The 57,832-nt window shown below is 36.6% G+C and overlaps 1 protein-coding gene and 1 pseudogene across 1 annotated transcript; both read left to right on the top strand.

Moving 5' to 3' along the window:
* The first annotated feature begins 16,645 nt into the window (after positions 1–16,645).
* On the top strand, positions 16,646–17,659 carry LOC101707984 (olfactory receptor 7G2-like). Its single transcript, XM_087209685.1, has one exon. The coding sequence runs from the start codon at positions 16,676–16,678 to the stop codon at positions 17,657–17,659; it is 984 nt and encodes a 327-aa protein (XP_087065811.1). The 5' UTR covers positions 16,646–16,675.
* Positions 17,660–27,393: 9,734 nt separating this feature from the next.
* On the top strand, positions 27,394–41,851 carry LOC101696668 (26S proteasome regulatory subunit 4 pseudogene; annotated as a pseudogene).
* The last annotated feature ends 15,981 nt before the right edge of the window (positions 41,852–57,832 follow it).

Below are 57,832 nucleotides of genomic sequence, written 5' to 3'. Positions count from 1 at the left end.
TACTAAGTCCATTTATTCACAGATTTGGTTCAGTTCTGATATTTCTTTGTAGAGTTTTTGTCTAGTTCATCTGTCTATTTGTGACAGTGGTGCATTGAGGTTCCATATTACAGTTATGTTAGTGCTTATTTGCATTTTTATGTTTGTCACTGTTTGATATGTATAGATAGTTGTGCTGGTATTTGGTACATATATATTTACAATTCAAGAGATATCTCTTGGAAGAGATAACAAATATGTAGTTACTTTCTTTGTCTCTCTTGGTCATTCTTGGCTTGAAGTTCACTTTGTCTGCAAATAGAATAGCTACCCCTGGTTTTTGAGTTGGTTTCTGTCACATGAAGTATTGTTTTACATTTTTTGGCTTTCAATATATGAATTTCATTTTCAGTTAAATGTGTTTCTTGTATGCAATATATTGTTGGATTTTCTTTCTTGATCCATTCTGCCAGTCTATTTATTTTTATTGGTGAATTTCACTTACATTGATGGTTATGACTGAAATGTATTGCCTTGTCCTTGTCATATTATTTTACTGTTCTTGGTTCCTTGTTTTTCCCCTCTGTTCAATTGCTTGACTTGCATGATGGATTCTTTCTATTGATGTTCATGAAATTGTAGTCTTCCTTACCTCTTGCTAGAATATCACTTCAGAACATTTTGGAGGACTGGTTGGGTCAACCAGATATATTATATCTTAATATATTATATATTGTTCACTGATATCTTCTACTTAATGACATGGAAAAAAGTAAGTATCCACCCTCTTTGACAGGGTGAGCTTGGTTAAATTCTCTCTTCCTGTATTTTCTGAAACGTTCTGGTTTTGAAATAAATGTTCATGGGCCATGCCACGCCCAACTTCTGATTTCATCAATACTTGTGAAATAAAAAAAAAAGTTCTGTCTTTGCCTTGGCAACCCATTTCCTTCCAGGACCCTGAGTCCTCTTTACCTCGAAGGAGGAACTATTTTCTTGCTTATGGAGATGAATCATAGGGCCTCCTGTATTCTGTTCACTCAGCATGTTATGTTTGAATCCATTCTTTGCTACCTGTGAAAATTTATCTTTTTATAATATTATTGTTTCTTTTCTTTTCTTTTTTTTTTTTTGGTACTGGGGATCAAACTTGGGTCCTTGTGCTTGCGCAGTGGGTGGTGAAACTACTAAGCTAAATCCCCGGTCCAAATATTATTGTTTCTTTATGTTACATGAAAAAAATAACCTTGTTTTATATGCCTGCTGATTGTTTTATTGTGACTCTATTACTTTTTTTTAAAATCACTGTTTTTTGATACATTTTAGATACACAATATGATGACATTCATCATTGGGAATTTGTACCTTTACATTATATATCTTGGTTCTTATTTTTTCCACATTCCCGTGCTCTCCCTTTCACCCCTCCACTCTCCTTATTTACAAAGATTTTGTTTCCATTTTTTCTTTTTAATGTTAAACTGAATTGGATTAATTTGGTGAAGAAAGATAGGCATCAAGAAAGATTAATGAGTCATTTTTAGGATTATTGATGCACTTTGATATTGGAGACCCCCATGGTGGATGCTGATCTCCTGCTTGGTGCTATGGTGGAAGTTGAGAAGAAAAACTCAGAAACAGAATTAAAGAGAGAAATGGGGAGCCGGGATGGCCAGTGTTGAGCAAGAAGCAAAAGACTCTGGACAGCCAAAGCCCTTGATGTTTTTTTGTGATAAAATTATACTTACATTGGGGGAAAGGGCCTATGCTAAGAGGCAAGGTATAGTTGCTATGGATACATTGCTTATGCAGCAAAGGCTTGTAAAGGAAGAGAAAAAGCATTCTTGAATTAGGAACAGAACACACAAAAAATAGGTTGTGGTTAATAATTAACCTTGTCTTTTTAATATTGGGTTTATTTGGGGGAATGGAATTTGGGTGCAAATCGCACTGCTTCAGCTGTTACATTATTTCACATTAAGCCCCAAAGCTTCAAGGCCGTTTCTTTTGTCTCTGTTGTGGCCTTTTGTGGAGAGGTTGGGCTAACCTATATACCACCCATAATGCTCCTATGAGTCATGTAGGCTTCCATCAGACTCATTTCTTAAATTAAGCCAATTATGGAGTAACTCTTTACAACCTGCACTGCTAATAGCCTGCTTTGGGCATCATAAAGAGCCCACACCTTGAGACCATAATATTAAGTGAAACAAATCAGATACACAAGCTTAAATATTGCATGCTTTCTCCTATACAAGAGAATGAAATTATAAATAAAGACCAAAATAAAATAGAATGTAGGGAGACAGGTCCTTCTCAAATAGGAAGGGTAGAGACAGGGAAGGAATGGGGAATAAAAAGGAATTAGAATGAGTTATGTACATATACCAACTTCATACAAAGAATGTAAACATTATGTATTGCAAATAGGTACTAATAAATTTAAAAAGATGGTATGAGGTTATGTTGTCATAAACTTCAAGTAATACATCTTGTCATAAGCTTTAAATAATACATTACAAATTCATGTAGAAACAAAATGTTGTTAATTAAGATGATCAATGTAGGCAAACTTTGAAGTTCTTAAATATAAAAGATGGTAAAAGAAACACTAACATTGGGCAACATCTCCGCCTATGAAGTCATGGTTGAAATCTGACCACATATGCTGAGTGATAAGCACATCTTCACTCTGCTGTTGCCTTCTAGAGATGTAGTAATGGAATTAATACCTCAATTAAAAGTGAAGAAACAGAAATTGAGTTCAAAGTCTTCATGTGAAGAACACTACTGTGACAAAATATTAAGTCTTTATCAAATTTGGTAATATGCTGCCAAAGCAAGCACAAGTCTTTATCAAATTTGTAGCAGATTTTTTTACTACAGAGATTGTAAAAAGATTAGAATTTTCTGTGCTAATTATAAAGAACAAAAATTAAGTTTCAATGAACATTAGTGTTGTATAAGGAAAGACACCCATGAATGTTGCCTTTTTCTAATATTTAGCTGACATGTACCATTACATTGTTGATACCCACATGTTTAGACCATATTTTCACATTTCATATAGGGACAGGCTTCCAGATACCATGAAGTAGATAGAGAATTACTGATTTTAATCTGTAAATAAAAAGTAATAGTGCACTCTATTAGGGAAATGTTATGGGATTTGTTCAGGCAAAGTCCCTAAATGGAGATAAGCAGGAACAATGGAGACAGATAACGGGGCTTACTGGGGCTCAAGGTTCAGAAAATCACCCACCCTGAATTCATCACCTCCATAGCCATGGCTTTTTAAGTGTATGTCCTTCTGGGATTAGAATGATAGTTTAATAAGGACCTTCGGATTTTTGAGCACCCAAGGGGTATAATGACTGGAGGGGGTCAGCCAATGAAAACATCACAATACATTCCTGATCTGGTGAGGAAGCCACCCGAGCCTCCTTCCATGGATGACACTTCCTGTGCAGTATCCCACTCACACATTTAGTCTGTCAGCTTTTCCTGGGGACACATCCTCCATCTTCAATATTCAGGTGTGGTGTTGAGTATCATTCATCTTGAAGTCAAACAGGGAACATGAAACTTATTGCTTTAGAAATGAGGGTTGATATTTTAAGTAGTTTCACTTTGGGGAGGAAAGATAAGAGGACAGACCTAGGTTAGTGAGAAAAATATCACCCTGACTCTGCTGTCCACTCTTTCCAACTTGATAGAGTGTAATACATAAGATGTTATCAAAATGTATGGTGAATGTTTATATTTTAAAAACTCATTAAAGTAAAAGACATATTACCATCAATCCCCTTCAAATAACTCCCCCTTGTTTCAAATATACTTATCCCATTTTTAATTTTTTGAAAGTGTTATGGAATGTCTGTGGTACATAATGATTACATTTCTTATGTAAAGTGGGTAAATGTACATAACACATCTTAATTCTTTTGTCATTCCCTCCAATCCTTTCCCCTTTTCCACCCCATTGTCACCTTTTATTTGGAAAAGATCTACTCCCTGACTGCTATTATCTAAATTTTATTTTGCTCTTTAATTGATTGATACTTTGAGTTTCTCATACAAGAGAAAGCATACAGCATTTAAGTTTGTGTGTCTGATTTATTTCTCTTTTATGTCCTTAAGGTGCATCACAAGAAATCAAGTAATAACAAATTTTGATGAGGTCGTAGGGGAAAAACTGAACCCTTTTACTTTGCTGGTGGGAATCTAAACTAGTACAACCAGTACTAGTATGGAGTACTAGTACTAGTATGGAAATCAGTATGGAGGTTCCTCAAAAAGCTAAAACTAAATATTCTATGCAACTCAACCTTTTCCCTTCTAGCTATCTTCCCAAAGTTTTAAAGACATCATATTATAGTGATCAATGCATAGCCATATTGATAGCAGCACAATTCATAATAACTAAGTCTTGAAAATGGCCTATATGTTCATCAACAGAAGAATAGTTAGAGAAAATGTGATATTTAACTCCTTGCCCTTGGCAATTTCTGAAGCATTCATGGAAGTCCTCTTTTCTGAGTGTCTTTATGAAGTGTGATAAAAAATACAGTTAATATTGGTACCAAGTGCCATCCAATGGAATAACACACCTGAAAAAAACACTGTGCTGTATTCTCAACTCCTTGTTCACAACATCAGGCACTGAGCAGCTTCTGGTTTTGCAAAAACTCAAAATGAACATGAAAGATGAATGTTTTGAATCAATCCAGGATATGGAGGCAGCAATGGTGCTGGAATTAAACACACTTGAGGACCATGAAGTTCGCCACTCAGTGGCACCATGCCTACCTCGCAAGTGCAAGGTCCTGAGTTCGATCCCTGGTACAAAAAAAAAAAAACCCAAACAAAACAAAAAATACCACTTCAGAAGCAGGACACCCAGAACAAAATGTGTATTCAAAGTGAGGGGTAGTATTTTGAGGGTGATTACTGGAAATATACTTTCATTGTGATATATTTTAAAAACTTAAAGCATTCATTATATTTTTATCATACTTTATATGTTTGTACTGATGCTCATTAACTTCTCATTCTGCTGGACTTTCATTTTTCCAAGGATATGTCCTATCTCCCTCAGAGGAAAATCAGCCTTTTTCCAATCACAATGACTTTTATAAAATAATTTTCCATTAACTTTTTTTATTGTGTGTGTGTTAGGTAGAGAGATTTGTGAGTGAAATAATTATTAGTGCTGCCAGAAACAAATTTCTCACAATGGGAGAGTCAGTAACAAAAAAATTATTCATTCACAATTGTGAAAGGAAAATCCAAAAGATCAAGAAAGATGTACACAGGATGATATTCTAACACATTACCCTGTTACTTGTAGCTTCTGCTGGTCTATATGTTTTATTATCTTTTCATTACTTCTTTCAGATTATACCATGAGCTCATGGAATCTAGAAAAGCAGCTGTCTCAGAATTCCTTCTCCTGGGACTGACAGATGATCCAGAACTTCAGCCTCTCATCTTCAGCCTGTTTCTTTCCATGTACCTGGTCACCATCTCTGGAAATCTCATGATCATCCTGGCTGTTAGCTGTGACTCCCATCTCCATACTCCCATGTATCTTTTTCTTGTCACTCTGTCCTTTAAAGACATCTGTTTAAGCACAACATCAGTCCCACACATGTTGGTGAACATCCAAACTCAGGACCAGGCTGCCTCACTCAGGTCTGTTTAGTCTTTGCTTTAGGTCATTTCAAAAGTTAACCTCTTGTAGTAATGGCCTATGACCGCTATGTGGTTATCTGCCATCCACTTAGGTATACAGTCATTGTGAACCTATGCTTATGTGTTTTACTGAGCCTAGTCTCTTTGTCTATTAGTATTATGTATGGACTATTCCATGGTCTATTGTTACTGCGACTGTCCTTCTGCATAGATCACCAAGTGCCCCACTTGCTCTATAAACATGCTCAGGTTATCAGGTTCACTTGTCCTGATATGCTCATTGATAACATAATAATATATGTTGCAGCTTGCATCTTTGGTGGTGTTGTTGCGTTTGAAATCATGCTTTCTTATATTCACATTGTGTCATCTATCTTGAGAATGCCATCATCAGAAGGAAAGTATAGAGCCTTTTCTACCTGTGGCTCTCATCTCTCAGTTGTCACCTTGTTCTATGGGACAGGTTTGGGGGTATACATTAGTTCTTTAATAACTGGCTCATCCAAAAAGGCTGCAGTAGCTTCAGTGATGTATTCTGTGGTCCCTCAAATGATAAACCGTTTTATCTATAGTCTAAGGAACTGGGACATGAAGGTAGCTTTGTGGAAGCATATTGCTAGGATAGATGCTCTTCTGTTGTATCATTTGCTTGGATGTGTGCATACTTTATTCAAAATAAAATATCCCTGGTTAATAAAATGTCACTAACTAGAATGATCAGAAATTTAATGTTCAAGTATATTACATTACAGATTCAAACACAACATTGCTTTTTATCCTATCTGTGATATTTACAACATAATTTCATTGTAAATAAAATATTTGTTCATGTTCTCTGAAGGGCAGACTGGAGAGAGAGAGAGGGAAAGAGAGAGAGAGAGAGAAAGAGAAAGAGAGACTGACTCTAGCCTTCACAATTTTTTGGATGTGCATGCTCTTAGTAAAGCAAGTTAGAGCAGGAGATGTGAAGAGGGACAAAATTTTGAAAAAAAATCTATCATCATATTTTAAAAATAGCTTCTTCCCGATCAGATGGTTGGGTCTTTAGAATTATATCCTAGCATTACTCCTCTTGGAAAGCAAAGCAGTGGACTTTCATGACTTGTGAAGTTAATAATGGGACCTGATACTGGAAAACTTTTTTCTTCTGAGGTAAAAAGAGTGTTTAGCATCATCAGTTTGATTTTTTCAATAAATGGCCCAATTAAATAACAGTGATTTGAGATGATTGTGAAATTCACCAATGAAGATATCTTGAATGCTAACAAGAAAAAGAAAGCTTACCATTAATATGCCCAGGCAATTAAGAGAATTACCTATTATTACAAAAACTTCTGAGGCAGGGAATCTACTGGAAAAAGTAGGGCTTCATTCAGTCCTCTGTGAGAGTTGTCACCCTGGTATTTTTGTCATCCAGGTCACCAAGTGACTACAGGAAATGAATGTTTCAGGTGTCACGCCCACTCTGGATGTCAGAGACAGAAAACTGCATGTCCTTCCCTAGGTTCCTTCAGATACAACTCTTATATGGGTCCACCAGACTCCATCTCTATTGTGCATTAAATGGTGGTCCTAAATATACCTTCAGATCCTGTTGCACTGACTTAGGATGATCATATGTGATAAATGAATGAATGGTTGTGTTTGGGAAAGAAGGATTTACAGATGAAGGGTGTGTCCTGCAGTATCTGATGAGACCCTCAGGTATCTCTAATAAGACAGTAAGAAGAGCAGTAAATAAAGAAAAGAAAAAAGAGTTGTTCTCACACACACAAGAATGAATTGTTGGTATCAGGTTAGCTTGTTCTGATACATGTATTGATAATAGAGGAATATATGTTGCAGTTTGCATCTTTGGTGCTGTTTCTCTGTTTGGAATCATGTTTTCTTACACATATCACCCATCCTCTGGATGCCACCATCAGAAAGAAGGTATAAGGCTTTTTCCACCTGTGGGGCTCACTTGCCAGTTGTAACCTTGTTTTATGGGACAGGTTTGGGGGTGTACACTAGCTTTGCAGTAACTGACTCATCCTGGAAGACTGAAATGACTTCAGTGAGGTATTCTGTGGTTTTTCAAATGATGAGTCCCTTTATCTATAGTCCAAGGAACAAGATATGGAGGAAGCCTTGATGAGACCCCTTTGTAGAACTTCTCTCCTCTGATCCTTGTTTGCTTTCAACATCACTTTTCTGTATAAGTCTTAGTGACAGGATTCCTGGTAAGCCAGAAATCATGACACTTGCTTCACTTTATTATTCTCAAATGATGAGGTGGTATAAAAACCAAGTATGTTTTAGCATAGAGTAAAACTCATCCTTTTTTAATTGAGCTCTATGTTGTTTGACTCATGATTTCAACTGTGAGCACTGTTTTTTATTAGTATGTGTTTATAATACATAATAATTATATTTATCTTGGGAAATTGGGATGTATACATACTGTATTTCCATCCCTCCTATTCTATGTTCCCCTCCACTATTTCCTTTCCCTAAATTGCATCCCATCTCTACAGAGCCTAACTCTCCAATTTCTATCATCTCTCTTTTATTTTGGTCTTTACATTGCTTATATTTTGGGTTTCACAGACTAGGAAAATAATATAATATTCATCCTTCTGTTTCTGATTTATTTCACTTGGCCTAACAGTCTCAAGATAGACCCATTTTTCAATAAATGACTCAAATATATCCTTCCTTATATTGGAGTGGCAGAATTTAGATTTTCACTTTCCACAGATGCAGAGGCTTGTAGTTTCAGCAATTTTCTGACTTGTGTATGGTCATGAAGGGGTGAACTATTGAATCAGAAGAGACCAGGGACGGTATTTAAGAAATTCTGTGGTCAAAAAAATGTATACTAGAGACTGTGAAATGGGAAGAAAATGTTCAAAGGGGAAGGAGAACTACGGAGGTGGGCAGGGGAAAGGAAAGAAGGGAAAGAAAAAAATGAGAAAAGAAGGAAAAATGGAAACAAAGCTTTTGTAAACAGGAAGGGTGGAGGGGTTGGGGGAGGAAAGAGGAATGGGAAAAAAGAAGAAACAAGATATAGCATGCACAAATTCTCAATGGTGAATGTGATCATAATGTATACCTAAAATGTACCAATAAACTTAATGAATAATAACAAAAAATAAATTTTCTGTCTATAACTAGATATTAGCTTCTACATATTGCATATGTTGGGTGCTAAATTACATCATACTGTTAGTTGTACTGAGGACCAAAAGAGTGGATATCCATAGCCCGTGAAGGAATTACTGAAAACTATTAAAGGCAACTCTTATGCTTCTGAGGAAAATACTATCCACCACATTTAATGCCATTGTCTTTAGAATTACCATCTTTAGATACTATCAGTTGTTTCTGATGACTGTGATATTTTTGAAAGTCATTGTTCAAGATGCCCTCTATCCTAAAAGAAAAATTATACCATTAATATTCTCAAACAATAAAGAGAATCCCATTTTCTTCCCAGGACTTCAGATGTTAAAAATTCACCAGAACAGAAGAGAGTTTAATTTACTTCTGAAGTGGCCTCATCCTGGTATTGTTTCTCCTTCACATTCCCAGGTGATGCTGCTAATTCAGTCTACCTCTGGTCCTGATGAAAGTGACAAGAATCTGAGAGCTTGTTTCAGGGTTATTTGATAAGTACATTTTCCAAGGATCAAATGGATTACATTTCTGTGTCAGTCTGAATGGTGGCATTTAAAACATTATCTTCATCTGTGATTAACTTAATAAATATGTGACTATTACATTTTTAAAAAGGAAATTATTTAGCAAGAGGATAATTTAATGGAATATTCAGGTGAGCTTTGAATATACTCACACATTTCTCTTTTTTTTTTTTTTTTTTTGCTTAAATTCTTTTATCGGTACATTTTAGGTATACGATAAGTTTACATTTATCATTGGGTGCTTGTACCTGTACATGATGTATCCTGGTTCTTATTTTTTCCCATTACCTGTGCTCCCTTCACTCCCTCCACCCTTCCCTATTTACATAGATTTTGTTTCCATTTTTTTTCTTTTCCCATAATTTTTCCTTTCCCTTCCTTCCTTTCCCCTTCCCCTCCCACTTCCCCTACCCCTTTGGACCTTTTCTTCCTATTTCAAATTATCAGTTAGTCATTTGAATCATTTTAATCCTTATTTACACTTTCATTTTCTCACACTAGAGAAACTATTCGGTATTTACACATGTGATTCACACATTTCTTTATGAATAGAGAGAACAGAATAGAGAAGACAGTGCAAGAAGGGATTGCTGCAACTATGAGATAGGAACTGTGTTGATGTAGCCAGCTTTTGAATGCCAGAAGTGGATCAGTCTTCCCCCGCAAAATTTATTTTCAGAGAACTCTAGCATTTTCAACACCTCTGTTGCTATTTCTGTATAATACTTTACATAAAAGCTACTTCTATTTAACCTCAATAAAGTTCAGACTGAAAGAATGAACACTACATCTTTCTGTTATTTCATTGTGTTTCACAATCCATCGTGTCATAGGTTTCAGCAGATTTTCTTGCAAAGCTCTATACATTTGTATTATGTATGCTCAAATTAAAAAATAAAGAACATGTTTGGTGGTGATGTAAATTTGGTCCTTGTTTTTCTGCTACTGTAAATAAGGCTGTTTGAGTAGTTGACTCCATATCTTCTGGGTTAGGAGGAGAGCTGAGTGGTAGTAAACATTAATAACATGGTCATGTCATGAACTTTATTTTCAGGACCTTAAAAAAGGGAAAAAAGATTGTTTTATACTTGGGGCAGAATTATTGAATATAGAGGTGTGGTATTTATTTTTGAATAGTTTCAAAGTTGAATGTAGTTATATCTTTTACTTATTTCTGGGGATCCTCATCATTCCCCAAACATTTTAATTTACTTTGAAATTTCATGTATATAAAAATATTGTTTCCTTAACTTATGTTTCATCTTTATGAGGTTATGAGTCATGTTCATATGATGGAAGAAGAGAGGCCACTTAATCCCATTAAATCCCTTGAGGCATATTTATTTATTATATCACAATCTCATCAAAAAGATGCTCATCTTTTTATTAATTCATAATAGTTACATACATATTAAAATAACAACACTTTGTATTTTAAGTAAATATTGCCTATTTATTGGAGATGTTTGGTATTGAGGATTGAACCAAGCACATTCAGGAGGAACTGGAAGCCCAGTCCATTTTCCTGTTTATTTATTTATATTTATGGCAAGTTCTCACTAAGATGCTAGTTTACCCAGGCTGGGCTCAAATTTTCAATCCTGCTGCCTCAGCTTCCCAGAGTGATGGGATTACAGGTCTGTGCCAATATACTTAGGTTGCAAATTTACTCTTTAGGAGTCTGTTTTCTTTTGCATGTGGTTTATGGTGTTTAAAATTTGCCCACGACTACTTTGTTTGAATATAGTTTAATTGTCAATATTTGTCTTCATAGTTAAATAGGTCACGGCAATGAAGGCTCTAGTTATCTCTACAAATGACTTTTAGTCTTGCATTTTTGTGAGATATTACTCTATCTCTCCCTAGATATATTTTAAAAATTTTACTGTAATGTCAACCTTTGAGATAATGTATGGGAGCATGAGTGTGATGCTAAGCATACTTCTAGAAAAAGACCTAGAATTCAGTGCAGAGTTGTGAGTCTATCTGTGAATGGCCCTTGTCATAGACATTGCGAGAAAGAGTTGAGAGGAAGATGATTGCAATTATGGGGTCTGGAAATAAGAGATCAGCCAACATAAGGTTGAGAAAGTTAAGGAATTTCTCAAATTACTATCACGTTTCCTCCATCCATTATCTCAATAATCATGCTGTGCAACAATTTCACATTCAATGGCTGAGTTCTCTTCTTAAACATTTGTACAGATGAAGTGCTCAAGGATCCTTGGGTATTGCAGCTCTTGGCCTGGCTTCCTTGTCTTTGAAATCTTTCTCAACTTTCCTCTTGCTTAGTTGCAAAGCTTCCCAGACGCTCGTGTTGGGAGAGGGTGTATTCGTCCTTCTAAAAATCACTTTAGGATGCAGTAACAAATGTTGATATTTTATTCAGCTTTGAAATCCCCACTGTTTTATCTTTCTTCTCTTTTCCATACTTCAGAAATAATATGTGCCTGGCTGGGGATTTAGCTCAGTGGCATTGTGCCTGCCTCACAGGTGCAAGGTCCTGAGTTCAATTTCCGGTACAAAAAAATATGCGCAACATGTTGGTTTAACAGAATGTGATGTAAATTAATCTTAATAAAATAGGCAAAATTTTGAACTCCTTAAACATAGATGTCATAAAAAGGAGTAACATGAAAAGTTAACCTACCCATGAACCATCTTTCCACACGTGCTAAACACATTGACAAATCTGCGCACAGTGACCTTCTGTGTATTTTGTAGTTGAATTCAAAATTCAAAATTAAAATATAAATTCAGTCTCCACATGTGAAGGAAACTATTGTGAAAAAATTAAGAAAATATTTATCAAAATTATAAGAAGGTCTTGTCTATACCTTTGGTCACAGGAGTGATTATAAAAAGTAGATTAAAAAACTCTGAATTCATTATACAGAACAAAAACTAAGATTCAGTCAACAACGATGATGTCTAAGAAAAGACACCCCTGAGTATTACGTATTTAGCTAGGGTTTATACCCACACATATGACAGCTATTGAGGTATCCAGACTTACTATGATCAATGAGGTTTTTTTTCTTGTACAGATCACTTTTCTCATGAAATTGATTTTAATTAAAAGTGTTGTTATTAAACTTGTCTTCCCATCCTTCCTCCATAACACTTTCCTATAAGCACTTCACCCTTCTAGGTCCATAGTCCAAGATCCAGCTCCTGCTAAGTGCCCAACAAATATTTATTTAATCAGATTTCTATAGTATGCTTTGTTACTTCTGCATTTAAATTTTTATTCATATATATGTGCAATAAATGCAAGCTACATTCAGCTTGGGGATTGACACATAGAGTATCTTGATCATTCTTACTTCCCTTGTACCTACCCACACGCCCATCTCTGTGTTTCCCAAACCCCCTTTCCACCTTTACTGACTCTGCTTCCCTGTTTCTCCTCATCAATCCTTTCTTAACTCTCAGCTCTCAGATATGCACAACTTATCCAGGTAACTGTGTTCAAAGATTATGTATTTTCCCTGAGATTTATTTTAGAATACAATGACACATGATGAAACTTTTGCGGGCTTTTGATTTCTCACTTATTTATCTTTCCTCTCCTTTCTCTGGTTTAGAAAAATATGTAGAACATATCACTTTAACAGACACTAATATAATCTTCAAGTACTTATTAAATAGAAACCTCACCCAAAGAGTAGTGATGACACCTAAATTGTGAAGATTTTATTCTGGAAATTGTTAAATATGACCACTTCATCAGACATTTGGAGACCTGGAAAGCTAAAGTACATCTGTGTGTCTTTATTTATGTGTAATATTCAAGAGGCAAGTGATGAAATTTCATTTATCCATCACTATTCTTAATCTGGTATTTCTCAGAATCACATCAAGTGGTAGTATAAAGTCAACTGTGCAGTCTGACATCCTTAATTTAAATGTACATTAATTCTGAAATTAAAAAAAAAATCCGCTGGATCTCTCATTCTGCTCTAGCCACACATACATTCTTTCTCCCTAAAGGCAAAACTCCTCAAAAGATATTTTGCACTCAATCAACAATATCTTTTCCTCTTACATTTATCTGAGGTAAATCCAACCAGATATATTATAGCTTAATGTATATAAACGCTAATATAACATCATTGCAATACAAATGAAATTTGTGCTCCTTTTTCGTCTGTCAGATTAACACTTCCTCCTATCCATCACAGGTCAGATCTCTGATCCGGAACTCATTTTACTGATTTCTACTATTTCAAGATGTGGAAAATTGTACAAATCCATCCACCAAATCTCCCCCCACTCCCCGTGAGCTTAGTTCAATTATTCCTAGTAGTTTTTCCTGAAACTTTCACGTTTGGAATTCAGTCATGGTCTGAGACATGCCCAACTCTTTTATATTTCTCATATATAAAATCTTTATGTCTGCCTTGGAAAATAATTTTACCTAAGACACTGAATCCATTTCACCTAGAAGGAGGTAGTATATTTTCTGGTTTTAGAGATAAATCATACCCTTAGATCCTGTTCCTTAGGTATGCTATGTTTGAATTCTGCATTTGTATATGTGGAAATTTATCTTTTTATAATATTATTCTTTCTTCATATTATATGAAATAATTAAAAGCCCTCTTTTTTGTACTTTAATCTGTTATTTTTATTTTTAAACTGAGCTGGATTAAGAATGTGAAGAAAGACAGTACAAGGCCATCTTGCAGAAATCATCCAGTAATCCATCTTGTAAATTACAAAGTCACATAGAAAGAGAAAATGTGCTGTAAATGAAGTTGATAAATGTATGCAAACTCAAGTTCTGAAATAGAAAAGATATTACAAAGAGCACCAGCATGGAGTGAATTCTCCACCCATGAATTGGTATGTGAAATCTGCCCATGTGTGCCGAGTGATGGCCTCATCTGCATGATGTTACCTTCTGGGGATGTGGTGGTTGAAATAACACTCAATAAAGAATAAAGAGGGCCTGGGGATGTAGCTTAGCTGCACTTCACCTTCCTGGCAAGTAGAAGGTCCTGAGTCCAATCCCTAATACCAAAAAATAAGTGGAAAAAAAATTCATATGAATATATCTGTTGTAACAAAATTTAGGAGGTGCTTAACAAATTCAAAGCAGAAATTTTTTTTTACCACAAACAGATATCATAAAACGTAATTAGAATTTTCTGTGCCAGTTCTGAAGAACAAAAATTATGTTTCACCCAACATCAATGTCATATAAAGAAAGACACCCCTAAGTGTGGCATTTTTGTAAAATTTAGCTATTTACAATTACATCCTTTCTAGTCACAAATTCAGGCTATATTTTTTTCAACTTAATATCAGAACCAGGCCTCCTGGTATCATGAAATGGGGAATCAATTTGTAAATAAAAAGTAATGCTGCACACTATGAGGGAAGTGTTTTGTGTTTTGTTCAGGCAAAGTCCCTGATTCAAGATAAGCAGGAACAAGGGAGATAAGTGATGAGGCTCACTGGGGATCAAGGTTCAAAAATAACACCCATCCTGAATTCTTCACCTCCACAGCCTAGGGCTTTAAGGGCTGTCCTTCTGGGATTAGAATAAAAAATAGTTTAATGAGGACCTTTGCATCTTGAGCACCCAAGTGGTATAAAGTCTGGATGTGTCATACAGTGAAAACATCACAATACATGCCTACTCTCCTGAGGAAGCCACCTCTGAAGCTCCTCCCAAAGATGCTACTTCCTGTCTAGTCACACATTTAGTCTGTCTACTTTTCCCAAGGACACATCATCCATCTGAAGTATTCAGGTATGATGTTCAGTGTCATTCATTTTGAAGCCAAACAAGGAACATGAAATCCTTTATTTAATGCTTTGGAACCAAGGACAGATAATTTATGTAATTTCATCTCATGGAAGGAAGAGGAGAGTACATCCATAAATTAAGGAGGTGAAAGTCAATGGCTCCCTCAACCTTCACACAATGACATATATGAGATATGATGAGACATATATAAACATTTAAATTTTTAAAGTTCATTACATGGAAAGAAACATTGCCATAATACCCTCAAATTACTACCCATTTCTTTAAACAGAATTATCCCATTGTTAAGCTTTTTGAAATTTTAATTTTTAAAAAGTGTTGTTAGTTCAAGTTTGTAGTTCATAGTGCTTACATTTATTGTGCAAAATTGATACATGTTCATAACCCATCTTAATTTTTATATGGCCCTCCTCACTAATCCCCCTTTGTCTATCTCTTGGTTATCTTGCTATTTATAAAAGATCTATCCCCATGTTTCCTATTATTTGTGCTTTATTTTTCCCATTAATTTATTTATACTTTGAACATCTTGTATAAGAGAAAGCATATGATATTTGAGCTTGTGTGTGTGTGATTTATTTCACTTAATATCATGGTCTCAAGGTTCATCGCAAGAAATCAAATACTAAAAAATTCTGATGAGACTGTAAGGGGAAAAAGGAATTGCTGATGGGAATGTAAACTTGCACAACCACTATATGTTAATCGTTGGATGAATGGATAAAGAAAATGTAATATTTTCCCATTGTTCATGCCACTTCCTAAAGCAATTCTAGAAGCCCTGTTTTGTGAATGTCTTTGTGAGGTGTAATCAAAACTACAGTGAATATTGCTACCAAGTGTAATGCAATGGAAAGACGGGCTCTATAAAAAACTGCAGTGTGTCCACACCCACTTATCCACCAGATCTGAAACTGTACAAGTTCTGACTCTTTTTAAATTCAATGTGACCATAAAAGATAAAAGTAGATTAAAAAAGAGTAGATAAAAGTAGGAATCAATGCAAGATATTGAGGCAGCAATGACAGTGAAACTAAATGCACTCATGATACAGAACTTCCAGAACTTATTGAGTAAATGGTAAGAATAAAAATGTGTTGGAAATGAGGGAGAGTATTTTAAGAGTGACAACTGACAATGTATTGTTTATTGTAAAAATGCTTAAAATGAAAAATATTGACTGTATTTTTTACCACATCCCAGATGTTTGGGCTGCTAGTCAGCAGACTTTCACTGTGCTGGACTGATACTCTTATGAAGGACAAGTATTTCTTTTTCAGAAATTCCACCTCTTCTCAAAATCAATGGCTGTTACAAAATAATTTTCCATTTACTTTTTATCTCCTTCATGAGATGTGATGAGAGTTTTGTGAGTGTATTACTTTATACTTGTCATAAACAAATCTCTCAAAAAGGAAGACTTATTACAGAAAAATTTTCTCACAGTTGTGGAAATAAAATTCTGAAGATCATACTGCCTCTGTTGGTCTTTATATTTTGTCATATTTTGTCTGTTTATTTTAGCTCAGATCATGAATTTATGGAAGCTAGAAACCAAACAGCTGTGTCAGAATTCATTCTCCTGGGACTGACAGATGATCCGGAGCTGCAGCCCCTCATCTTCAGCCTGTTCCTGTCCATCTACCTGGTTACAATTCTGAGTAATCTGCTCATCATCCTGGCTGTCAGCTCTGACTTTCACCTCCACACTCCCATGTACAACTTCCTCTCCAACCTGTCCCTTAATGACATCTGTTTAAGCACAACTACTGTCCCAAAGATGCTGGTGAACATCCAAACACAGGATCAGAACATCACCTACACAGGATGCCTTACTCAGATTTGTTTAGTCTTGGTTTTTGGTGCTTTTGAAAGTTGTCTCCTTGCAGCAGTGGCCTATGACCGCTATGTGGCCATCTGCCATCCACTTAGGTATGCAGTCATCATGAGCAACCGCATGTGTGTATTACTGACTCTCTCCTCCTTTTTCATTAGCATCGTGGATGGAGTGCTCCATAGCCTGATGATCCTAAGGCTGTCCTTCTGTGCAGAGTTGCGAATCCCACATTTCTTCTGTGAATTTGCACAGATCATCAGGCTCACATGTTCTGACACTTTAGTTGATAACATAGTAATATATGTGGCAGCTTGCATCTTTGGTGGTGTTGCTGTGTTTGGAATCCTGCTTTCTTATATTCACATTGTGTCATCTATCTTGAGAATGCCATCATCAGAAGGAAAGTATAGAGCCTTTTCTACCTGTGGCTCTCATCTCTCAGTTGTCACCTTGTTCTATGGGACAGGTTTGGGGGTATACATTAGTTCTTTAATAACTGACTCATCCAAAAAGGCTGCAGTAGCTTCAGTGATGTATTCTGTGGTCCCTCAAATGATGAATCCCTTCATCTACAGTCTGAGGAATGGAGATATGAAGAAAGCTTTGTGGAAACTTATTAATAGGATAGCTTCTCTTCTGCAATGTGACAGTAGCCCAAACCTGTGGGTGTTGGGCAGATCAAAATAACACTGTTTGTGTTGAGTGAAAATGTTTCTAACTAAAATGATCAGCAAATGCAATGGTAAGAGCATTATAGTACAGATTGAAACCAGACATAGTCTTTTATCCAGTCTATAGTATTTGTAAAATAATTTCAATTGTAAATTTAAGTTTTGCTTGCATTCCATGAACAAGAGCCTTTAGAGAGCATTTTTAGATGTGCATGCTCTTAGTAAAGGAAGTTAGAGCAAGAGATAGGAACAGGAATATATTTTAAAAATAGCTTTCTCTTGATCATATATTTGGGCCTTTAGAATTATATCCTAGTGCTATTTCTGTTGGAAAGTGAAGCATTGGACTTTCATGCCTTGTGAAGTTAATAATTCAAACTAATATTGGCAAACTTTTTTTTTGAGGTAAAAATAACATCCAGCATTCTCAGTTTGGTTTTTTTTTTTTTGATAAATGTTCTAATTAGATGACAGTGATTTGACATGATTGTGAAATTAAGCAGTGAAGGTGTATTTAATGCTAACAAGAAAAAAAATCCCATTAATAAACAAACAACTAAGAGAATCACTTTTCATTATAAGGACTTCTGAGGCAGGGAATCTAATAGAAAACAATTAGACTTCCTTTAGTCTTCTATAGGAGCTGTTACACTCATCTATTTTTCATCTGGATCACTAAGTGACTGTGGGAAATTCATTTCTCAGATTCTTGATGCCAGAGGCAGAAAACTGCATGTCCTTCCCTAGGTTCCTTCATAAGCAACTGCTCCATGTGTCAACCACACTCCATCTATGTGGTGCACTAAATGGTGGTCCTCAGTATACATTCAGATCCTGTCCCACTGACTTAGGTTTATCTCATGTGATGAATGAATGGTTGTGTTTGGGAAAGAGGGATTTGCAGATGAAGGTGTGTCCTGCGCTATCTGATGAGACCCTCAATATTTCCTAATAAGGCAGGAAGAAGAGTACAAAATATAGAAAAGAAAGAAGAGTTGTACTCATACACACAGGAATGAATTGATGCTGGCAGTATTAGATTGTCAATATTTGATCATTTTTTTGCCACATGAAACTGTTATTTTTTAAAATCTCATGGATTTTCTCAATCTTCTATATATTCCTATACAATTTTTAAACAAATATGCTTCTAGTTGACCATATTCAAATTTAACAGATGAATTCCATATCTTCTTGTTATTCATATTATTGTGCTACAAATCAACCCAGTGGTTGTATTCATTTATTTTTAAAGCCCTAAATGTTTGCATTATGTATAACATTAAAGATTAAGAACATTTCTTATGCTGATGAAATTTTGCTTACTATTTTTCTGTTATTGTAAATAAAGTTGTTTGAATATTGTCCTCCATATTTTCTAAAGGAAATCAATGAATGCTTTATAATTGGAGGTACTCATATCTGTTTAATTTTTTTTCTGGTACCAGGGATTGAACTCAGGACCTTGTGCTTGTGAGGCAGGTACAGTGCCACTGAGCTAAATCCCTGGCCTAAATCTGATTTCATTTTGAGACACCTATTTGCCTTGCTCAAGAATTTTTAGTCTTCCTTCTACAATGAAGGTTAAAAACAACTGAAGTTTGTTCTTGCCTTTGATATGAGAAAAGAATCCAATTTCACTTTTATTTCTTACCATCTTTAAAAAACTGTGCATTTATTCACTGTAAAGCCATCTAAGCAATAATGCATTGTGATAGTTGAGCTTAATTTTGTCAGTGCAACTGACTTCAGAATCTGCTTAGGATATTGGTGCAGCACAATTCTGATGTTGCTTGGCCCATAGAGGCATGACCTGGGTGCTTCACTTGGTCTTTACCCATTCCTGTCTGACACTGTTCCTCTCTTTGCTTCCCACACACCATGAACTAATAAATTTTGTTCCACCTTACTCTTCTGCCAGAATGTCCCTGCCTTGCAGCCAGCTTACCTTGGACTGAATCTCCTTAAAATATGAGTCAAATTAAAACCTTTCCTTTAATTTGTGACTGTTAGGTATTGCGTCCAGGAACAGGAAATCTAATGCATGCTTTGATGTTTTTGTAGATTCTCTTTCTGGAAAAACAGCTTTGTGCTCTAATGGCACATCTCTTACAGATTGTGCTACAGAAATTGCCTAGAATGAAGCTGCTTGTTACAATACACAAGCCCAAACCGTTTTAAAATTTACACTCACAAAGTACAATTAAATTAATAATAATTTAATTGCTTTCCTAATAGTTTATTTCCTCCAATGTGACAGTATTTGTAGGTAGGACTTGTGGAGGAAATCATGTTTCTGTGAGGCTATGTGTCTGGAGCGTGTGATGGGACTGGTCATCTGAACCTACTCCCTAGGCTGTGAAGGATGCAGCAAACAGGTGGCCATTGCAAACCTCAGGGATGGCTGACATCATTGTTTGAATTTCTAGCATCTCAACCTTGGCCTTTGCCATATCTACAAATTTCAGAAATAAATATTTATTGCTTAAACTACTTAATCTAAGATATTTTTAATGTAAGTCTCTGTTGACTGAGAATTACATTCATCCATGAATAGAGATAAGAGAAATAAACACTGTAGTTTAGTGTGAAAGATAGAGTTATGCTGTTATATCTTTAACAGTAATGTGAAGAATTATTGCCTTCATAGTTATTTATTGGCTTACTCATTTATTTATTCCCAAACAGGAAATAAAAAGACAGTATATCTGTACTATATTGTACATGCTGAGAAAATAACAGTCCACATGCTGATGGGAACCCTTACATTCAAGGACTATTCACCCATGAGTTAAGAAACAGGCAAGAAACAAGTAGCATGGGTGTGAGGTTCACGTCCTGCCTCATCTGGGTCTGCTATCTGGTGAGGAGGGGTGGAATTATCACCTCAGTTACTGGAAATCCTGGGAGCAGGCAGACCTTTGTTGTCAGCCACTTTGTGAGACTGACTGAGCAGAAGAAACACTGTACTCAAAGTCACACTTCCTTCCCAAGGTTGCAACAAAAATTAATCAAGCAGTTTAAAAACTTGAGCCTCATAGCTGAGCTCACTTTTAGATCTGATTCTAAGGTGCATTAATATTGGTAGATGGCTGCTTTGAGGCCAAAGAGCTCAGGTGAATTTAGCAGGTTTTTGTGCCACAAGCAGAAGTCCTGTAGGCAACACCTCAGCTTTGTCAAGGGTTTAAGGACAAGGTCATCTTTCTGTTCATCCATTCCTGCTTGATAATCTGATTTTGCCAGATAAGTGCAATCACTTTTTGTAGAAAAAAATTCTGTCTTGCAGTATCCGGAAATATCTGGATACAATGAAGAATATTAGTTCCAATTTCTTCCTAATCAGTGCAATAACATGTTCTCCACTCACAAGAGAAGCAAATCAAACCTCAACTGATGACTCCCATTCTCCACCATGATATTACTAGAAGTTCTCGGAGTTATGAGATTTGCATGAAAGGGCAAATTCTCATTAAGAGGGGTGGGGTTCTATTGTGGACATTCTGAAAAGACACCACCAAGTGGAGCTGTCAGGTCTAGACAGTCTAATAGTGGGATGAGACCCACTCCACAACTGCCCCGTGGGTAGATCAAATATGCAGTAAGATTTGTGACTCACCAGACCACTAAATCTCATCTATTCACAATAATCCCACTCATCACCCTAGGGGTTAATTTACAAATGGAAGAGGTCTTAATTCTGGACTAAGTGAAAAGATGTCTCCTTGAAGAAGTCTTTTCTCTGTTGAAACAAAACCCAAAGAAAACATACTCAGCTATCCCTAGGAAAATATAGGCATCTGAAACTTGCCACAGATGCAGGTTAATGAGATGAGTCAGCACAGGATGAAGCTCACTAATGGAATAATAAATGAGGCCAGGTATCTTCTATCTGGAAGCACATCTTCTGAGCTCTTATATATTCAAGTGCTTATCATATTTCAGCTAATTTGAGTAAAAGTATTTTTATCTTATTTAAGCTAGAGCCATCCTAACTCATGGAATTCAAACATGTTAGAATAATATCAAGTCATGCAATAAAGCATTAAGGTAAAATTCACCCTTTAAGAAGATAAATGTCCTGGATTCTGTGGGTGCTATGCATATAGCACAACTATCAATCTCTCAGTCCACCCATGCTGCCACCAAGGTTGACTAATAACAATGCATAGATACCCTGTTCTCTGGAGAAGGTCCTCAGCTCAGCAGATGCTATAAAGGATAATTGATTGTTGCAATCCCAGTAACAAAGCTCAGAATGCAATGGGGCTAAAAAACAGGGCCAAAAATGGAATGATTTGGGAAATTCATACAGTGGTGTGGTACATGTATTAGAAGGAGGCTATTTTTTCCATTCTAATGCTCTACTGAGATATCTTTCCAGAATCAATAGAGCAATATTCTTTCTATGTTCTTCTATTCTCTGATCAACAAATCAAATTCAGAAGATCAAGAGTTATCAGAGTTCCCAAAACCAGAGAAGAGGAGATCAGTTTGCAAATCTAAGTTCAAACACCTTCCTTCATTATGGCCTCAAGTCATTGAAGTGTAAGAAACTGGTTGAGTAAGGGTCTACTCTTTTGTGAGCCCAGTGTTCCTGTGCTTTGATTCATTCCAGAAGACCATATTTAAAGCAGATGATAAAATTACAAAACTGGAGATGATCTGATTATTTTCCTCAAGGCTTTCTTTCTCAGACTGCGGAAAAAGAGGTTCACCCTTCGAGAGAACACTGTAACATCACTGAGGCAACTACGGTACTGTTGGAAAACTCAGTCACTGCAGAGGTGATGTACACACCAAATCCTGTCCCATAGAACAAGCATACAATAGAAAGGAGCTCCACAGGTTGAAAAAGCTTTATATTTCCCCCAGCTGATGGCATTCTGAGAACAGAGGAGATAATTTTAATCTAGAATAAATTATTGCAAACACAGTAAGACTGATCACTATGCTAGCCAGTAAAAATACCAACATGTTATTGTTCAGGATATCAGAATAGGTGAGTTTAATGATCTGAAGAAATTTACAGAAGTGGGGGGTCGTCAGGTCTGCAAAGAAGGAAGGCACAGAACCATCAAACTGCAGCTAAGCATCCACAATGCTAATGGCCAGGGACAATAGGACCAACAAAACACAGAGACTAGAGCTTTTGATGACTGTCTACCTAAGTGGATGGGAGATGGCTACACAATAATCATAAGCCATTGCTGCAGAAAGAAAGTTTTCCAAACCAATGAATATGAAAAGAAAGCAGATGTGGGCAAGGCAGCCTTTCTAACTGATGGCTTTGCTCTGTCTCTGGATGTTCACCAGCATGTTGGGCACCATATTAGAGAGGAAGCAGATGTCAGTGAAGGACAGGTTGGAGACAAAGAGGTACATGGAGGTGTGGAGGTGAGAGTCAGAGATGACAGCTAGGATAATGAGCAGGTTCCAAAGCACTGTGCCCAGATATATGGGCAGGAACAGTCTGAAGATGAAGGGCTGGAGTTCTTGTATGTCTGAGAGACCCAGGAAGAAAAATTCTAGTAAACATGTTTAGTTCTGTATTGAGGAGAACCTAGTGTTATTGAGGAGGTTGCTGAGACAAATAAAGATAACAGGAATGAAATCAGATTCACAAAGAGCCCTCTTATAAAAAAAAGTTACATCTATAATAAAATGAAACAAATGTCATTAATCTCTGTTTGCCTCTACCTCACTCTCTTTTAAAGTCTTTTATTTCTGATTTCCACTCCTCTACACTATGTAACTGATATTCAAAATTTAATTCACTTAATAACAATTGTCTTCCCATATTATCTCACCTAATAGCAATGAAACTTTTAAAAATATTGCTTTTTATTGAGATTGTTCCCAATACTTAAACAAGAAGTAAGTCAATGCAAAAATATGAAATCCAAGCAAAAAACAGCTGAGTTGAGTTTTCAATTCAGACAGACTTTAATTCTGTCTTCATTGCTTGCATCATAAAGAAGAAGAAAAAAATAACTGTGTCTGTCACCTACATTTTCTTTTGCATATAATGGAATACCATTATAAAACTTCATGGGAAAGTTGCAAGGATGAGTAGCTTGACATATAAGCACTCATTAATTTATGGAGATTTTTTTCCACCAAGGACAAGACCAGAACACCAAGCACAGTCCATTACAGAAGAGACAGGATGTGTGGAACAAAATGTAGAAAGATAGCTTTTACCATGAACAGCTGTAGAATTTAGACCAATACTTTTTCTCCAACTAGTGACAGGATCATATGGCTTTCTCCTTTCCTCTGTTAAAATGATGACTTCTGGGGTGGATCTTCCAATGCTGAACCAACACTGCCATCCCTATAATAAAACCACTTTCTACATCCTGCCACATCTGACTTCCAATAGTTTGTTTTGTTAAACAAATTTCTATCTATGTTCATACATTTTTCTTCTATTATCTTTATCCAGTTTTAGGATTAGCACAATATTGAGTTCCTAAAATGAGGGAAGAAGTGTTCTTTCTTTTTTCTGCTTTAATTTTTTGATAGAATTTATCAGTTAAAATGTTTATGATCCTGCTGCTGTCATATAGGTAGGTTTTCAAGCTAGGAATACACTTTCATTAATAGGTGCTATTCAAATTTTATATTTCCTCCAGAGTTAGTTTCATTAATTTGTCTTCCAAGGTACTTCTTAGAAGTTGTCAAATTTATTTCAAAAAAGATTTTTGTAATATGCTTTCTACATCCTTTTAAATTCTGTTAAATCTGTGGTAATGTCTCCTAGATCTTAATATTGTAATTTAAAAAATGTATAACTGATATTGTGTAACAGGAAGAAAAGATCCAAAAGAGCAAGGGAATTGGGAGGGGTAGGAGAAGGGAAAAAAGGAAAAGGAAAAAATGAGGGGAGGAAAAAAATGGAAACAAGGTCTTTGCAAATAGGGAAGGGTGGAGGGGGTGAATTGATGGCAAGGGAAGGGGAAAAAAAGAATCAAGAGACTCATGTAATGGTACAAGATCCCAATGATGAATGTAACTGTATTTTATACCAAAAATGTACCAATAAACTTAATGGGAAAAAAATAAGATTCGATTCCAGTTGTTGATTCTTTGTAATATTTCCTATGCATTGGGATTTTGTTCATGAACTCTTTGCCTACAGCTATGTCTACTAGAAACTTCATTGACCTCAAAAGACCTTTATAGCATGGTAAAATTTGAAGTTATAAAATAGCACAGATATGAAAAAATTTATTTGTTATAAAACATTTCATGTATTCAAAATATACAGTAAAAATAAAGACCTGGGCATCTATCATTTATCATTGAAATATATTACATTGCCTATTCCTTTAGTACTCTTCAAAAACTATAAACATTATATTCCATATCCTCAATAGATGAGGATTTTACATATTTCTTCCCCCAAGTGAACTAAACCATTTACATTGAGATTTCATTATTCCTTTGTGATTTTAATGCATCCTGTGACTCTCTTTTGCCATTTTCTTGGTTTGCATTTACAAGGCATTTTCTCATTTCAAAAATGATAAGAGAATCACTTCTTAAGCTCTCTACATTTTTCTTTTGGTCATTTACATTACCTTATTGGAATTTCTTATAACATTACAATTTATCATTTTTCTACTAATGAACATTTTTACTGTGGAATATATATATATATATATATAAAATAAATATTTTGTACCATATATAAAATGGTCATTTTATGAATCTATAAAAACAAATAAATAATACATGCATAAACAATGTACAAACTAAATCAATTAAAGTACTGTGTTGAAGACAAACAATTGTTTTTTCTATGAAAGGAAAAACAATGGTGTGGAACTTAAAGATTGTATACATTATTATAGTGCATCCTACTTTGTTACTTTAAGATAAGTATACTAGTGACTAGATATCAAAATTGGCAATTCTGAAACCATTAATATATGCATTTTTCTTGTTATTCTGTGATATCATGCTTTTTATATTTCAGTAATTCATAAATTAATTAAAACAGAAACAGAGGACTCTGCAGTCTTGGGTGGTACCTTTTCTCTACTTGTTCATTCTGGAAATATTCATAAATAAGAAAGAGTATCAGCCAAGTATCTGATATTATAAACTAGGACACAAACAACAAATATAATATGAGAAAACTGGCTACATATAATTTCACTTTTGCTCTTTGCTAAATAAATTTTCTAAAATGTTAGTGAAATACAGAACACCATTCAAAACTAGGAAAGAGTAGATTGCTGTTGAAAATAAAAAAACCAATTCTTTGGTATTAAGAGACAGACGAAGACATTAGCAGAATGAAATCTACTCAGATATTGGTTCACAAATAGGAGCAAAGGTGAACATGATGGACAATCAGGCAGACACCTAACAATCTAGTTCTGCTCATTTTCATATCCTCACTTTCTAGTCTCAACTCATAGACAAATACCTATCATTATTAACAAAAATATAAACCAGCAGGTTTAAGATTATCTTGGTAACAAGGGAGGTGATTCAATCATTCCTGGTTGTAATGGAGAAACAGTAAAGCTTTATTCTTATGTAACAGGAAAAAATCAGTGAAGCCCCTGCCTCCTGAGCAGGACTAATGGTGCCTGAGATCGGGTCAGATGTGCTGCTTCTGGAAGCGCGCAAGGCTCTTGAGTGGATAACCACAGGCCAACTATGCCCTTTTGTGATGGATGGAAGCTTCAATCAAACTCTTTAGTCTCTAATAATTACAGAACACTTAAAATCCTTAGGGAGCAAGTCTGAGCAGTAGATAATCTGGCTTTGATTGATTCACTCCCCTAGAGAAGCCAAGTAGATGCTGCTTTTTTCCCTCCACTCTTTTTCAGATCAAATTCATTTCAAGTACCTTACACTTCTCAACATGTCTTGGTTTTCTGAATAAATTCTACTCTTTATTAACTCTACCCTAATGACAATGTAAGAAAGATCTAAACCACATATAATATTATAGATATGGTATTTTTATGACTAAATATATACAAAACATATGAACTATTCCTCAGTAGTGTATAGGAGCTTCCAGCATACAATACATATCATTCTCAAATTTATCCTTAAGGATTTAACATTTAAAACAGTTGAAAGAAATCATTACCCATGATCTATTGCTGACTGAAATAAACAACAACAACAAAAACAAAACAAAACAAACTTCCCATAGCAAACTACATATAGGAGAATTAAGGTCACCTAAGAAAACTCTTCACTAACATCACACTTAAGGTGAAAAACTGATGATTCTTCCTAAGATAAAAAGAAAATAAGTCTTTGGCCTCCTTTTTTTTTGGTACCAGGGATCAAACTTGGGTCCTTGTGCTTGTGAGGCAGGCGGCAGAACCACTGAGCTAAATCCCCAGCACAGTCCTCCTTTTTATTACTAATTATACTGGAGGCTCTGGCTAATCATGAAAAAAATACATTCAAGCTGAAAAATAAAATTTATGGCAGTCAATTCAAAAAGTGTTTATGTGTATAAAAAACTGATGGAATGCAAAATCTATTTTCTAGCTCTAGCTATTTTCAAGTTTGTTTAGTAAGGCTTCAGGATAAAAGGACAACATAAAAATCAATTGCTTGTCCATCATAAAGAAAAAGGCATTTTATTACTTTTTTAAAATTTCAGTACTGTACCAACTTTTTCCAGTTTCACCGACATAGGATTAATACCCGGTCTTTTTTACATTATAGACCATTAGTAGAAATTACTTCTGATTGAGCAGCCAAGGAAAGATGGACTAAAGTCAGAGTGGTGGTCATTGTATTGGAAGTGGTAAGAAGGATAATAAGGACAAAAAGAAAAAGAAATACAAACTTCCTGTACCAACTAGAGTGGGGAAGAAGAAGAAAAAAACAAAGGGACAAGATGCTGTCAGCAAACTGCCCCTGGTGACAACTCATAGTGCTGCTTAAAACTACTCAAGTAAGAGAGAAGTAAAGACTATCTTCTCATGGAATAAGAATTTATTAGTAATCAGGAACAAATGAAACCCTTAGAAGAAAAGCAGGAAGAGGAAAGGTCAAAGGTAGATGATCTGAGCAGGACCCCAATGTCAGTAGGAACCTCGGAAGAGATCATTGATGACAATCACGCCATTGTGTCTACATCCATGGGGTCAGAACACTATCTCAGCATCCTTTCATTTGTGAAGAATCTTCTGGAACCAGGCTGCTCAGTCTTGCTCAACCACGAAGTGCATGCCATGATTGAGGTGCTGATGGATGATACAGATCCTCTGGTCACAGTGATGAAGGTGGAAAATTCCCCCCAGGAAATCTATGCTGACAGTGGTGAATTGGATGGCCAAATCCAGGAAATTAAGGAATCTGTGAAGCTTACTCCCACCCATCCTGATTACTATGAAGAGATGGGTATAAAGCTCTCTGAAGGAGTCATTCTATATGGCCCACCTGGCAGAGGTAAAATCTTGGTAGCCAAAGCAGTAGCAAACCAAATTTGGCTCTGAACTTATTCAGAAGTACCTGGGCAATGGGGTCAATCATTTATAGGAATTTTTTCAAGTTGCTGAAGAGCATGCACCATCCATCATATTTATTGACAAAATTGATGCCATTGGGACCAAAAGATATGATTCCAACCATGCCTGCATACCTGGGATGAATCCCAGTTGGTCAGGATGTATGATCTTCTTGATGATCTTCTGCATTCAGTTTGACAGTATCTTATTAAGGATTTTTGCATCTGTGTTCATTAGTGAGTTTGGCTTTCTCTTTTTCGGTTGTGTCTTTTTCTGCTTTTGGGATCAAGGTGATGCATGTTTCTAGGAATGAATTTGGGAGTATTGCTTCACTTTTAAATTTATTGAAGATTTTAAACATTAGTGGCAATAGTTCTTCTTTAAAGGTCCTGTAGAATTCAGGAGTGAAGCCATCAGGACCTGGAATTTTCTTTATTGGTAAATTTTTAGTTATATTTTCAATTTCACTGATTTTCATTGGCATGTTTAGAATTTTTATATCTTCTTTGTTCAACTTTGGTAATTCATATCTGGGAATCTGTCTATTTCTTCTGTGTTTTCCATTTTACTTGAGTAAAAGATCTTGAAGTAGGTACTGATGATCCCCTGGATTTCTGCTGAATTTGTTGTGACTTCACATTTTTTGTTCCTAATTGCATGGATTTGAGCCTTTTTTTTCCTTTTTTTGATGAAGTTGTCCAAGGGTTTATTCTTTTTCTTTATTCTTTCAAAAAACCAACTCTTTGAGATTGAAGATGATATCAGAAAATGGACAGACATCCCCTGCTCCTGGGTAGGAAGGATTAATATAGTGAAAATAGCCATACTTCCAAAACTGCTATATAGATTTAATGCAATTCCAATTGATATCCCAGCAGCATACTTCATAGACCTCAAGAAAAAAATCCAAACATTCATTTGGAGCAAGAAGAGACCCAGAAGAGCAAAAGCAATTCTAGGTAACAGAGACATGGCAAGGGGTATCACAATCCCCAACCTGCAACTGTACTACAAAGCTACTGTGATCAAAACAGCATGGTGCTGGCAAAGAAACAGACTTGAGGACCAGTGGAACAGATTAGAAGAAGCAGAAACAACGCCAGACAAACTCAGCCATCTCTCATCTTCAACAAAGGAACCAAACACCCTCACTGGAGGAAAGATAGCCTCTTTAATAAATGGTGCTGGAAAAATTGGGCTTCAACTTGCCAAAGATTAAAACTAGACCTGTATCTCTCACCATGCACTAAACTAAAATCAAAATGGATTAAAGATCTGAATATTAAAATAGAAACTCTGAACCAGTTGGAACAAAGGTTAGGTAGAACCCTTGAAGACATCGGTGTAGGAAAAGATTTTATGAACAAAACCTCAGTTTCCCGTGAACTAGCACAAACAATCAACAAATGGGATCTCTTCTTATTAAAAAGCTTCTGCACAGCAAGAGAAACCACCAGCAGTGTGAAGAGACAATCCACAATGTGGGAAAAAAATCTTCACCTGCTCTTCCTCAGACAAAGGTCTACTATCTTGAATCTATAAAGAACTTAAAAAGATCAGACCTCCCAAATTTAAAGACCCAATCTGAAAATGGGCATCTGAAATGAACAGACATTTCTCAGACAAAGAAGTAGAAATAGCAAATAAATACATGTAAAAAGGTTCAACATCACTGGTCATTCGAGAGATGCAAATGAAAACAATGCTGAGATTCCACTTCATTCCAGAAAGAATGGCTGCTATCATGAAATCAACCAATAACAAATGCTGGCGGGGCTGTGGGGAAAGAGGAACCCTGCTCCACTGCTGGTGGGAGTGTAGACTGGTGGGACCACTGTGGAAATCAGTATGGAGATACCTCAAAGAACTAGGACTGGAAATCCCATTTGACCCCACTATTCCACTGCTGGGGATCTTCCCCAAAGAATTAAAAGAATCATACCACAGTGATATATGTGTGCCCATGTTTATAGCAGCACAGTTTTTAATAGCTAAAACTTGGAAACAGCCCAAATGCCCATCAACTGGAGACTGGATAAAGAAAATTTGTTTTTTTTATAAAATAGAGTACTACTCAGCCATAAAAAATGAGAAATTAGAGACATTTATAGCTAAGTGGATGCACATTGAGGCAATACTCAAGTGAAATAAATAGGAAACAGATGTGTAAATACTGAATAGTTTCTCTGGTGTGAGAAACTGAAAGTGTAAATAAGGACTAAATGTATAATAGGTCATGTGAAATAGGAAGAAAAGGGGCAAAGGGGAAGAAAGTGGGAGGGCTAGGGGAGAGGATAGAAGGGAATGGGATTAATATGAGAAAATGGAAAAATAGGAACAAAATTTTTGTAAATAGGGAGGAATGGAGGGGTTGAAGAGAGGGCTGGGCAAGGGTGAAAAACAACCAAGAGAGACTATGTAAAGGTGCAAATTTCCAATGATGAATGTCATTATATTGTATACCTAAAATGTACCAATTATTAGAATGAATAATCGATAATGTAAAATAGGAAGAAAAGGTCCAAAGGGGTAGGGGTAGTGGGAGGCACAGGGGAAAGGAAAGAAGGGAAAGGAAAAAATGATGAGAAATGGAAGAAATGGAAATAAAGTCTTTGTAATTAGGGAAGGGTGGAGGGGGTGAAGGGAGGGCTAGAAATCGGGAAAAAATAAGAACCAAGATGCATTATATAAAGGTACAATTCCCAATGAGAAATGTAATTGTGTTGTATACCTACAATGTACCAATAAAAGAATTTAATACAAAAACAAACAAACAAAAAAAAAAAAACCAACTCTTTGATTCCTTTATGTTTTGGAATCATTCTCTTAGTCTCCATTGCATTGACTTCTGTTTTGATTTTTTTTTTTTTTTTTTTTTTTTTTTGGTACAGGGGATCGAACTCAGGTCCTTGTGCTTGCGCAGCAGGTGGCGAAACCACTGAGCTAAATCCCTGGGCCTCTGCTCTGAGTTTTATAATTTCCTTCCTTTTATGAGCTTTGGGTTTTTCCTGCTCTTCTTTTACTGTAAGATTGAAGTTCAACATCAGGTTGTTTATTTGAACTCGCTCTGTTTTCCTAATATGAGTATTCACTGCTATGAATTTCCCTCATAAGACTGCTTTCACTGGGGACCCATAGATTCTGGCATGTTGTATTAGAATTGTCATTTAATTGGAGAAGCTGTCAAATTTCTTTAATTTCCTCTGTGATCCATTGGTTATTCAAAATATGTTCTTCAATTTTCATGTGTTTATGAAATTCTTGCCATTTCTTTGCTATTGATCCCCAATTTCATTGCAGTATGGTCTAATAATATACAGTGGATTATTTCAATTCCTTTCCACCTACTTAATCTTATTCTATGAGCAAGTATGTGGTCTATTTTGGAGAATGACCTGTGTATAGCTGAAAAGAATGTGCATTCTGATTTTCTGGGGTGGAACACTCTGTAAATGTGTGTTAAGTTCATTTGTTTAAGAATTTGATTGAACTCTACTATTTAATTTTTAATTTTCTGTCTAGTTGATCTATCTATTCATGACGGTGGGGTCTTGAGGTCCCCCACTAGTATTGTATTAGTGCTTACTTGATTTTTCATGTCTGTTAGTATTTGTTTTATATAGTTGGGCACACGAGTGTTTGGTGCATATATATTTATGATTGTCATCTCTTCCTCTTGTATTCTTTCCTTTACAAATATGTAGTGTTCTTCTTTGTGTCTCTTAATCAGTATTGGTTTGAAATCCATTTGATCTGCAAGGAAGATTTCAAGATATCTACTCCTGCTTTTTTTTTTTTTTTTTTGGTTCCTCTCACATGGAATATTGTTTTCCACCCTTTCACTTTCAGTCTATCAGTTTCTTTTTGAATTAAGTGTGTTTCTTTTATGCAGCATATTGTTGGATCTTGCTTCTTGACCCATTCTCCCAGTCTAAGTCTTTTCATTGGTGAATTGACAATATTAACACTGATGTTCATAACATATATATTGAGTTATCCTTGTCATGACTTTTTCTTTTTGTTGGATTTTTCTCATTTGGATTTAATTTCTTGCCTTGTCTGATGGATCCATTCTTCTGGGCTTCTTGGGGTTGTGATCCTCATTGTCTTTTCCTAGGATATTGTTTAAAATTTTTTGGAGTGCTGGTGTTGTTCATGAAGTTTCTCAGGTGCTCTTTGTCATGAAGGTATCTTATTTCTCCACCCAATTTGAAAGATAGTTTTTCAGGATACATCAGTCTGGGTTGGAGGGTGTTTTCCTTTAAGGCTTGAAATATATCACTCCAGGCTCTTCTTGTCTTGAGGGTTTGTGTTGAGGAATCTGCTGTGATTCTGATGGGCTTTCCTTTGTATGTGATTTGTTTCTTTTCTATAGCTGCTTGTAGAACTTTTTTCTTCTGTTGGGTTTGTAGAATCTTAACTTACATGTCTAGATATAATTTTTTTATCATGGCTAGTTGGAATCCTATATGGATATATATCCTATATGGATATATCCTATATCCTTATTTTTTATTTCAGATTCTTTCCTCCTGCTTAGGAGGTTTTCTCCCATTACATATGTGTAATTTTTATGTCATTTTCACTCTCTTCTGTTTCTTCATTGACTCCACTCAGACTTATGTTATTCTTCTCTGCATCATCTAGCAGGTGCTGCAGTGCTTTCTTATCATCCCTTACTATTTTTAAGAAATTTTCTTTCCCTGGTAACTAATTGCAGTCCTGTCTTCTATATCTGAAATTCTGTCCTCACAGAATTACACAGCTCATTCTGCTGTGTAATCTTTCATTGGGGTTTTTAATCTCTGGTTATCTGTTTGCATTTGTTTAATGGATTACATTTGTTTCCTATGTTGGGATTCCAGGATGTTCCTCAGCCCCTCTATTTTTATCTGTCTGCTCTAGATTAATCATATCTTGCACTATGGACACAATCTCTCTTGTTATGTGAGAAATTATTTCTGATTTCATTTTTGTTCCAGATCTTTTTCATTGCCAATTCAAGGAGTCCAGGTTGTTGAGTATCAGGTTGTTTCATTTCTTTGACCCTTTTGGTTGCCTTAGATGATCTGGAAGTATGGTTTTGAGCCTTATTTATGTGTCTTCTCATTTCAATAGATCCACCCTGCTGCACCATTTTTAAGGAGACTTTTTGCTCACCCAGTGGTCTTCAGTTCTCAGCAGGCCCCTGAGAGCCTTTTTTCTGCTGCTCACCACTATGTCAATTCCTTGATTCAGAACGTTGGCCTTCTAGATCCCTGCTCTGTCATGTTGTACAGACGGGGTTCTGGCTTGGGCCTGTGCCCACTTGTGATAATATCTGTGGGTGCCTCTGGCTGGGGCCTGTTCCCCTGCATAGCTGTTGTCTGGGAGAGCATTTGGCTGGGGTTGTACATCCAAATCACTGGTCTCTGATTTGTCTTCTGGCTGGGGTCTACATGCACCTACAGATGGAATCTGGGCAGGCCCCTGTTTGTTGCTTTTGTGCCTCTGCAGCTCTTTTCCAGATGGGCCTTAGGTTGGGGCCTGCGGGTGCAAGCTGCTGGGGTAGAGGTGGGGCCCTGGCTAGGACCTGACTGCACTGGTGCTGCTCTGGTCCCCACCAGCTTCTAGCTGTGTTCTGTGCATACTTACCCATGAAATCCTGGAAGGCCTGTCTGTTGGCTACCTTTTCACGAGTCTAATTCTTTCCAAAACTGGTCATTCATGTTTTGTATTGTTTTATTTTTCTCAGCTTCCATTTTATTATTGTCATTGATCATTTTGTTTTTATGTCCATTGCCTTTCTAGTTATATCATCTTTCAGTTTGCTAACCACATTATTGACCTGGGTTTTTTTGTGTTGTTTTTTGTCATTTTATATAATTTAGCTGTTTGGATTTTTACTTCCTTCACATTAATTTCACAAAGATAAGATTTGAAGGAGTCGGAAATTTTGGGAGGCATTTTATTTTTGTCCTCACATTTCTATTCATGGGGGTAGGGGAGTATGTGTGCTGAGGTTTGCAGACTGATTATAATAGAAACAATTATTTACTATGAAGATCTCTTCAGTGTTTCCTTTTCTATGGTGAACACTAGGCATGGCTACCTATTGTCCTTTGCCTCTGTCCCAAGCTCCAACAATCTTGTTAATTTGGATGGGGAGATTGTAGTGTACTTGGCCAAGTGCCTGCTTCTCTAGAAATAAAACAGTATTGTTGATAACACTGAGACCATCCAGATATACTGTGCAGTAAAAACCAATTAATACCAAGAATTATCCCATACTGGCAATAGCAACAATATCAGCAATAATAATAGAGTCATTTCAGACTGGGTACTGACCTACTACAAAAAAAAAAATAGAAGCTACCACTGCACCACCTTAACCATAGAAAATTGATCTATAATTATAATTTAGACATGAAGATAAACCAAATATTTATATAGATAAATATCTACTAATGCAACCAATATAACATCATTTACAGTAGAAAAGAATTCAACAATAATATCATATGACTAACTAAATATCCAAAGATTGATAATGCTTAATGTATACTAAATATATAAAGATTAAGAAAGCTAAGAAAATGCAGTGGGTAGGGACTGAGAGAAGGAAAGAAGTAAAATGAGAAAAATAAAGAAATGGAAGAGAAGAAAGGCAGAAAAGTGAAGAAAAGATCCTATTTCATAATAAAAGAAAACTAATAGTATTAGGTAAAGTAACAAAACAATGGGAAAAAAGAAAAATCAGAGAGTAAGTAAAGGAGAAAAATTGAAAAACACAAAATCCCCAAATCCAATGAAGAAAAAAAAAATAGAAGCCCCTGAAAAACTTCTGGGTTTTTGAATGATCATTCTCTTTCCAGATCTGCAGTATTGAAATTTCTCAGGTATCTGGCTGAGATAGCAGATCAATGCAAGTCCTATTTTCTTTCCACACTGGGGTTTTTGTGTGTTAATGCTAAGTCCTGCCTGCCTTTCCCATTGGATGTGGCTGGACAGTGTTCCACCCTAGGGCTGTGGTCACCCCAGCAGCTCTAGTTTCCATGTTCCTCTATCCCACAAGTCATGGCTTCCTCTGTTGAGTTTTGGGGTCTTTGAGTTTGATTTACCCCCCTCCCCTCCTCTAGAGGCCACTCTGTCCATACAGTCCAGGCTGTGGCAATCATCCAAGCCAAGTCATGCCAATGTCCATGTTGATAAATGAAGAAAACAAACACCACTGAGTTCTGTGCTGGATATAAAAATTGGCGCTATGGTTCAGGCAGACCTATGGACTTAATGACAGCATATCCAGATCCAGTCCCTTCTGACAACCTTACATGATTGGCCTGTCTTCTCACTACCTATGGAAGAACACCTGTGTCTTTCTTGGCCTGGGTGTAAAATTCTTGGGGAAAGAGAGCTTATGTCTAGCTTGTGACTTCTCCATCACCATTCCTTGTGAACATGTACCACCCTGCCATTCTGGTAGAATGATACCAATATCTCTCAAGTATAAGTTCTGGAGTTGTTCTGTAGTTCAGTCTTAAACAATTGTCAATTTCCAAAATGGTTCCTGATTAAATGCTATCAAATATGGTGAACACTGCACTGGATTTCTTCTACAGCTTTAGCTTGCCTTGTGGAAGGAATCACCTTCACAGTAAAACCTCAAACTGTTTTTGCAGTTTACACTAGCTGTGAGTTTTTCTTGCAGCTATCTCTGCTGGACATGTCTACAGACTCTCTCCAAGTCTGTGACCCTCTCTGGGCTTACATTTTGTCATCAGAGACTGGTTCCCCTACCCTGGAGCCAGGATCAGTTTTCCAGATTACTCCATGTCCTGTTTTTCCTCTACATTATGCTCCATTTGTCTAGCTTCTCTGAACTTTCTAATTTTCCCATCAGCTCCATCCTAATTCCCAGAGATCTACTTCTTTCTTTTTACCAAGTTGTTTTCCAGATATCTCATCTCTGGGTATTAGACTGTATTTTTCTTCTGGTCTCTATTTTAGCAATTTTAATCCTCCAAGCAGATTCTCTTGATCTCAGCTCTCTTCCCTTCTCAATAATCCCCCATGCCTCTGTGCTCACTTTCCATAGGGCTCCAGTTGAGTTTCGTATGTCTTGTACTTTAGCTAAAAGTAGTCTTGCCATCGCTTTGCCCAAGGCTATCCTTCACAAAACTATCAATTTTCCTCCTGTGAACTTGAAAGTATGTGGGGCTCAGAGCCCTCAGCAGCCTTCAGCTGGGGTTGGAAGAGTCTAAGCTGATATGAAAGTTGGGTTTGGGACAGGATTTGTGCTGGCATGAGATTCTCTGGTGTTTGGGAAAGTATTACACAAATGCCTGCTCTGAGGAACAACTACTTTAACTTATTTTTTCACATCTCACCAGATGCAATCTGTGACTCACCATTTGTGGCTCTAGGGCATAAAGAATACAGCAACATCTTAGTGGGGATGTGGAAGCTCCCTTGCTCAGAGCAAATTTTGGGTAATGGAAAGGATATCACATCAATCCAGAACTCCCTGGTGTTTGGGAGAATGATAGGGAATAACTTGCTCTGCTGATGCAGGAACTCCCTTCTCACCCTGTATTACTGTCCTACTGGCTGTAAGACAGCTCCCCACACATGAGCTCTGTGGTCCCTAGGGCTCTGTGCTTCCTTTTCTAGAATTTGAGGAGTCTCACCCTGGGAGACATTTTTCCTTCTATTTCCCTGGTTACACTTGGTAGCTCCTTGAGGCATGGTACTCCAAGCTGTAAGTTCAGGAATCTCAATTATTCCTATTCTTTTTTCCATTTAGGTATTTTCCAGGGGCTCATTTGTGATTGTTCAATCCCTGTCCACAAAGATACTCTCTGGATTTCCATTTCTTTGGTGACCTAACTGGCAAATATCTCAGTCACTGATTTCCCTCTCCTAGTGGGGAGAGAGAGTAGGTTAGAAGCCTATTCCAGTAGTCTAATTAATGCTCCTACCTTCAGGACATTAGAACCGCTCCCAAGATTGCACTTTCACTGCTCTGGGGGTGGTAGGAGTACTGCATATTAAATGCATCCTGCTTCTTTTCTCTAATGCCCCCCAAAAGGATTTGATCTAATGAATTTCTCTTTCAGTTTGATTCTGTGTATCTGGTCATTTTTCTGATTGCTTGTGCTTTCCAGCGGATCTTTCCCAAGATTCTCTCATGCAACTCTGACTCTAGTCAGCCATGATGGATCCCTTCCCATTTGTATTTCTTTTAAGAAGTATCTTTTTTCTAATGAACTATTTATTTGTGAGAAATTTAACATTTTTGAGTTCTCTATATATTTTAGATATTGATTCTTTTATCAGAAGCATAGGCAAAAGAGATTTTTCTTCCATAAAGTTGCTTGTCTCTTCACTCTGTTCTTGCTTTTGGTGTGCAGACGCACACTTATCCAGGAAGTCTTTGCCTATGTGTAAGTTACTTTTCTCTCCTTGTTGAGACAAAATACTCAACACTAACTTTAAAGTAGAAAAGGTTTAATAGGTTTATACCTCATAGAGGATTCAGTCAATAATTGACTGGCTCCAAGAAAGGGTGGCTTGGCAGATGAGAAACAGTTTACCTCAGGCCAAAGGTAGCAAAAATACCAAGGTCCTTAACAACATGTTTCTTTCCTTTTTACCTCATCCAGACTTTGAGGTTTAGGTCAGTGCCAAGCCAATCACTCACGTGGTTTTTAATAATCACAGACCCTTAATCCCAGCAGCACACACTCTAGATTCAGTACCTCAGAAAAAGTCCCACCTACAAGAGCATGAGACTTTGGGAGAACATCTAGACACAAGTCATAACAGTGTGTGCCTATGGCTTCAAGTATTTTTCCATGACCGTGAATATTTATGAAAGTTAAAAACTCATTAGATGAAAATATTATAGAGCACATAAAATGTTGAGAATGCCTTAGAGACCTACAAAAAGTACATGTACTATCAAATTTGGCCATGTTAACTCAATTTTATTCTCTAAATTTGTCTTTAATATGTGAAATTGCATTTAGTAGTGAAACAAATGATCCAGAAAAAGGCCAACCTTTCTTGATATTATTAGCATGCACCCTCTTCTCATGTAGTTTCACAGTTTCAACAACAAGAGGAATAAAGACATGGAAGTTTCATTTTCATGGCCACCATTCAACTCACAAGAGAAGTATCTTCATGTTTACTCCAAAGAGATATCTATTATTAATGGCCAAAGGAAAGGACACTCGGTTTTCTGTTTCTAGGATCAGGTTTGGTCTGAAATCGCCATATCCTGCAGCTACCTGATGTGCTGGTCACTTTTCTATTACTGAAACAAAATTTCTGAACCAATAAATTTAAAAACAAGTAAGCCTTATTTATTATCTAAGTTTAATAGTCTTTAGTCAATAGCCACATCGTCTGATTGCTTTTAGGCATATGGAGAACAGACATTTTCTTGAGGAGCAAGTGATACACCAAAGATATTCAATTCATGGTAGCAGGGAAAAGAGAGGGAATGTTGTTCATTTCCACTATGTCAGAGGAGGTGAGCCACTCCAAGTGCCCGGGAGAAGGCTTCCAGGCTGCCATAGCACCACTCCCAGTGCAGAGGAGGTGAGCCGAGCAGTTGCCAACAACACACACACACATACACCCCCCCCCACCCCGTTGAAATGCTAAGTCACATAAACAGGCCTCAAAAACAGACTTCCAGATCATCTACAGCAACTCCAAAGGGAAAAGAAATGGAACAATCTGATACTCACCTGGACTCCCTCAACTGAAAAGAAAAGAGGATTTGGAAAAAATGAAATCAGAAATAATTTCTCAGATAACAGCAGAGATTGTGCCCATAAATCTAGAGAGGTCATAGATAAAAAAAATAAGAGGAGCTGAGGAACATGATGGAATCCCAACATAGGAAGCAAATGGAATCCATAAAATAGATAGAAAACAGATTTCCAGGAGATTAAAAACTCTACTGAAAGCTTACTCAGCAGAATGAGCCAATGTGAGGACACAATTTCAGATATGGAAGATAAGATTGCAGTTAGTGACCAGGAAAAGGAAAATTTCTTTAAAATTGTAAGGAACCACAAGAAATCAATCCAGCAGCTGCTAGATGACACAAAGAAGAATAACATAAGATTGATCAGAGTCAGTGAAGAAACAGGAGAGAGTGCAGATGACATAAAAAACTCTTCACAGAAGTGATGGCAGAAAGCTTCCCAAGCAGGGGAAAGAACATGACATACAGATAGGTGAGGCATATAGGACTCCAGCTAGCCTTAATCAAAAAAAATCTACACATAGGCATATAATAGTTAGGATTCCAGAAATCAAACAGAAGAACAAAATTCTACAAGCAGTCAGAGAAAAGAAACAAATCACATACAAAGGAAAGCCTATCAGAATCACAGCAGAATTCACAATACGAACCCTCAAGGCAAGAAATAGTTTGGACTGATGTATTTCAAGCTCTAAAGGAAAACATCCTGTAACCTAGACTGATGCACCTTGCAAAACTATCTTTCAAAATTGATGGAGAAATAAGATACCTTCATGACAAAGAGCACCTTAGGAACTTCATGAATACTGAACCAGCACTCCAAAAAATTTTAGACAATATTCTTGGAAAAGACAAGGAGGATCACAACCCCAGGAATGCCAGCAGAATGAACCCATTGGGCATGAAAAGAAATTAAATGCAAAGGGGGAAAATCCAATAAAAAGAAAAAGTCATGACAATGATAAGTCAATGCAATATCAGTTATAACCATCAATGTTAATGGTCTCAATTCACCATTCAAAAACTAGACTGGCAGAATGGGTCAAGAAGCATTTCCATTATGTCCTTTAATATCATGCCCTCAGTGAACTAATTTCCTTCTAATTTGTACCAATTCTTAAAGTCCCAACAGTTTTTCAAGCAACAAATATTGTAGACCAAATCTGTTACTCATGGGCCTTTGGGAACATTTCAGATTCAAGATATAGAACCCGATGACTGTGAGAGGAATCCTAGAATAAAGCCACCTCACATAGTGGTCTGTGAAGACCTAATCCTGGACACTAGGCATAGTATTTGTGAAATCATAATAATGAATAATAATTCCCTTGATAGTCCAAGCATATTTGTGCAAATATTTCTTTTTCTTATGAGAAGAAATGTATTTTCTCTAATGAGGTTCAAAATCTAAAATACAACAAAAACATCCCAAACTGTTGACAAATAATCTTATTATATGAATCAGAAAAATATGATGCTGAATAGGGAAGATGCTGATATCAATCCTGAAAGATAAAGTTGCCTGAAGAAAGTGTCAGTAATTAATTGGATATAATAGTCCAGTTCATTAGCGTCATGTGGAGGAAAACAATCCTCAATCTATCTTTTTTTTGCTTGGTACTGAGGATCAAACTCAGGACTTTGCACTTGCCAGGTAGGTGCAGTGCCACTGAGCTAAGGGACCACACAGAGTCTCAGGCCCAGATATCAGTGCAGCTTTCATTAAGTCAGCTACTCCAACATTACCTCTGTGAAACTGATGCATAAAGAATTTTTAAAACTAAGGACTTAATTCATAGTTTTCTTTAAAAGAATCAGAGTAACACAACAGAGTTTGCAGATTGAAATCATTTGTCAAACATCACAGAATTGGATAATCAAAGGGAAGCCCAATGTACAAGTTGAACTGTGCTTAGACATCACATTATGTGGGCAGTTTTCAAGATATTAGTGACACAGAGCAAAGCTTCTGTCTAGCCTGTATTTTTGTCATTTTGTGCTTTCTAGAAATGGTAGAACAAAGCCCATGACCCCAGGATATAAAAGGCTTCCAAGTAATGAGATGCCTCAGAGCTGTCTTCATTTCCTTGTTCCTCAAACTGTAGATAAAAGGGTTCATCACTTGAGGGACCACAGTATACATTACAGAAGGCACCACGTTCTTATTGTAAGAGTTACTAAATGTGGAACTCAAGAATACATTGAAATCTGTCCCCTAGAAAAAGGAAACAACAAAGAGGTGAGAACCACAGTTGGAAAAAGCTTTATACCTTCCCCCAACTGATGGGATTATCAAAACACAGGAGACAATTTTAACACAAGAGAAAACAATTCCAATGAGAACCCAAAAAAATGTGTTTGCTGCTGAATATATCAGCATAGAATTGATACAGGTATCAGAATAGGCAAGCTTGATGATCTGAGCAAATTCACAGAAGAAGTGTGGGATTTCCACACCTGTGCAGAACAATATAGGCAGTGCCACCAGACTGTGGAGTAGACCATGCACAATGCCCATGAGTAGGGAGAGTAGAATAAGCAGGACACATAGGCAGGGATGCATGATGACCATGTATCTCAGGAGATGACAAATGGCCATGTAGCTGTCATAAGCCATGACCACAAGGAGACAATTTTATAAACAGCCAAAAACTAATGCAAACCAAAGTAAGAGAAGCAGCCTGTGTAACTGATTCTCTGATTCTGTGTATGATTTTTCACTGGCATCTTTGGTATTGTGCTGGTGTTTATACAGATGTCGTTGAAGGACAGGTTGGAGAGGAAGAAGTACATAGGGATATGGAAGTGGGAGTCAGAGCTGGGAGTCAGAGCTGATGGCCAGGATAATGAGCAGGTTTCCCAGGATAGTGACCAGGTAGATAACCAGGAATGGGTTAAAGATGAGGAGCTGCAGTTCTGGATCATCTGTCAGTCCCAGGTGAAGGAATTCTGAGACAGATGTTTGGTTTTTGAATTTCATGTTGTTTGTGAATCTATGCAAAGATAGGATAAAAATAACATGGAACAAATGGTTCCTGCCTTAGTACCAGACTCTCCTGGTCAAGATAGGAGTGAAAATTCTTGATACCACTATAGATGTCTGTTGTGTGCACTCTAGGAACAAGAACCAGAATTCCATGGTTAGCACATATTTTCCATGAATTTAATATTTGTGAAGTGTTTCTAACAGTTCCTTAAAATAAAGAAAATGTAGAAATTCACATTGTAAACCCAGGTGAATATTCAGATCTTTCTTCCTCTACATTTCTTCTCTCCTAACTCCTACTTCCTTTATTAAATACCCATGCTTTTCCAGGATGGTGGCAAAACATGGGATTTTTAAAAAGCATGAGATATAGATTTTTCTTTCTATCCATCCTTGGTACAAAAAGAAATGTGACAATAAACTTATAAAAATTTTCTTGTACAACAAGTGTTCCCATGCTTTGTAGTACTGGGGACCAACTTCACAGAAGACATTTCCACAGACTGTGGGAGGAGGAGCCAGTTGGAAAGATTCAAATACATTAACTTCCATTTTGTTCTTTATTACCATTATTATTACAATGTAGTGTTGAATGAAATAAGTATATGACTCACTATAATGAAGAATCAAGTAAATAAAATAATGGGCAGGTCTCATGCAAACTGAAATTAGGGTTGCCCAGGTTGGGCTTGAACTTGTGATCCTCCTTCCTCAGCCTCCCACAGTGCTGGGATTACAGACATACACAAGCTAAGAACTTGTATCAATTACTCTCAATATCCTGCTAAATTGGAAGAGGAGTGAACACATCCAACCTCCATTCAGAATGTTACCTTTATGCTCTTACCAAAGCAAGAAAAGACAACAAACATAAGAAAATTGCAAGCCTGTATTTTTGAAGAACAAAATGTAAATTCCTAAATAAATAAGCATGACTCAATAAAGTCTGTTCAGCAAGAGCCAGCCGTCCAAAATGACTTAAACATCCCATGTCATATCACATTTTCATCATTGGAATAGACCTAATTTTTGGAACAAATGAGAACATTACCATAAATCATGATAATAAATGCAATAATTAACATAAATGGCTATGACCACCAACACTGACACTTAGAAAACTCTGTTACTAGGTACACTTTTAGCACTTTAAAGATATCAACTGATTTTACTCTTTCAAAACATATAAAGTAGGTTTGTGGAGAGCCTCCGTTTCACCTACAATTTTATAGAAAGAAAAAATAAAGTAATACATTTATGGATACACAAATATATTGACACATGAGACTCTCATATGTGTCATGATGATAAAGGAATTGGAACCTGGGAATTTGGGCTCCAGATTTGACCATTCATCACATGAGGTGACCTCAGATTTTATAGGACTAGCCACTCTAATGAGTCAGTGTGTCTATGCCATGTGGTGTTTGAAAACTGTCACCAGAATAAATCCATGGGGGTTGCCTCTATTTTCAAGGTCTACAATTTCTTGACAGCTCTATTAGCAAGTGACAGTTTCAAGACAGGACCCATACCTGACGCTGAGAATGTGCTTCCCAGTACCTCCAGCTGTAAGGTCTGTTGTGTCATTACTTTCACCCGATACTACAAGATAAAACTACAAGATAAAACTGAGATAATACAAAGCAAATCCTCCTTTCCAAAAAAGGGAAGACATTAAAGGAAATCAGGATGCATTTCATGGGATTTTTATAATAGTTAAGTAAAAGCAAAAATATATTGTTGTGTCCTAAGCTGAATCTCATGATGAGGTAGACAATCATTCCCAACACTAATATCCAGGCTGCTGTGAGGCTATGGGAGCAGAAGGTGGGGGAATGTGGAAAGGCAGAAATAGGACATTGAGCAAATTGTGCCTGGATACTTCAATAGCTGTTATCATTGAGGGATTTCAAAGATTTAATGGATACAAAGAGCCTTGTAGGGAATTCACATGTCAAGTGTAAGGTCCCTCTTTTGTAATATTATTGACATAATTAGTTGAAGAAGTGAGACATAATTATAGAACTTTCATTTCCCATCTTGCAGCTATATCCTCCTCTCTGGGAAATCATGCTTATGCCATCCTTTCTCCCCCTGCCTTCCTGCTCCCATTCATCACAAATAACCTTCAAACATGGACACACCTTTGTTTTGTAGGGGACCCTGTGTTTCTTTTCCTAGGTATCTGGACAGTCACAACAATACTAGCCAACAATTCCAGGAAGAAAGAAGTCAGTTCAACTCAAAAACAAGATTAGCTTGAAATAGACGATAGGCTTACTTATCATCCATCTATGTAAATATATCTTCCTCTACCTACCTAATACCAGTGGTAATTAATGAATGTACCACAAACACTGCAATCATTTAAGGCAAATTCTATGTAAATTCTCTGACTCTTTTTTGCATATTATTAACAAGTTTCTAATATGTTCTCTGTAGTCTATATGGACTACTTAACAAGTATCTAAAAAGTATTTCTTCTTAAACCTTTTTCTGCCAAAATTTCCAAACTTCATAGTAGTAACCTGTCTTCCTGTATTACTATATATATATATAGAATAATGGAATATATTCTATATATAGTAAACCACTCCAAAAAAGAAAAAAATGAAGAATGTATAGTAATCCCTCAGTTCACGAATGCTGCTCTTTGTCAACAATTTGGTTCACAAACAGAAGGGTTCAGCAAAATTTGATTTGGTTTTGAACTCCATATCATGTACCAACAAGACCATAGCCATCTTCCCCACAGGAACACAAACATGGCCATCTTTCTGAGAATCATTGAATGAATTAATTTTGTGAACCACATATATATATATGTGTTTTTTATATGTAACATGTCACACATCACATGTCATATATAGATTTAAATTAAATGTTTTCCTTATCAATATTGTTGCAGAAAGTTATAAATTAATACAAAAACATTTATCCTGTGTACCTGGTAACTACTGGATTCTAAGTACAAGTTTTTAGATAGCTACAGTAGTTTAGCTGGAAGATGAACTATAGTTATTAAAGCAAGAAATATTTGTGCTAAGATAGCACAATCCTAAGTGTTTAGAAATAAGGGTACAGAAAATGTGAACAATGAAATGAAATTCTTTATTGATTACTGAACTGGCATTAGAGCAAATGAATAGCTTATCAGCAAAAAGTGCTAAATAATAAAAATTAATTTGATTTATTTTCCACATGAATGGCAAAAAATAAATTTTCCACTATAAGCTTCAATTAAAAAATATCATGAATTTTTTATGGAGCAAAGTAAGGGTTTCAATATTAAGACCTACTTAGTATAGACCATGAGGAAAATAACTAATTAAACAGTCTTCAAACTAAGCACTTAAAGGGATCTACTAAATAATGTACCACGCATGCTAAAGGAGATGCATGCCTAAAGAACAGCTTTGCCATATATATAACAGTCTTTAATATATCCATAAACATATGTAATATATTATATGTATAATAAAGACTGCTATTCTAAGTGGATAAGAGCTATTAGGAATTGATTTAAAAAAGATAAGCTCAGTGGAAATATCCTAAATGTGTATATTTCATAAATGGTCCATAGTATATGAAGTGATTCTAAACATTGTAAGAAAAATGAAAACTGATTAAATGATATTTTAAAATCATTAGATTGTCACAATAACAGAAAATGCTTTGGGCTGGAGTAGTGGGGATATTTAATGGGAATTTAAAATGGTTCAGTCACTTAGAAAATCTCTTGGGAACTACACAAAATGTAAACTATTCCAAAATGTAAAGTTACTCTACTACAGCCGGTTGTTCCCACCCCAATTATATAACTATCTTGTTTTCCTTTGGAAGACAAGAATATTCAAGCAGTTTTATTCAAAATAGCAGAAAAATGGATACCATGGTTTCATTATCACAGGAGTGCATATCATTTTTTATTGGTATATTTTAGGTATACATTTACATTTATCATTGGGTGTTTGTATCTGTACGTGATGTATCTTAGTTCTTATTTTTCCCCCATTTCCTGTGTGCCCTTCAACCCATCAACACTTCCCTATTTACATAGATTTCATTTCTACTTTTTCTCCTTTTCTCATAATTTTTCCTTTCCCTTCTTCCCTTTCGCCTTCCCCTCCCACCACCCCTACACCTTTGGACCTTTTCCTATTTCAAATTATCAGTTATTCATTTAATCATTTCAATCCTTATTTACACTTTCAGGTTCTCACACTAGAGAAACTATTTGGTATTTACCCATGTGTGTCCTATTTATTTCACTTAAGAGTATGGCCTCGATATGCATCCATTTAGCTATAAATGTCTCTACTTTCTCATTCTTTATGGCTGAGTAGTGCTGCATTTTATTTAAAAAACATATCTTCTTTATCCAGTTAAGTCACAAAACATAACTTAAAATTATAGAGATTGGGGCCGGGGATGTAGCTCAGTGGGGATGTAGCTCAGTGGTGACATGCCTGCCTGGCAAGTGCAAGGTCCTGAGTTCAATCCCCACTATGGGGAAAAATTGTGGAGTTTGAAAATGAATTCATCACTACTAATGACACCATTATTGATTTTGAGGCTCTGCATGAGGGTCACAATAATTACATAAAGTTAATTCCCTAAATTTGAATGTTACCAAGGTCAAAAAGTTTCACCTTTATACAATAAATTATATAGGGCTATCACAAGGGGTGATGAAAATGCATTAGAGTTATATAAAAATGAGTGTTTTAAGGGCAAAAATGGTTGAATGCTGGAAATCACACACTTGCAGCAACAATCCAAATTCAGTCTCCATGGTTACAATGTTTCCTTTTTCTCTACATCTTCTTTCTCCCCTTCTGTCTTTCTCAGAAGGAAACATATGCTTGCACTTAAGACCTACCCTGATAATTCAAGAAAAACATTTTCTCAGTAAATTGTCTTTTCTCAAACAAGTAACATGCACCTATTTAATGTTTAAATTAAGCACAACTTAATATAAAAGAAATGACATATTATGAGAGCCATCATTCACTCCACTATGGAAGTTCAGTCGACTTGATATATGGAAAAAGAGTTATCTAAACTGACCCAAGGAAGGGACCTCCTATTTCAGTCACCAGCATCAAGTCCAGGACAAGAACTGGATTTATCTCTATCATCTAGTGAGATGGACAAGACCAGGCTTAGGAAGAGGCCACCTCATGGAGGAGAGATAGAAGCCCTGAATTATTACATTCCCTTCCTTAGAAGTCCTTTTTTATTATAAATTCTTTTATTGGTACACTTTAGGTATACAACACAATTACATTTCTCATTGGGAACTTGTACCTTTACATGATGCATCTTGGTTCTTATTTTTTCACCATTCCTATCCCTCCCTTCACCCCCTCCACCCTTCACTATTTACAAAGACTTTATTTCCATTTTTTCCATTTCTCAGCATTTTTCCTTTCCATTATTTCCTTTCCTCTGTCCCTCCCACTACCCCTAGCACTTTGGACATTTTCTTCCTATTTTGCATTATCGATTATTTCATTCTAATCATTGGTACATTTTAGGTATACAATATAATGACATTCATCATTGGAAATTTGCAACTTTACATAATCTCTCTTGGTTCTTATTTTTCACCCTTGTCCAGCCCTTCCTTCAACCCCGCCATTCCTCCCTATTTACAAAGATTTTCTTCCTATTTTTCCATTTTCTCATATGAATTCCATACCCTTCTTTCCTTTACCCTACCACTCCCACTTCCTTCCCCTTTGCCCCTTTTTTTCTATTTCACATTATCTATTATACATTTTAGTCCTTATTTACACTTTCAGTTTCTCACACCAGAGAAACTATTCAGTATTTATACATGTGTGTCATATTTACTTCACTTAAGAATATAGCCTCAGTGTGCATCCATTTAGCTATAAATGTTTCTAATTTCTCATTTTTTATGGCTGAGTAGTACTCCACTTTTTTAATAAACCACATTTTCCTTATCCAGTCTCCACTTGATGGGCATTTGGGCTGTTTCCAAGTCTTAACTATCACAAACTGTGGTGCTATGAACATGGGTGCACATATATCACTATGGTATGATTCTTTTTATTCTTTGGGGAAGATTCCCAGCGGTGGAATAGTGGGGTCAAATGGGACTTCCAGTCCTAGTTCTTTGCGGTATCTCCATACTGATTTCCACAGTGGTTGAACCAGTCTACACTCTCACCAGCAGTGGAGCAGAGTTCCTCTTAACCAACAAACCTGCCAGCATTTGTTATTGGTTGATTTCATGATAGCAGCCATTCTTTCTGGAGTGAGGTGGAATCTCAGTGTTGTTTTCATTTGCATCTCTCCAATGACCAGTGATGTTGAACATTTTTTCATGTACTTATTTGCTATTTCTACTTCCTAGTCCGAGAAATATCTGTTCATTTCAGATGCCCATTTTTGGATTGGGTCTTGAAATTTGGGAGCTCTGATTTTTTAAAGCTCTTTATTGACTTGAGATAGTAGACCTTTGTCTGAGAAAAAGGAAGTGAAGATTTTTTTCCCACATAGTGGGTTGACTCTTCACACTGCTTGTGTTTTCTCTTGCTGTGCAGAAGCTTTTTTTTATTAAATTCTTTTCTTGGTACATTGCAGGTATACAACACAATTACATTTCACATTGGAACTTGTACCTGTACATGATGCATCTTGGTTCTTATTTTTTCCCCATTCCTAGATCTCCCTTCACCCCCTCCACCCTTCCCTAATTACAAAGACTATATTTCCATTTTTTCCTTTTCTCATCATTTTTCCTTTCCCTTCTTTTCTTTCCCATGCCCCTCCCACTACTCCTACACCTTTGGACCTTTTCTTCCTATTTGGCATTTTTTATTATTCATTCTAATCATTGGTACATTTTAGGTATACAACATAATGACATTCATCATTGGAAATTTGCACCTTTACATAGTCTCCCTTGGATCTTATCCTTCACCCTTGCCCAGCCCTCCCTTCAACTCCTCCAGTCCTCCCTATTTACAAAGATTTTGTTCCTATTTTTCCATTTTCTCATATTAATCCCAATCCCTTCTCTCCTTTCCCCTAGGCCTCCCACTTCCTTCCCCTTTGCCCCTTTTCTTCCTATTTCATATTACCTATTATACATTTAGTCCTTATTTATACTTTCAGTTTCTCACACCAGAGAAACTATTCGGTATTTACACATGTGTGTCCTATTTATTTCACTTAAGAATATCACATCCATGTGCATCCACTTAGCTATAAATGTCTCTAATTTCTCATTTTTTATGGCTGAGTAGTACTCCATTTTATAAAAAAAAAAAAAACACACACTTTCTTTATTCAGTCTGCAGTTGCTGGGCATTTGGGCTCTTTCCAAGTTTTAGATATCACAAACTGTGCTGCTATGAACATGGATGCACATATATCACTGTGGTATGATACTTTTAATTCTTTGGGGAAGATCCCCAGCAGTGGAATAGTGGGGTCAAATGGGATTTCCAGTCCTAGTTCTTTGAGGTATCTCCATACTGATTTCCACAGTGGTCCCACCAGTCTACACTCCCACCAGCAGTGGAGCAGGGTTCCTCTTTCCCCACAGCTGCCAGCATTTGTTATTGGTGGATTTCATGATAGCAGCTATTCTTTCTGGAGTGAAGTGGAATCTCAGCATTGTTTTCATTTGCATCTCTCAAATGACCAGTGATGTTGAACATTTTTTCATGTATTTATTTGCCATTTCTACTTCTTTGTCTGAGAAATGTCTGTTCATTTAAGATGCCCATTTTCAAATTGGGTCTTTAAATTTGGGAGGTCTGATCTTTTTAAGTTCTTTATAGATTCGAGATAGGAAACCTTTGTCTGAGGAAGAGCAGGTGAAGATTTTTTCCCACATTGTGGGTTGTCTTTTCACACTGCTGGTGGTTTCTCTTGCTGTGCAGAAGCCTTTTAATAAGAAGAAATCCCACATGTTGATTGTTTGTGCTAGTTCACGGGCAACTGAGGTTTTGTTCATAAAATCTTTTCCTACACCGATATCTTCAAGGGTTCTACCTAACCTCTGTTCCAACTGGTTCAGTGTTTCTATTTTAATATTTAGATCTTTAATCCATTTTGATTTTAGTTTAGTGCATGGTGAGAGATACAGGTCTAGTTTTAATCTTTGGCAAGTTGAAGCCCAATTTTTCCAGCACCATTTATTAAAGAGGCTATCTTTCCTCCAGTGAGGGTGTTTGACTCCTTTATCAAAGGTGAGATGGCTGAATGTGTCTGGCATTGTTTCTGCTTCTTCTAGTCTGTTCCACTGGTCCTCAGGTCTGTTTCTTTGCCAGTACCATGCTGTTCTTTTCACAGTAGCTTTGCAGTATAGTTGCAGGTTGGGGATTGTGGTACCCCTTGCCATGGCTCTGTTACCTAGAATTGCTTTTGCTATTCTGACTCTGTTCTTGTTCCAAATTAATTTTTGGATTGTTTTCTCAAGGTCCATGAAGTATGCTACTGGGATCTCAATTGGCATTACATTAAAATCTATATAGCAGTTTTGGAAGTATGGCCATTTTCACTCTATTAATACTTCCTACCCAGGAGCAGGGGATGTCTGTCCATTTTTTGATATCATCTTCAATCACTCTTTTCAGAGTGCCATAGTTTTCAGAGAAGAGGTCTTTGATTTATTTTGTTAGGTTGATTACTAGGTAGTTCAGGTTTTTTTGGATGCTATTGTGAAAGGAATTATTTGCCCTATTTCTCTCTCAGTGAGTCTGTCATTCATGTAGAGGAAAGCTATTGATTTTTGTGTATTGACTTGTAACCAGCTACTTGACTGAATTTGGTTATTAAGTCTAGAAGACTTTTGGTGGAGTTCTTGGGGTCTTTTATATAGAGCATCATGTCATCTGCAAAAAATGACAATTTGACTTCTTCATTGCCTATCTTTATTCTTTTTATTTCTTTCTCTTGTCTAATTGCCAAGGCTAATGTTTCTGAAACTATATTGAACAAGAGTGGTGATAGTGGACAGCCTTTTCTTGTTCCTGATTTTAGTGTGCAAGATTTCAGTTTTTGACCATTTAGTATGATATTGGCTGTTGGTTTTTCATAGATAACTTTTATCATTTTGAGGTAGAGACCATCTATTCCAATTTTTTGTACGGTTTTTATCATAAATGCATGTTAGATTTTGTCAAATGCTTTTTCTGCATCTATGGAGATAATCACATGGTTTTGTCCTTGGCTCTATTGATATAGTGTATTACATTGATTGATTTGCATATGTTGAACAATCCCTGCATCCCTGGGATGAATCCCACTTGATCAGGGTGTATGATCTTCTTGATGATCTTCTGCATTCTGTTTGCCAGTATCTTATTAAGAATTTTTGCATGTATGTTCATTAGTGAGATTGGCCTATATCTCTCCTTTTCTGTTGGGTCTTTCTCTGTTTCAGGGATCAAGGTGATGCTTGCCTCCAGGAATGAATTTGGGAGTATTGCTTTGCTTTCAGTTTCATTGAAGAGTTTAAACAGTAGTGGCCGTAGTTCCTCTCTAAATGTCTTGTAAAATTCCGCAGTGAAGCCATCAAGGCCTGGGCTTTTCTTAGTTGTTAAGTTTTTAATTACATTTTCAATTTTATTCATTGATATTGGGTTGTTTTGAATTTTTAGGTCTTCTTCATTCAACTTTGTTAATTCATATGTATCTAGGAATCTGTCCATTTCTTCTGTGTTTTCCGTCTTATTGGCATATAGTTTCTGGAGGTAGGTATTGATGATCCTTTGTATTTCTGCTGGGTCTGTTGTAATTTCATCCTTTTCATTCTTAATTGCATGGATTTGGGCCTTTTCTTTCCTTTTTCTGATAAGGTTGGCTAAGGGTTTGTCAATTTTGTTGATTCTTTCAAAGAATCAACTCTTGGCTTCATTGACTTTTTTTGTATCATTCTCTTAGTCTCCACTGCATTGATTTCTGTTCTGATTTTGATAATTTCCTCCCTTGTATGAGCTTTGGGGTTGTCCTGCTCTTCTTTTTCTGGAAGCTTGAGGTGCAACATCAGGTTGTTTAATTGGGCTTGTTCTGTTTTCCTAATATGTGTATTCAGTGCTATGGATATCCCTTGTAAGATTGCTTTCATTGTGTCCCATAGATTCCAATAAGTTATATTGTCATTGTCATTTACTTGAAGGAACTGTCTGATTTCTTCTTTAATTTCCTCTGTGAGCCATTGGTTATTCAGAAATGTGTTGTTCAATTTCCATGTGTTTATGAAATTTTTTGAGTTTCTTTTGCTATGGATCTCCAATTTCATCGCACTATGGTTTGATAATATACAGGGGATAACTTCAATTCCTTTGCATTTATACGTGTTCTATGTGTATGTGGTCTATTTTGGAGAATGACCCATATGCAGCTGAGAAGAATGTGTATTCTGATTTTGTGGGGTGGAAGACTCTGTAAACATCTGTTAAGTTCATTTGTTCAAGGGTTTGATTGAGTTCTAGCATTTCATTACTTATTTTTTGTCTAGTTGATCTATCTATTTGTGACAATGGGGTGTTGAGGTCCCTCACTACAATTGTATTTGTGCATACATGACTTTTCATGTCCATTAGTATTTGCTTTATATAGTTGGGTGCACTAGTATTTGGTGCATAGATATTTATGATTGTCATCTCTTCCTCTTGGATTCTTCCCTTTACAAGGATGTAGTGTCCTTCTTTATCTCTCTTAATCAGTGTTCGTTTGAAATCTACTTGATGTGCAAAGAGGATAGCTACTCCTGCTTTTTTTTGTGGTTCCCATCACATGGAGTATTGTTTTCCACCCTTTAACTTTCAGTCTATGAGTTTCATTTTGAAATAATGTGTTTCTTGTATGCAGCATATTGTTGGATTTTGCTTCTTGACCCATTCTGCCAGTCTATTTCTTTTGATTGCTGAATTGAGACCATTAACATTGATGGTTATAACTGAAACATATTGACTTATCATTGTCATGACTTTTTCTTTTTGTTGGTTTCTCCCCCTTTACATTTAGTTTCTTTTCATGCCAGATGGGTTCATTCTGCTTTGCTTCCTGGGGTTGTGATCCTCAATGTCTGTTCCTAGGATATTGTGTAGAATTCTTTGGAGTGCTGGTTTGGTATTCACAAAGTTCCTAAGGTGCTCTTTTTCATGAAAGTATCTTATTTCTCCATCAATTTTGAAAGATAGTTTTGCAGGGTACATCAATCTTGGTTAGAGGCTGTTTTTTTTTTAGGGCTTGGAATATGTCACTCCAAGCTCTTCTTGCCTTGATGGTTTGTGTTGAGAAGTCTGCTGTGATTCTGATGGGCTTTCCTTTGTATATAATTTGTTTCTTTTCTCTAACTGCTTGTAGAACTTTGCTCTGTTGAGTTTCTGGAATCTTAACAATTATATGCCTATATGTAGACTTTTTTTGGTCCCTGCTATTTGGAGTCCTATATGCCTCGCTTATCTGTATGTTAATTTCTTTTCCTCTGCTTGGGATGTTTTCTGCCATTACTTCTATGAAAAGTTTTTTTATGTCATCTGCACTCTCTCCTGTTTCTTCATTGACTCTGATCAGTCTTATATTATTCTTGTTTGCATCGTCTAGCAGCTGCTGGATTGATTTCTCATGTTCCCTTATAATTTTGAAGCAATTTTTCTTTTCCTGGTCATTAATTGCAATCTTATCTTCTATATCTGAAATTCTGTCCTCACATTGGCTCATTCTGCTGTGTAGACTTTCAATGGAGTTTTTCATGTCCTGGAAATCTATTTGCATCTGTTTTATGGATTCCATTCGTTTCCTATTTTGTGATTCCATCATGTTCCTCACCTCCTCTCTAGATTTATTAATCATGTCTTGCACCAGGAGCATAATTTCTCCTGTTATCTGAGAAATTATTTCTGATTCCTTTTTTCCAGATCCCCTTTTGTTGCCAGTTCAGTGGGTCCAGGTGGTTGAGTATCATAGTATTCCATCTCATTTCCCTTTGGGGTTGCTGTAGGCGATCTGGAAGTCTGATTTTGAGACTTATTTAAGTATTTTCTCATTTGGACTGGGGGTCAGGGGGGTGCTGTTGACATCCACATGGCTCACCTCCTCTTACCTGGGAGAGGTGGACCAAGGGCCAGGAGTGGCAGGATGTTTGGCGGCCTGGAATGCCCTTCGTCTGGACCAGGATGAGTGGGATAGTGGCTCAGAAGCCCCTACCTCTGGACTGGGAGTGGTGGGATGGATGGCAGCCCAAAAGCCCTTTCTTCTGGACTGGGAGCAATGGGAGGGATGGTGGGCAGGCAGCCCCTTCTTCTGGACCAGGAGCAGTAGGATCGTGGCTCAGAAGCCCATACCTCTGGGCAGGAATTATTTAAATGCTGAGAACTTGATTAGCTCCAGTACAGTGGTGTGGTGGTCCAGTGTCCTCTGCATCTTTGTAGCGTGGAACCAGGTGGCTGTACAGCAAAGAGGCCAAAGAAGTTGGGGGGGCAGTGGATTGTTGCTGAGGGGCAGGCTGATTCAGTGTTTTTCAGCACAACTAGTGACCTCGGGACTGCATCCGCAGACCTGTCTGTCTGCAGTAAGCTGATTCAGTGTTTTCTGCAAGACTGGTGACCTCGAGACCACGTCCGCGGACCTGCCTGTCTGCAGCAGGCTAATTCGGTGTTTTCAGCATGACTGACGACCTCGGGACCATGTCCACATATCTCCCTCTCTGCAGCGGGCTGATTTGGTGTTTTCAGCGTGATTGGTGACCTCGGGATGGGCTGTGGGGAAAGAGGAACCCTGCTCAACTGCTCGTGGGAGTGTAGACTGGTGCAAGCACTGTGGAAATCAGTATGGAGATACCTCAAACAACTAGGACTGGAAGTCCCATTTGACCCCACTATTCCACTGCTGGGGATCTTCCCCAAAGAATTAAAAGAACCATACCACAGTGATATATGTGCGTCCATGTTCATAGCAGCACAGTTTGTGATAGCTAAAACTTGGAAACAGCCCACATGCCCATCAACTGGAGACTGGATCAAGAAAATGTGGTTTTTGATAAAATGGAGTACTACTCAGCCATCAAAAATGAGAAAATAGAGACATTTATTGCTAAATGGATGCACATTGAGGCTATACTCTTATGTGAAATTAACAGGACACACGTGTAAATACTGAATAGTTTCTCTGGTGTGAGAAACTGAAAGTGTAAATAAGGACTGAAAGCTACAATAGGTAATGTGAAATAGGAAGAAAAGGGGCAAAGGGGAGGCAGAAGTGGGTGGGATAGGGGACATTAATGAAGGGAATGGAATTAATATGAGAAGATAAAAAAATGGAAACAAAATCTTTGTAAATAGGGAAGGATGGAGGGGTTGAAGGGAGGGCAGAGGAAGGGAGAAAAAATAAGAACCAAGAGAATATGTTAAGGTGTATATCTCCAATGATGAATGTCATTATATTGTACACCTAAAATGTACCAATAAAAGGATATCCAAAATAAGTCTCTAATTTCTCATTTTTTATGGCTGAGAAGTACTCCATTTTATTAAAAAAGCACATATTCTTTATCCACTCTCCAGTTGATGGGCTATTGGGCTGCTTCCAATATTTACTCATTACAAAATTTGCTGCTGTGAACATGGGTGGACATATATCATTATGGCATGAATTTATAAAATTCCTTGGGGAAGATACCCAGCAGGGAAATAGCTGGGTTAAATGGGACTTCCAGTCCTAGTTCTTTGAGTTATCTCTAAAATGATTTACGCAGTGGTTGCACATGTGTACATGCAGAAGTGTTCCTCATTCCCTACAGCCCTGCCAGCATTTTCTATTGGTTGATTTCATGATAGCAGTCATTCTTTCTGGGGTGAGGTGGAATCTCATCATTGTTTTCATTTGCATCTCTCAAGTGACAAGTGATGTTGAATATTTTTTCATGTGTTCATTTGCTACTTCTTTGTCTGTGAAATGTCTGTTCACTGCAGATGCCCATATTTGGACTGGGTCTTTGAATTTGGGAGGTATGATTTTTTTAAAAGTATTTTATATATTCTAGATAGTAGACCTTTGTCTGAGGAAGAGCAGGTGAAAATTTTTTCCCATATTGTGGGTTGACTCTTCACACTGTTGATGGTTTCTCTTGTTGTGCAGAAGCTTTTTAATAAGAAGATGTCCCAATTGTTGATTGTTTGTCCACGTTTATGGGCAACTGAGGTTTTGTTCATAAAATCTTTTCCCACACCGATGTCTTCAAGAGTTTTACCTAACCTCTCTTCCAGCCGGTTCAGTGTTTCCATTTTAATATTTAGATCTTTAATCCATTTTGATTTTAATTTAGGGCACGGTGAAAGATAGAGATCTAGTTTTAATCTTTGGCAAGCTGAAACTCAATTTTTCCAGCACTATTTATTAAAGAGGCTATCTTTCTTCCAGTGAGAGTGTTTGGCTTCTTTGTTGAAGATGAAGTGGCTGAGTGTATCTAGAGTTGTTTCTGCATCTTCTAATGTGTTCCACTGGCCCTCCTCAGGTCTGTTTCTTTGTCTGTACCATGATGTTTTTATCACAGTAGGTTTGTAGTATTGTTTTAAGTTGGGGATTTTTATACCCCCTGCCATGTCTCTTTTTCCTAGAATTGCTTTTGCTATTCTAGGTCTCTTCTTGTTCCAAATGAATTTTTGGATTATTTTTTCAAGGTCTGTGAGGTATGCTGCTGGAATTGCAATTGGGTTTGCATTGAATCTATATAGGAGTTTTGGAAGTATTGCCATATTCACTAGGTTGAGTCTTCCTATCCAGGAGCATGGGCTATTTTTCCATTTTCTGATATAATCTTCAAACTCTCTTTTCAGAGTGATACAGATTTCAGAAAAGAGGTCTTTGGTTTCCTTTGTTAGACTGATTCCTAGGTATTTCAGTTTCTTGGATGCTATTGTGAAAGTATTAGTTTGCCCTATTTCTCTCTCAGTGAGTCTGTTGTTCATGTAGAGGAAAGCTATTGAATTTTGTGATTGACCTTGCATCCAGCTACTTTACTGAATTTGGTAATTAAGCATAAAAGATTTTTGGTGGAGTTCTTAGGGTCTTCTATATAGAGTATCATGTCACCTGCAAATAATGACAATTTGATCTCTTCATTTCCTGTCTTTATTTCTTTTATTTCTTTCTCTTGTCTAATTGCAGTGGATGTTTTCAAAACTACAGTGAACAGAAGTGGTGATAGTGTACATCCTTGTCTTGTTTCTGATTTTAGTGTGAAGGATTTCAGTTTTTGACCATTTAGTATGATATTGGCTATTGGTTGTTCATAGATGACTTTTATCAGAATGAGTTACAGACCACCTATTCCTATTTTTTGTAGGTTTTTTTTTTTGGTTCTGGGAATCAAACTCAGATCCTTGTGCTTGGGCAGCAGGCAGTGAAACCACTGAGCCAAATCCCTGGCCCCTTTTGTAGGTGTTTTATAATAAACGTTTTTTGGGGAAAAAAAATATTTGGTGGAAATGGTGCTCCATGTTAGCATGATTTTTGTTTGACACAGAGTCTCACTAAGTTTTCCAGGCTGACCTTGAATTCTTGATATTCTTGTCACAGCCTTGTGAATGCACTACTGTGCCCAGGTCTTAATATACAGCTTAAAGATTTTTATATTTAAGAATTTCAATATTTTCATATGCCTATCAATATTTATAACATTAAATATATATGAATTTATAATTTACAAGATATGTAATTCTTGATTTAAGGCATTACAGTGTCTTTGTTCACCATGTTAAATTTATTCACTTTCCAAAGCAATAAATAATGGCTAAAATATATAAAGACATCGATTACCTTATAGAGCAAAGTTAAATTTTATGTGCCATAAAAGAGAATGATAAGAAATAAAGTAATATAGAGTTTTCCAGGTATCATAAAAGAAAAACAAAATATGATATGGGGAATACATAGGAGCCAGCAGACACTATGTAT

The sequence above is a fragment of the Heterocephalus glaber genome, unplaced genomic scaffold (assembly GCF_053883595.1).
Source record: "Heterocephalus glaber isolate CG9 unplaced genomic scaffold, H.glaber_assembly_v1.0 deba00001060, whole genome shotgun sequence".
In the NCBI taxonomy this organism is placed as follows: Eukaryota; Metazoa; Chordata; class Mammalia; order Rodentia; family Bathyergidae; genus Heterocephalus; species Heterocephalus glaber.
Note: the sequence above shows the minus strand (reverse complement) of the source record. Positions and strands in the feature narration are given on the sequence as shown.

Coding starts and splice junctions, on each gene's coding strand:
- LOC101707984 (XM_087209685.1), top strand. CDS start 16,676: ATGGAAGCTAGAAACCAAACAGCTGTGTCAGAATTCATTCTCCTGGGA.